This window comes from Cupressus sempervirens, chromosome 3 (genome assembly GCF_028749045.1).
Source record: "Cupressus sempervirens isolate cs-2001-9-10 chromosome 3, ASM2874904v1, whole genome shotgun sequence".
NCBI classification, from domain to species: Eukaryota; Viridiplantae; Streptophyta; class Pinopsida; order Cupressales; family Cupressaceae; genus Cupressus; species Cupressus sempervirens.
In genome coordinates, this window is record NC_143120.1 from 630625425 (window position 1) to 630697513 (window position 72089).

The following is a 72089-nucleotide window of genomic DNA, read 5'->3' on the forward strand; positions in this document are numbered from 1 at the left end:
ACAAAATATAACAATCTAACTTATATTAATCTATCTTTGCAATTAAAAACTAAGACTAAGGTTAATTCAAATTCTACAAGCCAACTAAATGTCATTTAAACTACTAACTCTAATTTAAACAAGACTAATACTAATTTAAAAAAAATGTAACTATCATTCTAACATTTAGAACATTGACATATATTCAACATCTAATTACTTTAAGACTTAAACAATATAGGAAAACTAAACTCAATTTAACCCATTAAAAATTTCTATTCATTAAATTTTAACTAACTAATTTACCATCTAATGCTAAGCTTACTTAAAAACTATTCATAAAATTATTTATTAAAACAACCAATTCTATACTATCCTAATCTACCCTAACTACTAACCTAATTCCCTCTAACTAACAACTAATACCATAAGTCATAACAAAATTAAAAATAAATAAAAAACAAAAAAGCTATATTAACTACCCCACCCCGCTAGACTATGACCTACCCCAGACCCCCATCCTATAGGGCCTGCCCACGCGCTGCCCAAGGCCTGCGTGTGGCAGGTCCATCCCCTGTCCTTGCATGGGGGACACATCACACAGGACCTACGTGGTATGGTGGCAGGGGGGAGTCAATCATGTCCTCCCCTATGTAATATTTTAAACCAAACTTAATTGCCTCCCAAGAAGGTCAGCGCATGAAGTGGGGGGGAAAGAATGTTGGGGCATTGGGTAGTTAGGTTTTAGGATTATAATATCTTTCTTACCCTCCTACTTGCGATTTGACACTTGTACCAGGGGGGGAAATTTAATTTAGATGTTGAGTTTGTCTTTTTTTTTCTTTTAAAAAAAAGATTGGACATGATCGCCCAAGCCCCCTGAGCCCTTAGGAGTAAATGCAAAAGTTTTGTAGTTGAGTTAAGTCAACAAGATTTCCATCAAAATGTTTTAAATTTCAAATGCATTAAATTTATAATCTTTAAAAAAAAAAAGATTTAATATTGATTTTTTTGTTGCAACCCAAAGGAATAATACAGAGAATATTCTGTGTGACTTGGGGAAAATTAAAATCTCTCCCATACATTTTCTAGAGGGCCTTTTTGACCTGAATGTGCACATTTTTTTTTAAGAAGCCAATTTTGGCTAAGTGTTGACATGTTTCCTTGCAAAAATTCTTTGATAAACAAGATGAGTTAAACATTTCTAGAGGCAATATGGAGTTATAATCTTCTAAATCAAATTGACACACAAGCATGCAAAGGAATATAATCCTCTTAATCAAATTGATTTTATTCTTTATGAAGCTTAGCAAGGAATTATTATCTCATATTCAGAATTCAAAAAAAAGGTGATGAATTAATCCTTATCAAATTTAATTGTATCACTATTGTAACTTAACAATGAAAGTGCTAGCTTGGTGATCACAATATAGGATTGATATTATAACATGTTAATGTTCAAAACATTGAATTGAAACTTCAATACATCCATTTGCCTTTCATTATCATAATTGAAACTCAGAATTTCCCAATTCAAGACACTTACTATCATTCTAATTTCTCACATACGTATGCCAAAGTTTGGAAACACATGAGAGCATTGCAAGAAGAATTACATAATCTTTTTCTTTCCTCTATTATTCATCTTGGTTCAAGGCTCCATCGGAAAAGAATCAGTAAGAAAACTCGATGTCTTTGCCACTACATCAAAATCGATTACGACTTACAAAATATTACAATTCAATGAGTTTTCTTCAAGGCTTTCACAAGAGAACTTTTATCAAGTGTCTTCGTGGCATCAAGAGAAAAAATGGAAGGGTCAAGAACCAACATGGAGATAAACAACACAAGGAGATAAACAAATTAAACATGCATTCCGACCCGGTTGCACAATAGGTCCAACAATGAACCAATATAGGGGAAAGGTAGATTTTCTCAATAGGAGAAGTCAATCACCATACCTTTACCTAGCCTTTTTGGGGCTAAAACTTCAAGAACTTCCATTCTTTCACAAGGCCCTTTCAAGGCTATATCCACAAGGATTTTCATTCTTTTCCACATTCCAGAATTCTCAATAACAACAAGGTATGGGATGACAAGTAGGGGCCCATACACCCTACCCTTTCTCCCTCCTCTCTGCATGAGAGGATACTCTACACTGTTGAGGTCCAACTAATGCCCTTTCCCTAAGCATGGTCACTTCTTCCGTCTCCAAGGGTGAGTGTTGCCAAAAAAATCCCCATGAAAACCTCTCAAAAACAATCAACACACCAAGAAGGCATATGAATAACATCAAAAGAAAACAAGATAAAATCCCTCCCAAATCCACCCCCAACACACAACAAGAAATGCAAAACTACATAATGTCTCCAACATGATTCAAGCAAGATTCAAAATATGAACACACATGAAGAACCATTCAAGGAGTGAAGAACTCCTACCTTCTTAAAAGAGTTATGGCAATGGTGGTTTGAGAAGAGCTTCCCTTTCTCCCTTCAATCTTCAAGACTTCCTCTAAAACTAGAGGATTGGGTGACAAAAACTAAACTCCCCCAAAAATGCCTCTAAGTATGGTCCTTGACTCCACTAAGCTTCAAGTAACTCAAGATGGAGGTTTGGTTTCACTAACCCAAGTAAAGAGCAACCCATTTTCGAAATCAGCCTATAATAGGGTTTTTAAGAGACCCTAAGAGTCAACCTAGGAGGCTAGAGGGTTGGAAAGTACCCCCACCCATATCCTTACCCATAGGGGTACTTAAATTTAATGTTTCTAAGCCTTTAAAGACTTATTAGGAACAATTAAAAGTTAGGAGAATAGTAAGATCAAATTAAAACCTTTAAAGAATTACAATATAAGGCTAGCACAAAATTAACAAGTAGTTTAGCTCCGCTTTTCCGTTGAGTTGTCTCAGCTAATTTTCTTGCACACTCATTGCACACATTAGTAGGTCCAAAACCACATGCATAATGTGAATTAAATATTAGAGGAATTATAAATTAAAGCATCCATTTCTCAATAAATAGTTGTTTATCTAATTCTACTCATATTTCTAACCTTTTGACTTGCATAACCAAATGTATTAGTGTTGCATACATTTTCTTTATTGTTATACATATTTATACGCATTAAATGAAAAAATCAAATAACTGAAGTAAGCATCACACATCGTAAAAATAGCTTAACAATGTTCAATGTATCCAATAATGTTCTGACATAACAGCATGAGTATTAAAATAACAATGTATCATCAGTGCTAGGATGGGTCGGGGTGAGGCCTCACATCCTCCCCCACTAGGCATGAACTTCCTCCTGGGGTTCATCAAAAAGATAAGTGTACTGTGCTCACATCTATGCTGCATCCTCCCAAGAAGTTGTAACCTCATCGTACTAATCCCACTGGACTCTAACCTGGTCCAAATCTCTACCTCGAAGTGCTAGGGTCTGTCGAGCAATAATATGGATGGGCTGTAGTGCTAACTGGCCATCCGACTCCACCTACAAGGCATCCCAATCTATAATATGAGACTCATCATAAATATATCCTCTAAGTATAGAAATGTGAAACACATTGTGGATGCGTGATAGGCTAGGTGGTAGGGCTAAAATGGTAGGCAACTGGTCCTATCCTCTCTAGGATCTCGAACGGTCCAACAAATCGGGGTGCCAAATTAGAGCCCTTTCTGAATCGAATCAAACTATTATATGGCCACACCCTCAAGAAAACTCTATCACCAACCTGATATTCCTGATCTATCCTCTTCGCATCTGCATACTTCTTCTGTCGATCATGTGCCTCTCTCAGGCGCTGTCTAATCAGAGTCACCTGTTGCTCCATCTCCTTAACAAACTAAGGGCCAATAGATACTCGGTCCTCGATCCTATCCCAACTTAATGGTGTCTTGCAAGGTCTTTCATACAAGGCCTCATAAGGTGGCATACCTATAGAAGAATGGTGCCCATTTTTATAGGTAAACTCGACAAGATGTAGGTATTCCTCCCACTTGACTTGATGGTCCATCACGTACATACACAACATGTCCTCCAAAACTTGATTCACTCGCTTGGTCTACCCATCAGTCTAAGGATGGTACATTGTACTAAAATTGAGCCTAGTGCCCAATACCAACTGTAACTCTCTCCAAAAAGATGAGGTGAATAAAGAGTCCCTATCGAAGATGATCTTACAGGGAACACCATGAAGTCTAACGATATCTCATAGAAATACCTGTGCTATGTTCTGTGCTGTATATGTAGTACGCATGAGAGAGAAGTGGGCAACCTTGGTCAATGTGTCAATTGCCACCAAAATAACATCATGGCGATGAGACGACAAGGGGAGACCAACAATAAAGTCCATAGATATGACATCCCACTTCCACTCTGCAATCTTGTGAGGCTGAAGGAGCCCACCGAGATGTCGATGCTCTGCCTTCATCCTCTGACACTCAAGGCATCTTGCAACTATGTTAGCAATCTACACTCTCATGCCTAGCCAATGATATAACTGTCTCAAATCTGCATGTAACTTCTTGACACTGGGGTGCACTGCATAAGGTGCTTTGTGAGCCTCAAGTATAATGAATTCATGCAATCCCCTAGTGAGGGGTACATAAATACGTCCTCTATGGCACAAGAGTCTGTCGGACTCCAAGGAATACTCTGAATACTTCCCTTCTGAGGGTCTCTGAGAATGCACCACCTGACTAACCTCTGAATAAAGCTCATCCACTGGCAAGTGCTGAAGAATCCTTTCCCTCAAATCAGTACAGATAGTCATAGATGATAACTCATGGCACCTTCTACTTAAGGCATCCGCAACTACATTCTCCTTCCCCTTGATGTAATGAACATCAAAATTATACTCACAAAGGAACTCCATCCACCTTCTCTGCCTAGCATTAAGGTTCAGCTGTGTGAATATGTACTGTAAGCTCTGGTGGTCAGAATGAAGCTCAAATCTATGACCCAGTAGAAAGTGTCACCACCTCACTAAGGCATGAACTACTGCCGCAAGCTCTAGGTCATGGGTAGGGTAGTTTAATTCATGAGTCTTCAACTTCCTAGACTCAAAGGAAATGGATTGGCCATCCTACATAAGGACTTCCCCTATACCATCCAAAGATGCATTAATGCACACCACAAAGTTTGCAGATGGGTTTGGTACTGCAAGAATTGGTGCACTCGTGAGGGCTCTCTTGAGCTCTTGAAAAGCTCTATCACACTTCTCTGTCCACTCATACTTCTTTCCCTTCCTTTGAAGAGATATGATGGGATGTGCCAATCTAGAGAATTCTACAATGAAGTGTCGATAATACCCTGCTAGTCCCATAAAGCTCCTCACCTCAATGACACTGGTGGGTGCCAGCCAATCCATGATGGCCCTAATCTTTGATGGGTTGACTGAGACACCATCACCTGATATGACATGACCCAAATAATGTATCTCAAGTCTAAAGAATGCACACTTCGACAAGCTACCAAACAATTGGTTCTCCCTCAATTTTTGCAATACCTATCTCAAGTGCTCTTCGTTCTCCTTCTCATCATGTGAATAAATCAAGATGTCATCCAGGAAAACAACCATGAACTTATCCAAAAAGGTATGAAATACTCCATTCATGAGGCTCATGAATACAGTTGGAGCATTTGTGAGGCCAAACAGTACCATGGTGAACTCGTAGTGACCATACCTAGTACGGAATGCAGTCTTAGGAATATCACTATCCACAATCCTCAACTAATGATAACCTGACTTGAGATCAATCTTCAAAAATACTCAAGCACCTTGCAACTGATCAAAGAGGTCATCAATCCTAGGAAGAGGGTATCAATTCTTGATCGTTACTTTATTCAATTGCTGATAATCAATACACAACCTAAGTGATCCGTCCTTCTTCTTAATGAAGAAACACACTAGGTCAAATATGCCCCTTCTTTAAGAGTTCCTCCAACTAAATATTAAGTTCACTAAGCTCATGGGTAGTCATCCTATACGATGCTCTCGACACTGGCTCTGCTCCTAGCACAAGATCAATATGAAAATCCACTACTTTAGGTGGAGGCCTACCAGGAAGCTCTGAAGGAAAAACATCTGCAAACTCTTGCAATATGGAAAAATAATCAAGGGATGGGTCCCCCTCTGGATCTTCCTCCCTATCGCTGATGGTGATAGCAAGCAACTGACATCCCTTTCGCATGCACCATCTAAGCTGCATAGAAAAAATCATATGAAGGGATATGAGTCTCTTAACCCCAAGGATCACTCTAGAGATACCATACTCATCCACACATTCCACTCTCTTTTGTCAACAATCCATCTTAGCGTTGTGGGCATACAGCCAATCCATGCCAAGAACAACATCATAAGAACCTAGAGGGGTAATATGTAGATCCGACATCGTGGAAATGTCTCTAATCTGAATTGGGCAACTATGCACCATGGAACTAACTGACACTCTAGATCCTAAGGCTAATTCTACCTCCCAACTGACATCCTGACTAACTGCCACTAGCCCACAACGCTCCACGACAAAAGAAGATATAAGATCTGGAATCAAATAAAATAGTAACCATTCTACCTCGTATACTACTTGTAGCCTCAATAACCGTGGCCTGATGCTCAGCCTGGCGGTTGTCAACCACTGTAAAAACTCTGTGAGATCTACCTATGTCGCCAACTGTCAGCTCTAAAAATGCCCCTCTCTGACCACTAGAGGACTATCCCTAAGAACACTCTCTAGCAATATGCCCCATGTCACCATAAGTGTAACATGGTCCTCGTGTATAGGATCGGGCACCCTGTGATCCAGATTGTTGTGGGCCTCTTGACCTACTAGATCCACTGAATCCACCCCTAGGAGACTACTGAGTCTTCACTGGCTATGACTATGGGGCCTGTACTTTTTGATCCTACCTCAGACCTTGTGAATGCCACTACTTGGGCTTGGAGCCTTGATAACCCTATGAGGCTTTTTGCTATTGCTACTAGGGTTTCTACTACTGAGACTGTTGGCCCTTAGGGGACCCTGCTGTGTAGTTCTGATTCCCTTTCCAAGGGGGTTTCTACTGGGTAGAGTTTCAATTTTGAGACTGATCCCATGACTCCTGTCTACCTTGAGTGTCCTTTGCCACTAGTGCCATCTCAACAACCTGTTTGAAGGTGATAGGAAAGGCCATGCGAACTAGACCTTGAAGTGAGAAATTCAAGCCCATGATAAATCGATGCACTCATAGTTTCTCATCCTTCATGTACTCGACATAAGGAAGGAGCTCAAGAAACCTTCTCTCATACTGAGCCACGGTGAGACCCCTCTAATGTAGTGAATGAAATTCCTCTATCTGCTTCTGCCTGAAGTTCTCAGATACGTACCTCTCCTTGAACCTCTCTAAGAATGAATCCCAAGTGAGGGTATCCATGCTCACTCCTCCAATGGTCTCCTCCCGATGCCACCAATTGGAGGCATCTCCTCTCAACTAATGAACTACTAGTTGTGCCTTTAGATTACTCCCATATGGATGTAATCCAAAGCACCGCTGTAGGCTTTGCAACCATGCCTCTGCTACTGTCCCCTTAGTGGAATTGGTAAATAATGGTGGCCTGAGTCAAATCAATTCCCTGATATCATCTCCTATATGTCGAGGAGGTTTGTCAAGTGGGGGTACTCTCTAGTGTATTGACTCTTCCTTGTGCTCACCCTGTCCCTCCAACTGTCTTGACAGGGGACTCCTAGTTTGCTATCGGACTCTAGGTCCACCTCCTCTGGGTCCCTTTGTTTTGACAACTGGAATTTGCTGACTTGGTTGAACTACAGGTACTACTCTCTGTTTAACTACACCAATCAAGGTCTGAAGTGCATCTATAATGTCCTGGTTCAGGTTTGGTGGTGGTGGAGGTGGAGGTCCATCCTCTTGTCCTGCTCTGCCACCTCTCACCCTATGACCTCTACCTCGTCGATTTCTCCATGTAACAGGAGGCATCCTACATAATTAAAGTTTTTAGTTAAGTTTAGAAGCATAATGGTTTGAGGCTCCTAGTGTTGAAACATGGGCTCTGATACCAAAATGTAATGCCCAAAAAGTAAGGCCAAAAACACACACAATTTTTTTTTTTTGAACTAATTAAGATAATGGGGTCGACAAATGTTCTTATGATTAACTAATATTTAGCAAGACAACATGGTCGAAAAAGTTTTAGGGTTTAACTATAATGGAACTAATCGTGATCAATTGTTACAACCTTAAGGATGGTCTAATTAACTAGGCCCTTACTACTAAATGAATAACTTGATCATTGTTACATCTTTAATCCATTGCCCTAGGCTTAATGTCATGAATTAACTTCTTTCAACTTCATTCAGATTACCTTTTTAAAATTTTAAACCAAAATCCAACTAACCTTTACTGTACATACCAAAGAGATAACAACATTAACGATTTTACTTTCTATGTTCTAAATTTTCAAATTTATTTCCTTCGTTCTCATATCGATCTAATTAATTAATTTAATGTTCACTATTAAGGTTGGTGACTATGTTAAATTAATCCATATTTTAATCTAAGCTTTATTCAAATTATGGCAATTTAAGTCATATTAAAATTAATCTATGAAGCTCGTAATAGAATAAAACTAATTGATGAGACATCAAATTTGTTTAAAATACTATATTCAATTTCACGTAGAAACTTTCTAACACTAACAACTAAAATCTAAATATAGGCTTTAAAGTAATCCTCAATACAAAATATAACAATCTAACTTATATTAATCTATCTTTGCAATTAAAACCTAAGACTAAGGTTAATTCAAATAAATCTACAAGTCAACTAAATGTCATTTAAACTACTAACTCTAATTTAAACAAGACTAATACTAATTTAAAAAAAATTAACTATCATTCTAACATTTAGAACATTGACATATATTCAACATCTAATTACTTTAAGACTTAAACAATATAGGAAAACTAAACTCAATTTAACCCATTAAAAATTTCTATTCATTAAATATTAACTAACTAATTTACCATCTAATGCTAAGCTTACTTAAAAACTATTTATAAAATTATTTATTAAAACAACCAATTCTATACTATCCTAATCTACCCTAACTACTAACCGAATTCCCTCTAACTAACAACTAATACCATAAATCATAACAAAATAAAAAATACAAAAAAAACACAAAAGCAATATTAACTACCCCAACCCCATAGACTATGACCTACCCCAGACCCCCATCCTATAGGGCCTACCCATGCGCTACCCAAGGCCTGCGCATGGCAGGCTCGTCCCCAATCCTTGTGTGGGGGACATATCATGCAGGACCTATGTAGTATGGTGGCAGGGGGGAGTAAATCATGCGCTCCCCTATGTAATATTTTAAACCAAACTTAATTGCCTCCCAAGAAGGTCAGCGCATGAAGTGGGGGGGAAAGAATGTTGGGGCATTGGGTAGTTAGGTTTTAGGATTATAATATCTTTCTTACCCTCCTACCTGTGATTTGACACTTGTACCAGGGGGGGAAATTTAATTTAGATGTTGAGTTTGTCTTTTTTTTTTCTTTTAAAAAAAAGATTGGACATGATGGCCCAAGCCCCCTTAGCCCTTAGGAGTAAATGCAAAAGTTTTGTAGTTGAGTTAAGTCAACAAGATTTCCATTAAAATGTTTTAAATTTAAAATGCATTAAATTTATAATCTTTTTTTCAAAAAGATTTAATATTGATTTTTTTGTTGCAACCCAAAGGAATAATACAGAGAATATTCTGTGTGACTTGGGGAAAATTAAAATCTCTCCCATACATTTTCCAAAGGGCCTTTTTGACCTGAAGGTGCACATTTTTTTTTAAGAAGCCAATTTTGGCTAAGTGTTCACATATTTCCTTGCTAAAATTCTTTGATAAACAAGATGAGTTAAACATTTCTAGAGGCAATATGGAGTTATAATCTTCTAAATCAAATTGACACACAAGCATGCAAAGGAATATAATCCTCTTCATCAAATTGATTTTATTCTTTATGAAGCTTAGCAAGGAATTATGATCTCATATTCATAATTCAAAAAAAAGGTGATGAATTAATCCTTATCAAATTTAATTGTATCACTATTGTAACTTAACAATGAAAGTGCTAGCTTGGTGATCACAATATAGGATTGATATTATAACATGTTAATGTTCAAAACATTGAATTGAAAATTCAATACATCCATTTGCCTTTCATTATCATAATTGAAACTCAGAATTTCCCAATTCAAGACATTTACTATCATTCTAATTTCTCACATACGTATGCCAAAGTTTGGAAACACATGAGAGCATTGCAAGAAGAATTTCATAATCTTTTTCTTTCCTCTATTATTCATCCTGGTTCAAGGCTCCATCAGGAAAGAACAGTAAGAAAACCCGATGTCTTTGCCACTACATCAAAATCCATTACAACTTACAAAATATTACAATTCAATGAGTTTTCTTCAAGGCTTTCACAAGAGAACTTTTATCAATTGTCTTTGTGGCATCAAGAGAAAACATGGAAGAGTCAAGAACCAACATGGAGATAAACAACACAAGGAGATAAGCAAATTAAACATGCATTCCCACCCTGTTGCACAATACGTCCAACAATGAAGCAATATAGGAGAAAGGTGAATTTTCTCAATAGGAGAAGTCAATCACCATACCTTCACTTAGCCCTTTTGGGGCTAAAACTTCAAGAACTTCCATTCTTTCACAAGGCCCTTTCAAGGCTATATCCACAAGGATTTTCATTCTTTTCCACATTTAAGAATTCTCAATAACAACAAGGTATGGGATGACAAGTAGGGGCCTATACACCCTACCCTTTCTCCCTCCTCTCTCCATGAGAGGAGACTCTACACTATTGAGGTCCAACTAATGCCCTTTCCCCAAGCATGGCCACTTCTTCCCTATCCAAGGGTGAGTGTTACCAAAAAAATCCTCATGAAAACCTCTCAAAAACAATCAACACACCAAGAAGGCATATGAATAACATCAAAAGAAAACAAGATAAAATCCCTCCCAAATCCACCCCCAACACACAACAAGAAATGCAAAACTACATAATGTCTCCAACATGATTCAAGCAAGATTCAAAATATGAACACACATGAAGAACCATTCATGGAGTGAAGAACTCCTACCTTCTTAAAAGAGTTATGGTAATGGTGGTTTGAGAAGAGCTTCCCTTTCTCCCTTCAATCTTCAAGACTTCCTCTAAAACTAGAGGATTGGGTGACAAAAACTAAACTCCACCAAAAATGCCTCTAAGTATGGTCCTTGACTCCACTAAGCTTCAAGTAACTCAAGATGGAGGTTTGGTTTCACTAACCCAAGTAAAGAGCAACCCATTTTCGAAATCAGCCTATAATAGGGTTTTTAAGAGACCCTAAGAGTCAACCTAGGAGGCTAGAGGGTTGGAAAGTACCCCCACCTATACCCTTACCCATAGGGGTACTTAAATTTAATGTTTCCAAGCCTTTAAAGGCTTATTAGGAATAATTAAAAGTTAGGAGAATAGTAAGATCAAATTACAACCTTTAAAGAATTACAATATAAGGTTAGCACAAAATTAACAAGTAGTTTAGCTCCACTTTTCTGTTGAGTTGTCTCGGCTAATTTTTCTGCACACTCATTGCACACATCAGTAGGTCCAAAACCACATGCATAATGTGAATTACATATTAGAGGAATTATATAAATTAAAGTAGCCATTTTTCAACAAATAGTTGTTTATCTAATTCTACTCATATTTCTAACCTTTTGACTTGCATAACCAAATGTATTAGTGTTGCATACATTTTCTTCATCATTATACATATTTATAAGGATTAAATGACAAAATCAAATAACTGAAGTAAACATCACACATTGTAAAAATAGCTTAACAATGTTCAATGTATCCAATAATGTTCTGACATAATAGCATGAGTATCAAAATAAAAATGTATCATCAGTGCTAGGATGGGTCGAGGCGAGGCCTCACAGATTTGGACATGTGGCATTTGGTAGCAATGAAGTGTTGCAATCATTTTGTGATTGTCATTAATAGTTTTAATAGTGCTACACTCAATCACTCATAATTTTTTATTCATAAAGTAGTTTGCAAGATGTTTTGGAGAGAATATAGAGAATTAGGGTTAGTATAAATTATACAAAATTAAGCTTGATCCAATAATGAGATTAGGAGTTATGACCCACACATTGTGACCTGGCATTCTTTAATTTTTAGAAAATTAGTTGCTACTATTAAAACCAAAAAATTTAAAATTATGAACTTGAACCTACACATTTTGAACCTTCAAACTTTAACTGTACTTTTAGATTATTGAATCTTTGAAACTGTTGGGTTTGTAAACCTCTTTGAATCATTTTGAACTCAAGTGCACTTGTATGAACTTGTTTGAACTAGACTTGTATGCACCAATTGTACTAGAGTGGGCTACTGAAATTGGCCTTCAAAATTGAATTCTGAACCTCAACCTTTTGAACCTATTTGTACCAACTAAACTAGTTTGAACAAGTTCAAGATGGTTTAGGGTCTATTATTGAACTTGCCAATACTCAACATGAAAACTAGAGTTAGAATGATTGATCTTCATATATACATACATATGTATGTATGTATGTATGTATGTACACACATACATACATACATACATACATGTGTGTGTGTGTGTGTGTGTGTAGCCTTTGTCTCCTGTATTCCTCCTTTCGTCTTCCTTTATGTTGTTTTCCTTGTTTTGATAGACCTATTGTTAGAGTTGCTACAATATCTTCTGGTATGGTGCCTTGTTATCTTGTTCTTATAATTTGTGCTATATTTATTTCAATTGATGATCATGTCAAGTGCTTTCACTGAGACTATGTACAGATACTTTGAATTTAGATGCGTTATGAATTTCCTAACATTTATGTCTAAATATCAAGTTTAGTGTAGACTTGAGTGCTATATTAATATCATCCACCTAGATTTTGGATGGATAGTCACAATATTGTTGCATTTAGGATTTATTGTTAGAAGTTAAAAATAAAGACAGATCTTCAATTTTAATACTAACAATATTTTTTGAATAAATATGAATCTTGGTTAGCTTTTTTTCTTTTGTGAAGTTTTAAATTTGTTTGCAAGGGGCAAAAATATTTTAATAAGATCAATAATTTTAGTTTTATTTACTATATTAAAGGTGTTGGTCTCAGATTGGTTTTGACAATTGAGTGTCAATACAATTAACAAATTTTCTTAGATAATGCCAACTATAATATAGATGTTGAGTTATAGTATGTGTTGAGCAAGAAATTCAACAAGTGCCAAGTCATTCAGATACCGAGCAAGTTTCAACTGCCGAGTGACTAATAGATGCTGAGCTAGTATATGTGCCAAGTAAACTATAGGTGCTGAGCAAGACAAAATTTCTATAGGTGCTGAGCAAGACATAATTTTTATATGTGTTGAGAATCAGTAATTAGTAAGTGCCAAGTAACATAGAATAAGCATAAGAGTTTGTGCCCTCACAAACTAAGATGTAAACCATTTGAAAGCTGACATATGATGAATCTCAAAGGATTAAAAGATAAGATCGAATTTTTTTAATTTCCTATGAAATCAACATGAAACCAATAAGAAAAATGGAAAGATTTGAGTAGGAAAAATGGATTAATCTCAATCATAGATTCATACCTAACCCTAAGTCATGAAACCTTTTTAAGGAGGTTGAAACTCCATAATTCAAAAAAGGTATGGGAATACAGAAGAGAGTATGCAAAAAGAGAATGCATGCAAGAATAGAATACTAATGAAGTTTGAAGGAAGTGAAAGGGGTTAAAGGACTTAGAAGGACAACATTGTAGTATCAGTTAATAGAATAGAGTATCAACACTTTGAACAGAATCATATTAGATCAATGAGGATTAGATCAAAATGGACTAAACATAAATTTGAAATCAGCAATTGAGGATTCTAAGTTATTAGGTCAACACATTCTACTATACTTTCTAGCCATTGTATTAGGAGAATGAAAATCCTATGAAGAGAGGTTGGTTTGACAACCATTTTGTAAATCCTTTAACAGGGTGACATTCCAAGGGAGTGTTTGTAAATCCTTTAGATAGGTACACCATTAATAGGGTGTTGGAGCATTTAATAGGGTAGGCTTCTCATAGGGCAGACCATTGATGATGGTTAAACTTTGTAACCTTGACAAGTTACATATTACTGTAGTGATAAGTTGTGGGTGTTATCCCCACCCTAGTTTTACCTTCTCATTTTGGAGGGTTTTTTGGGTGATCAAATATTATGTTGTCTATTTTGATTCATAACTTTACTTTCATGTCAATTAGAAATGTTTCATGCATGTATTGATTTTAGTTAAAAGTTTTATAGCATAAAGTTTGGTACTTTGGATTCACCCCCCTCTTAGAAGTATTCTTTCCACTTGTAAATTGCAACAATTGGTATCAGAGCCAAGTTCTTACAAGGAAAAGCCTTATAGCTTGAAGAAAATATCTAGACATGGAGGTCCACAAGCTTGGGAAGATTATAGAGAACCAAGAGATTGAGATACATCTCATTCTACATTCTCTGGAAGAAGCTAGGGAAGAATTGAGGAAAACCCTAAAAAGAAGAAAAGAAATCGTCATAGCTGAAAATGATACATAGTACAAGAAGATTGACACCTAAAAAGTTTTTACCAATGGAGATTATAAGGATTTTGATGTAGAAATTTCAAACCTAATGGAGAAGAATAGAGCTCAAGTAGAAGAGATCAGAACTCTCAAGATTGAAAAAGAATCATAAGCCATGATACTTTGTGAAGTGACTGAATAAAAGAAGAGAGCTATTGAAGATAAAGCTATGATAGAAGATGAAAAGAGAAACCTTGTCAACTAACTAGAGGAAAAATAAATTGAGCTTGCAAGAATTTCCAACATGCAGCTAGACACCCTAAGCCAATTGATGAATGCCCATCATGAGTTGAATGTCAAGGACATTGAGATCTCCACACTGAAGATGCAAAATGAACAACTGCAAAATGACTTGAGAAGAGAGAAGGAAATTGTAGAGAGCTTCAAAAAACCTAATGAAGCTATCAAGTACTTTAAATAGCTACTGCAATCACCAAGATCCAACAATGACACTTTAGGACTAGTATACACTAGCACTGAAAAAGGAGAATCATCAAAAACTATAGAAGAAAGAAGTGACAAAGGTAAGAACAAAAAACCCACTTGTCATTTTTGTGGTAAAAAGGGACATACCTCTAATGTGTGTAGGAGCAAGAATGCCAACCAACATGACAAACCTAAAAACATGGGTCACTATCACAAGCGCAACAAGTAAGGACATCAGGCACATGACTGCAGGACTAGAATCATCAGAACACCAAGATTTGAAAGTCATTACTACAATTGCAAGAAGTATGGACATAGAGCCTTTGAATGTAGATCAAAGCCTATGTGGACACCAAACCAACCTGAAAATTCAAATAGTGATGGACATCACTACAATTGAGACTACAATACTAGGTAGAGCTATCACTACTATCAAGAATATGGACACATTCCAAAGAACTACATAAAAAAACACTTTAGTGGCAACTACAATAGGTGGTTGAGTCAAACCACTTGTTTTATCTACCTAAAGATTGGATACATTAGTAAGTATTGCCCAACTAGGTCAAAGGCACCCAACTATGAGTTCAATAAAGGAAAAGGAAAAGTTGATGTTAAATACATCAGAGGAGAAATGAATAGAACATTGAAAAGAAAAGATGGATGCAACACATCTAATGGAGGGATCACCTCACCTAAAAGGTCAAGTGGTCACACTTCATCCAACTAAGAAAAAGAATACATGTGGGATTGATATTTAAATGTTTTATCATACATCAGTTCCAAGACTAAACTAGTACTAAAAAGGATAGATCAACATGAATAACTATGCAAAGTTAAAACTTCAAAATTTTCACATTGTTTTCGAATAAGGAAAGTTGCCTTCAGATACTGAGTAGAATCCTAGTATATGCCAAGTTGTCTACCAAAGTTAGTAGAAGCCGAGTCAGTAGTGAATGTCGAGTGAAGGGAAATTCTTATTGAATGTGAGTAAGGGAAACTCTAGTGTATGTTGAGTGTTGAAAAATCAATGGAAGCCGAGTGAAATAGAATTGCATAAGGAGCCAAGTGGACAACTATATATGCACTAAGAATTAAATGCTATGAAATGAAGCATATAAGGTCAAGTTTTCAATCATTTTTTATCATTGCAAACACAGAGCAAGAGCAAGATGTAGTGCCTACCCCTAAGTTAAATTTTTTCTATCATTGCCAAACTCTTTTAGGCTAGTTTTATGTTTGATGATTAGTACTATTATTTTGGAGATTATTAGATATTGTTTTACACTTAGTTTATTATATGATGAGATTACTTGGTACTATATATTTCATGTATGTATGATGATTATTTAGTGTTTTTAGTTATCGATGATCATTAATTAGATGGTTTATTATCACATGTGTTTTCTTATGAATACTTACCCCATATTGCATGTGTATGGTGCATGTTTTTGTTTTCTTTATGTATGGCATTTTTGATGTGGTTAAGGAAGGGAGTCGTAGTCACCGACTAGTCAGGATCTACATGATGCACCACCTCCTGCCATTACTTGTTTAACTTAGAATATTGTGTCTGTACATGCGTGGATTTTATGTAGGTTGTAGGTACCAGGTATCAACTTCCCTGAATTGCCAGGATGAGCATACCCTATTGCATTATCTCAATGGTAAGAGAGGGGAGATAAATCTTAAGTCCAAATCCTAAACCCTTAAGCCATTTGACCTAATTAACAATTAGGAAAAGTATCTGAGTTGAGTACCCTCTGAATGCGTCGGATGAGGTTAATTCATGATTGTAACTCTTTAGTTTGATTTTGTATGTGTTTTGTTATGTTGGGTTTTTGTATGTTGTTTTTTGAGTATTTGGTAATTTTCTATTAATTAAGTTTAATTAAAAAGATTAAATTAATGATTTAATTTAATGAAAAATTAATATGATATCTTTAATATTTAATTAATTGAGAAATTAATTAAATACAAAGAATTAAATTTGGAGATAAAAGTTTAAGGATAAATTGAGAACATGATAATATTTATCTAATTTAATAATAATATATTTAGAGTTCATTTTTAAATAAATGTTAAAAATATTATTATTTAAGTTAATAAATATTTTATCAATTAAGTTTCTAAAATAAATTAAAAGTGAAAAAATATATTTAAATTATTAAAAGATTCTAGATCGCATGATGCATGCATGAGTTGAAAATAAAAGAAATTAATGAAAAAGATAAAATAAGTGAAAATAATAATGTTATTTTAATTTCATAAAGTGCACATGGGATTAAAAGTAATAAATTAATTAAAAATAGAAGTCAACTGAAAAATTAAATTAAGTAATTTAATAATTTATTTTAACATGAAAAGATAAAGCAAAGATTAATAAAATTTAATTTAGAGTTTGAGTCTTGTGAGCAAGGAGTCCTCTCAAGTGAACACACAATTAGTGCCTTGATTTGAGGAGAAAACTCCTTATCACAACTTTGGGGTTCATTTTTGAGGGACCACAAATTTTGGGAGATAGATTTTGGGATGCAAATTTTTGGAACGAATTTAGAAGTGAATTTTGGAAGGGGAATTTTAGGAAATTTGTAGAGAGAAGTTTTTGGAAAGAAGTGAATCTTCTCACAATCTTCGGGTTGTTGCATGTTAGCATCAAGTTTAGGTTAGGGTCTTGTGTTTTGATCACTAGTTGAATCATGCAATTTGATATTCCTGTCTACTTCGTGATTGTAAGAACTTGTCTTCTCAAATTTCTTGTACGAATTTATCAATTCTTCATTCTGAATCTTTTGCTATTCAAATCCATCTATAAATCTGGATGGAAAGTCTATTTAGAAAACCTTGTTCGATGATTGAAAGAAATTATTTTTAAATCATGAGGGTTAGAACGAAATAGAAACTTATATTGTAAATTGTTGGCTTTCCAAAAATTGATTAGAAAAGGCTTTTGGGTTAAATTCAAAGATTTTAATTGGAAAATTTGACTGATTGGTCACAGTTCGTTTATCAAAATTGGGTTGGAACTTTTTATTAAAATATATATATATATATAGGGGTGGGCGGGGCCACCAACCCACCCCCCCTACTTACCTCCTTGGGTGCTTTTGACTGTGCTACATGATAGCCATGTCTGCTGCTGTAGCAGTAGGTACTGCCTTTATGACAGTATGGTGCTGCTACTACAGTAGTTGCACTATCATGGCAACAACCATTGGGGCTGGCCGTGCGGGCCCTAAACACCTTTAACATAATGCATTTCTTTTTTTATTAAAAAAATTGTTTATAATTTTTATAAAATTTAATTAATACTTAATTATGGTTTTTAATTAATAATTTATTAAAAGTAGATTATAACTAATATAATTTGTTAAATGTTATATTAATTAAATTACAATTAATTATTAATGTTATTAAATTTAATTTATAATGAATTTAAATTATTAATTATTAATATTGTTAATAAATTCTATTAATATATATTAATAATTAATTAAATATTATTGATATAGTTTAATATTTAATAATTAACTTAATTAAAGTTAGTTTAATTAAGACTACTTAATACAGGATGTTGTAAATCAAAGTTTTAATTTATTTAATTATTCTTTAATAATTTAAATAAATTATTACCTTTGTCTATTTTGGAAAATTTACTATAATCAATTAGGGGTAATTGTGTGTATCATTTGGATATAGGGATGAAATAATTTGTAAGGGTAACCTATGGGTTCTATCTATTTAAAACATACATTCAATGGAGAATGGAAACCTTACATTAACTCAACAATATATTATCAATCAAAATGAACTGTGAGACTATTTACTTGAGCACAAACACTGAAAACTGAAACCTTATTGTTTAACTCAAAACTATGTGCATTCAGATCTAACCAAACTATGAGACCATTATGTTTTCTTTGTAGTGTCTATGTTTGGGGTTTTGGGTTGTCCTAGTGTTGACTAGTTTAGGACATTTACCAAAGGCTTGGGAGACTATGAGAATGTGATGATTATGATGTTTTGGTCTTAATCTTTTTAAAACCCAACCATGGTAATGCAATGACATGCTCTATGTTGTGTGTGGATTATTGATTGTTATTGCATTCTAGTTTCCTTGAGAGGATTGAGGCATTTTAAGTGATTTGTTCATGATGATGTCATGTTGTGACATGTTTTGAACTTGACCTTTTTGGATTCTTCGATCATTATTGTGATTTATTTTGGGATATTTTTCCAGTTGCTTGTTAAGAATGGATAGATATTGTAATTTATCATTGATGCCTTCAGTTGCTGATAGAGAACTATTGTGATCATTATGATTATCATTTGATGCTTTCCAGTTTCTCGTGGGGAACTAATTTCATTATTGTGGCTTATCTTTTAATGCTTTCTAGTTGCTTGTATAGGATTGAGGTGATTTTGTGATTTCATAAGCCTAGGGTAGGTTATCTATGTGTAGTGTTGGGAAGTGGCTTGCAATGGGGGATGGGAGACCTGAAGTGGCTTTGGGGATGACTCATTGTAAGTTTTTTTTTCTAATAAGTGATGAAATTACACTAAATAATGAATTAAATGAACCTATTAAGATTAATTGTGTGTTCTCACCCATGCCTTGAGTGCTAGTACAAACTAGGATGGGAGTTGAGAGAATGCTTGGTTATGACCTTGCATTCCATGGTATGCCTTGTTAGTATGAGAGGATACTAGTGGCCATAGGATCATTGGGGACCCGAGATTCCTAAGGGATTGCTCAAGTAACTTCCAATGTGATTTGTGCAATGACACTTTCCCACTTACATAGTAAGTTTCCTATGTGTCTTGTGTGCCTCTAGGTCAAGATGTCTATCTATGTTGGACCCTTTGAGTTAGTGCACTTTTAGGATTTCCTAGACTTAGAGAGTACTTGTGTTTTGTGTTTTGATATCCTATTTGGGACTTGAGATTATCTCCTCAACGTGGTGGGAGTGGGCCATTTAGGTTCCATGCGGTCGGGTGGTAGTGGTTTTTCACTCTTACCATTGAGATCTGTTTGTAGTCACCATGGCTGGAGCATTCTTTGTTGGCATTTACCTTCATTCTATTCATGGATCATTATGATGGATGGTTATATTTTATGATGGATGTTATATCTTTTTGTTGTATGGATGTACCTTGTATGGTGGATGATTTCATTTATTTTATTGTATGTATCATGGATTTGAAGAGGATGATGTATTTCTATTTTTACATATGTATATTCTTTTAAGCCTTTCATACCCTGTGACATGTACAGTGGATGATTGAGCATTCCAAATTAATTTGCCAAGAGGCATTCAGAATAAATGTATATTATAGACATTGGAATTTTTAATTATTCTTTCATGTGGATATGGTAGTTGATAGACTTAGAATTAATTAAATTTAAATGTGACTCAACATCTTGGGATCCTTAAGAATGTAACCCATTATGTATGTTTGTTGATGATTACATGTTATTGCTTCCGCTACTATGTGTTTGATATGTATGTTATAATTTCTTACTCCCAAAAAAAAAAAGTTTAGCAAACTTAGTAGAACTTTAGGTTTATTCTTTTGGATCCTTTGGCAGGGCGTTACACAAGAAGAGCACACAAATGAATTCCAAGTAAAGATTGAAGCTTTTGCAAAGATTCTAGCCAAGACTCAACACTGTTTCATCGATGTAAGGTATTTACACTAGTGTTGAGCTATGCAGTTAAGCAATTTTTATGTCTTGAAACCCTAGTTTGAGGAAATGGCATCTAGCTCTAGGAAACCCAAGACAAGCAGTCGTTTGAGGTTCAGTTGGTCAGTAATGAAGTTAAACAACCAGATTTTAGACCAATTCCCAAAGTTGCATACAAAAATGACTCTGCCAGAGCTTTATCCATTATTCCACCTAAAGTTATGATGGTGTAAGATGTTAGGTGGTGTTATAACTGTAAAATAGGTGCAATTGGTGACATGTAGATTTGATAAGCATATGAAAAACTTTGTGAGAATGGGGTAATAAAGGAAGAGTTTCAGATTATTGAAAGGAATGGCTTAATCCACGCCCTAGATTTGCCCACTATATTCAAAATTGAATGGATAAGAATTGTGCTAAGTAGACCATGATGGATGCCTATGCTTGGAAGATGGACCCATTAGACTTTCTAAAAGAATTATACATAGAGTAACTAGGTATCCAACCCTTGAATGACCAAAGACCCTAAGGAATGATTCTAAAGAAGCCATATAGAAGAACACTGGGGAAAAGTGGAACAAGAGAGGGATGACAATTGACACCATCAAAGATCCTCTTGTAGAATTTGCTATTAGGGTTATATCCCATAAATTCTACTAGTCAAGATAACTCAAAAATGTACCTTGTATTGCAATAGACACGGGATAAAAAATTTTCATGAAGGATCATACATATGATCTAGTTGAACTACAATTACAATAGATTATGGAGAACTTGGGAGCCATAAGAAGGTCCACGGGAGCCCAATGCAAATTTGGAGAAATTTTGATATGTTTTTTTTTTTCTATGTTCAGAATGAATTCCCTTCTTTTGAAAAGGTAAGCTAGAAAACAAATAGGTCAATAGTAGTACAAGTGAATGAGTGCATAGAAAAGATGGGGGAAAATTTTGAAACTATAATGACCAACTACTTTGAAGACTTTAAGTAGTCAATGAAATAGAGACTAAGGATATCTGTCTCTCTTATTGAGCAGCACATCAATGACATATGTTTCTTAGCAGACAGTAGCAATACCAAGGATGATATGGCTAGGCCACTTGGATATGAAATCAATATTGATGAGGCATCATAAGCAATCACATCATTGCTAGTAGAAGAAATTGACAAAAGTGAAAAACCTTTTGGCACTTTTGATGTTGTGAAGTCCAAAGTTGAAATGGAGTTGAAAAATACTTCAACCCTAAAGAAAAAGGATAGACTAGTCAAGAAGCTTAAGGCTAGACTTGGTGAAGAAACAACAGAAGGTGAGGAGGATAATGAAGAGGAAGATGAGGATGAAGAAGAGTAGGATCAAGGGCCACTTGCATTGACCCAAGACATGGGAGAAGATGCAAAAGAGGTAGAAGGTGCCAAGAAGCAGGAGGAAACCAAGGAAGCACATACCAAGCCAGAGGCAAAGAAAATAAAAGCCACCACCAAACTAGCTACCAAGACCAAGAAAGTTGCTAAGCCCAACCTAGCAAAGCCTACCACAAGGGCCAGTATAAGAGCCATATCAAAGAAGGATAAGGAGCAAGAAAATAAAGAGACCATTGAATAGGAAGGTCTAGCCAAGAAGAAGATGAGAAGAACCTATGTTGCACCTCATGAATTAGATGAAGAAAGAACAAAATCTGATGACAACATCCAATTTAGAGTGGTAAGTCACACCACTGAGTCTAATTTGGAAAATATATGTGATAACATTAGGGATAATGTAGACTTTTTAGGTTTAAAAATTATTGATTTTAATAAGTTGAATAGAGAAGAATAGAACATAGTTGAAGAGTTAGTCTACACTATGATGGCCAAGTTCAAGAACACTCCACTTGAACTTGACAATTCAATGCCTAAGTAGTTATATTCAATTGTAGAAAATAAATGGCATTATTTGTTCAATATGGAAAAAGAAATGAAAGAGTCAACATTGGATCGAGTAATGCTTGAACTCACTAAAGGGAAAGTTAGAAAAGAAAATAAGAAGCATGGGAGCAAATTTGCACACAAGTATAGAGCCTTTAGTATTCTTCATAATAAAATTGAAAATGTTGTCAGAAAGTCCACTCAAATGTGGAAATTAATTTATGGCCTGACAACTATCAAATAAGGAGAAGCAGATCCCTTTGAGGGAAGAACCAATGAAGAGGAAGAGGACAATGATGAGGAGGAAGAAGGTGAAAAAGATAAGCCAGATGTTACAATGGAGAAGGAGACACAAAAACATGATATGGCAACTAATGAGGAGCAACAACAAGAATAGAGTGTGCAAGACACACAATGGCCACACCAAGTCCTCCACACATTACTTCCACACCAACATATATAGTAACTATACAAGATGTTCCTGATAATTCTGGTCAGAATATAAATCCATTGAATGTAGAGGATCTCAAAAAGATTCTTCACTGGACTACACTAAAAGCTTAATTGTGTACAAATCCAATCTTGGTGAGTGTGGAAGAACTAAAAAAAGTTGTAGTTGACTTCACAAGGGATAAGGTTAATCTACAAGAACAACCTTCTCATATCCCAATAGCTACTATTGGATAACTAGTCACTACAACTGTCGAGGAGCCAATAAATGATCAAACAAGACAAATGGATACCTCTGTCTCTATAGAACAAGAACAAGGTGCATCCCCACAAATCACAATAATTGATAAGGAAATATTTGAAGAGGATAAGGAAATTCCTAAGGACAACAAACAAGAGGCAATACAAACATTGATAAATTTTCCTACAATAGGGACTCCAACTTGAACATCACAAAATTCGAACATTGAAGCAAAACCACTTACAATTTTAGCACTAGGCTCGAGCTCTACAAAGGTTTCAAGGGTACTTCACTATGGAGACCGTACACTAGATGAGGACGTAGTCATTTCCAAATATGACTATGAAACTATGAACATAGATTAGATAAATGAAGTGCAAGAGCCACTAGAAAAGAAAAAAAAAAAGGAGATACATAGAAATGAGTGTAAACAAAGGCAAGTTCTAATTGAGATCAAAGACATCTTTCTAGATGCATTTAGCTTGTAGGTACCTGATGAAACCAAGCCCATTATGGAGAAATTATTTAGTATAGTGGACCAGGTACAGAATGAAAACCTTGATACAAATGCAAAACTATCAGAATGGTTTGAAAAGAAGTTTCAAACAAAGGTAAATGAAAGAATATCAAGTGAAATAGAACTTTCACAATTTGAGTTGGCCAAGAAAATTGAAAATGTAAAAGTAGTACTTGAGAACATATTCTCATTGTACTCAAAATTGTGTGACCCATCAATTTTCACATAAGAAACCAGCCAGTGGATAATGAGCTTGGAGAGGAACCTTAAAATATCAAGCATGCAACTACCTAAGGATCTAGCTCAGAGTGAGAAGCATTTTAATACTATGCTTCACACTCAGAAGGAACTAGCTGTGCTCACAGTACAAGAGGCAAATATAAAGGCCAAGTTAATATAATTCAATCTACCATCACCCCACATATGGAAATTTTGCAGAAAGAACTGGCCTATGCTGAAAATGTTTTAAAGAAAGACCCCAATCTTTCTACATTGAAAGGCTTAGTTCACCTTGCAACAGAGTCAGCCCTGCAACTTAAATCACTAAAAATTACACTAGATGACTAAGATGCTACTTTGAGGATAGTAATGGAGGTAAATAAATCCTTTTTGGCTAAGTATTTAGTTAATGTATAGAACCCTTTGACAGAAGTATCAAAAAAGGGGAAGATAATTATAATAAAAAGGGGGAGATAAAACTAAGGGGGAGATAAGGAGATAAATTTTTAAGAAGAGAAATAGATAAGCCAAAAGGAAATTATAACTACAAGGGAAGATGAGTGAAAGGGGGAGTAAAACTAAAACATGACATATAGAATAGAGTAGATAGAGAAAGAATGGAAAGGTAGAGATAGAGAGTATAAAAATTAACATGAGACAAATCCAATATGAGAAGTTGTGGATACAACAATGGCACATCAACTCAGGGGGAGTTACAAATTTTGAGGTATCTTGACAAAATTTTGAACAATTTTTGAAATTTTGTATACATGCCAAAAAAAAAAGTATATTATGCTAAAAAAGATTAGATTCATCATGTATAGTTAAGTTTTTTTACACTCATGTCAAAGGGGGAGATTGTTGGTCTAAGATTAGTTTTGACAATTGAGTGTTAACACACTTAACAAATTTTCTTAGATAATGCCAAGTACAATATAGATGCGGAGTTACAGTCTTTGTTGAACCATAAATTCAACAAGTGCTAAGTCATTCAGATGCCAAGCAAGTTTCAACTACCAAGTGACTAATAGATGCTGAGCTAATATATGTGCTGAGTAAACTAAATGTGCTGAGGAAGACAGAATTTCTATAGATTCTGAGCAAGACAAAATTTCTATATGTGCTGAGCATTAGTAATTAGTAAGTTCTGAGTAACATAGAATAAGCAAAAGAGTTTGTGCCCTCATTTTTGAGCCAACATATGATGAATCTTGAAGGATTAAAAGATAAGATAATTTTTTTTAATTCCCTATGAAATCAACATGTAACCAATCAGAAAAATAGAAATATTTGAGTGGGAAAAATGGATGAATCTCAATTGTAGATTCATACCTAACCCTAAGTCACAAAACCTTTTTAAGGAGGTTAAAACCCCATAATTCAAAAAAGGTATGAGAATATATAAGAGAGTATACAAAAAGAGAATGCATGCAAGGATAGAATACTAGTGAAGTTTGAAGGAAGTGAAAGGGGTGAAGAGACTTAAAAGAAGGATAGCATTGTAGTATTAGTTAACAGAATAGAGTATCAACACTTTAAATAGAATCATATCAGATCAATGAGGATTAGATCAGAATGGATTGAACATCAATCTAAAATCAACAATTAATGATTGCAAGTTATCAGGTCAATACATTCCACTATACTTTCTAGCCATTATATTAGGAGAATGAAAATCCTATGAACATAGGTTGATTTAATAGCCATTTTGTAAATCCTTTAATAGGGTGACATTCCAAGTGAGTGTTTGTAAATCCTTTAGATAGGTACACCATTAATAGGGTGTTGGAGCCTTTAATAGGGAAGACCATTGATGATGGTCAAACTTTGTGACCTTGACAAGTTACATATTTCTACAGTGATAAGTTGTGAGTGTCATCCCCACCCTAGTTTTACCTTCTCATTTTGGAGGGTTTCAGGGTGATCAAATATTGTGTTTTCTATATTCATGCATGCCTTTTCTTTCATGTTAATTAGAAATGTTTCATTCATGTATTGATTCCAGTTAAAAGTTTTATAGCTTAAATATTGGTATTTCTGATTCACCCCCACCCCCATCTCAGAAGTATTCATCCCACTTGTAAATTCCAACAAAAGGAAATGGTATTATCCTTAGATTAAGGTTTTAATGTATCATATTTAAAAATGTTACTCATGATTAAGCTAACAATAAAACAAGGTGAAAAAATAAATTGTAGTAGAAGTTTGTTTGTTTGATATGACTATATAGACTAAGACATAGGGGATAGATAATGGTCTAGCCAAGGAAACACATAGCAAGTGCTTTGAGAGGATTCTAATTTTTTAGTGAGCACAACAATATTATTATTATATCTATTATTCTTAATGTTTGTTATAATTAGCATTGGTCCAAAGTTTTAATTATCTATAATAAGGATTCAATAATGTAATATATGTTTTCACCCCATATAATAGGGGTATGGACTTGTAAAATATGTATAAAAATTTAGATATGTAAATTAATGACTAGTCAAGGGTCGATTAAATCATGTAACTAATATTTCAGATTGTAGGGCTAGACCTAAAGTTTTCTTTAATCCATTTTTTCTTCTATAAATTCTTATTAATAATCAATGAATAATGTCATTAATTAATTATAATGGCTCTACATCCAAACTTACCAAAAATGGCGAACAAGGCAGAGTGAAACCCTAAATCTACGTACCTTGAAATTTTTTCTCAAACTGGATCAGACCAAAATATTAAAATGAAGGCCTCCACATTCACTGCAAAAATAGCTTTGCTATATTGGTTGCCCTCCATGACAATAAAACTAATAAAATTAAGGAAGAATGAAAATCCATAGGAAAGCAAGGTGGTAGTAATTCAAAGGAGAAATATATAAGTAAAAAGACATGACACTAATCAACAAAAGAGGAGGGATGGAAAATAATTCTAAGGAAAAATAAATTAGAAAAAAACAATCAAAACCATGAAAAATGGGAAATCAAAGAGAGAAGTAAACAAGATTTCAATAGGGCACACTTCTTCAAAACTAAGTATGCATTATAAGCTGCAAATGTGCCTAGCTTGAATGGAGGGCAAGGTAACCTTTCCAAAAATGATGCCCTGGCTAATAAGGATTCCTCTAGGGCTCTCAATATTAACCTTTGTAAGAATATTATAGTAAAATTATTATTATCTGTAATAAAATCAGCAAGGATGATGGAAATATTGTCAAACCCATGAAGCCATAATCTAGGACATTGACTCAAATCTTTCAATTAGGATATGGTAACTTTTCTTTCTTTATCTTCTTTTTAGTCTAGATTCATTGTCATATGGAATTATCTAGAAAGGAAATTATCTCTTCATCTTTATGTTTTTACAAAGGTTACTTTATTAATTTCTTTCCCTAGAGGCCAAACATTAATGAACAATCAACTAGTCTTTTGAATTTCCCAACTTGGATAGTTTTTAAGGATCTTCCTATAGAAATTCTACACAATCAAATTTTGGAAAGGATAGGCCTTTCTCTAGGGGCATTATTAGGAGTAGATATAAACATTAATGACAAGAAATAAATTAAACTATTAATCAAAATGAACCTGACGAATAAAATTGAAAATTAAATTAGAATCATTACAAATAGGTCTTATTATGACTTATGATATTCAAAATTTAAAGGATACATTTAAATAAGATATCAATTCTAACTAAAAACCAAATAAAGGAGATAGAGTATTTGTCAACACATAGGTATTCCAAGATGAATAAGATATTCTCCAACCTGATCAACAAAGGAAAATATTTAAATCGATTCAAGGGAAACATAGATGCCTCAGAAACTTGTAAGAATTTACTGTTTAAAAGTCTCATAAGAAGAGAGACAGAGAACAAATAGGAAGGAGGGATAGTTGAAGAGGAAGATAATTTGTAGGGAAGGGTATACAACCAGTTTGAACATGTAGAGAATAGCCAAGTGAAAAAGAAATAGTGGAAACAAAACAAGATGAAAAATTAATAAAAAAAATGTAAGATAGGATTAGATTAATGAATAGTAAACATGAGGAGGAAATAAAAGAATGTAGCAATGCATAAAAAAAAATCTCTTCATTGAAGATATAAGTGAGAATCTTAGAAAATACAAGTAGCTCACTAATGATTTTTTATTAATTCATAATTTTATAGGAGACCAAATCATCCTTTGGGAGGAAGCGCACAAAGAAACATCTAGAAATCGTTCAAAATAATCAAAATATACAAATAAAATCTATAAAGATGAAAAACATGGAGAAAGAGGCATTAAAAGAATCTAGGAAAATCATAATCATTCAAGAAAATAATGTGCTTGGAAAAATAGAGGCGTAGGAAGAAAGGCCAACAATAAAGAACAATGCAAAGGAGGGAAACTTTAATAAGGAAAAAGAGATCGAGTGTGATTACAATGCACAAAAAATAAGGTTGTCATCCTAGACGTGAACAAGACATGTGATGTAAATTGGATTGTTTCTAGCACTTTCATCACTAAGGACCCACCTAGGCTTCTCTTCAAGACTACTAGGGTTTACCTTTGATCACCCTAACCTCAAGTGGGTTTCTATCTTATCCTCCAATCTTCCCTATCTAGTTACACCAATGTTTTGCAACTTGCTTCATCTTAGAGACATTCCCACTTGCTCTTCAAACACATAATTCTATCAAGAATGGTCATTTTTCCTTCACCTTGGAGTGAGGTATGTAAATTTAGGGGTTTTAGACATCCTCTATCCTTTTGGACTCAAAATCCATAGGTCTCCTTATTGATTCCTTCAAACTTGACCAAACTATCCTAATTATACCTAGTAGAATTAGGTCTCCAAACTTGGTTTTTGGGCTTTAACTCCAAATTTCCCTTAAAAAGGTGGAAAAGTAACTTCAAATATGAAACCCTTTTGGGAATACTTCAATATTTTGTGGGTCTTAGGTCGCCAACCTATCTATACACTCCTTTTCTATTTTTATGCCTAAAAATAAGGGTTTCAAGCAATTTTCATTAGCACTTACTAGGGTCTAATGAAATACATAACAAAACTTGTCTTGGAAACTTATCCTTTCACATGTAATTCCATAATACATCCCTCCTCCTTATAAAATTCTTAGATTGAACTATCTAACATGTTCAATCCATTTAAATCATCTTGTAAGCACTAAGATCACCTAGCCATGCATTGAAAGCTTGCCTAGGGCATCACTTGAAAAATGGAAAACTAGTTTGTACAAGCCTCTCCTTTTCTAGGTATAATATAAAAGCATGCCACTTACATCAACCTCAAGGCCATGATGATTCCATGGCTAGGGTTCGTGGGGGAGCCATTCTCACAAGAATTGCCAAAACAAAATAACATACTACCCAAAAATAAAATATTTTCAAACTACAACCAAATGAACTTCTATCAACTTTAAAAATGAAACAAAAAGTACTATAAGAACATGAACTTTAAAGATCCAATACAAACAAGAGCCCTTCAATCCATTAAGGTAAAACTTGTTAATTCTAAACGAACAAAACCATCATTTTCCACATTCAAGTCCACTTATTACAACTTCCAACCCTTCAAATGGGTCTCCTTAGTGGTCTTATAGGTTCTTCTAGAGGTTCTAGATATTTATCCTAACCATCAACCTCATTCTCCTAAAAATTCTTGTCAAATATTGTCAAGCAACAATTTCAAAGTTATTGACAAGTTTTTGCATCTCGTAGAAACTTTGACATATAACCCTTGGAAACTTCCAAATAGGCCTACTATGGTCTCTTTAGGATGTCTCAGCATGATTTATCCTTCATAGCATCAAATCACATGTTTTTGACCAATTTCACCTAATTAACAACTTTTTGACATCTTTCCCAACTTTGCATCAAATGAACATATATGACCTCCAACCTATGGAAAAAGACATAAAAACACCATAAAGGATGAATCAAAATTAAAATCAACCTTTTCTTAGAATTCTAAGGTATAAAACCCATAACCCTAATATTACTTCCTAACAACCTAAACATAAGAAACAAAAAAAAACTAAAAAATAACTAGAATGGATTGAGCCTTGTCAAATCCATCTAGGAGAAAATACACATGATCTTCTAAGGTCCAAACACAAAAAAATAACTTGGTTAAAGTCATTACCAGCCAAAAATCAAAATATAGAACTAGGACTAGGAGTTAGCATAGGTGCTCTTCCACCAATGTACATGACACAATATGGAAAATAACAACTACTATAATTCAGAATCAAGAAAAGCTCATCTTCCTATAAGCTATGAAAGAAACCATTACGAGGTTATAACTAAGATCCTAGATAAAAACCAAGTCAATAGAGTCAGAAGTGAATAATTAAACTCACCCACTTTGGAAAATTATCCTAAGGTAGAAGGAGGAAAAATAGATAAGAAAAAAAAAATCCTTACCAATCAAAGACATTGAAAAAGGAAAGGAAAGGGTAGAAAGTATAGAAAAGAAGATAGATTTAATCTCTCTAGAAAATAACCCAACCTTTAATGATAAATCAATATAAAATACATAAGAGATCAGAAGTGCCAAAAGAAATAGAACTAAGGAAATTAAGAAGAAGCACTATAAATTATGGCAAACACCAAACAACAAAAAAATTGTTTTCAAAGATATGGAATTAGAATCACTCATCTTGACAAAATAGATGTCTTTGAAGTCTACCATGAATTGATTTTCTGATTGTAGACTTCAAAGAATGGTTTTCTAGGATTATATTTCTAGATCTACCTACATACAAATGAGTCTATACTTGGAATAATAGAAGGAAAAGATTTTGCAATATTGTTGAAATACTTGATAGATTTATTTTCAAAGGTCATCTCAACTCCTTTAATCATATTATGTATACATTGATTTTACCATATGCAGGATCAAACCACTATCCTATTCAACTAGAAATCATAGAGTAACAAAAGCCCACGAGAAACCCCTTTAAATGTAAAAAATGTAGTTTCTAGACAATAAGTTTTTAGGAAGTGTTAAGAAATGATGGACATAAGAGGAATTTGAAGGCTCCAAAATATTCTTCTTTATGAAAAAATTAAAAGCACTTAAAGAGAAAATAATAAAATGGAATAATGAACACTTCAATAATATATTTATAAAAAATTTAGTTAATGAAGAAGAAATAGAAAAACTAAATAAAGAAATTATATAGAATGGAATGGATAATGAAAAATTTATGAAAGAGAAAGAATTATTACATAAAAAAGAAATAATCTTAACTAAGGAAGAAATTTAGTGGAAATAGATTTTGAGAGAAACATGGTTAGATGAAGGAGACAAAAATACATTTTATTTTCATGCAAGCACTTTGAATAGACATAATGTTAGAATTCTTTAGAATAACTGAGAGGGGGGTGAATCAGTTATTCAAGGTCCAATAATGTCCAATAAAAATTTCTAATAATACATAGGTGAATCGAAAGTACTATCCTTTTTTCTTTCTTATCATGCATTCAATTAAACATTAAACAATCATGAAAAGTAATCATGCATCACCACATAACACAAAGGATTTTGATGAACTAGAAACCCTCCAAAAATAAGAAGGTATAACTGGAGTGGGAATGACACCCAAAAAATAACTGTGCAATTGATTTCAACCACTTTTGATGGTTTTTCCTATTAAAAGCCTGCTCTGTTAAAGGCTTTACACATTGTTAGATGTGACCTTGTTAAAGGATTTCTACACCTTGTTAGGAGTGTGCCCTATTAAAGGACTTAAGAACATTCAACATAGAATGTCACCCTATTAAAGGATTTACATAGAGCTGTTAGGCTCACCCAAGTCCATGGGATTTATAGTCACTTTCTCAAAAGAATCTTTTATCCCTCTCTAAGGATCTCCTATCCTTCTCCTAAGGATCTCTTATCCTTCTCTTGGGGATCTTCTATCCTTTTCATGAGGCTTATCCACCTAGCTATTAAGCTAACCTAGAGATGTAGGATTTCAATATCTAATACAATGGTAAGAGAGTATTAGAAGGGCTTTGACCTGATAAAGATTGCAACCCTAACCTTGCAGATTTTAGATCATTCTTCAGTTCCTTTCTTTGCTTGGCTTTTCTCCCTTGCAGTGTTGACAGCTTATTCACCCTTCAAGATCTATCTCCTTTAGTTCTTCTACTCATTATGCCAATGCAATCTTATGGTCACTTGATCAACTTAGAGTCCTAATGTTCTATTCTTACTCCTCACTGTGTCCTCTTCTTGACACTTCACTCTAGCCTTCTCTTGGCTTCTTTGCATGATCACACTTATGACCAACTCCCTCTCACTCTTCTTTGATCTCTGACCTGTAGCTCTTTATAAATAATTTTTTTCCTTCATTTCTCGCTCAAATATTAATTTGATCTTGAGAAAATGATATTGTTTTCCCTTTAAATTGCTTCTTCTAAAAACTTCATGATAAGTCCACCAGCATTCACCTTGAATTGGTTTGCATGGTTTACATAAAATTCTATGACATCGACTCATCATCCTTATCATCTAACTAATTTCAAAAAATTCAATCTAACAAACTTATCATTACTGATCTAGCTAATCTTTGACTTAACAAATAATGTAGCAACTCGACATCATTGGTTTACTATGCTTGACTCCTTTTGTGTTACTCGGCTTCTATTGCATTTATTGATGCTCGACACCCATTACCTTTTTTTTTGATGCTTGTCACTTGAAGTCTTTTCTTGAGTTACTTGGCACCTAAAAATTCCTCTGTTACTTAGCACCTGAAGGTTTTCTCAGCACACACTGAAGTTGAACTTGCTTGGCTTCAACTATGAATCTGCTCAGCTCTAACTAGCTTGCTCAGCTCTCTCTAATAACTTAGTTAAAACTTACATCTTTGATGTGTCTTAGTGTGTCCATTCTCTATGTCTTAGAGTATTTCATCAATACACTATTTCATCAATGGCTTAGCTGATCCTTATACTTCTTTGGAACATCATAAATTCAACCTTTCTCTAGGTGCTCTAGTTACATCTTATTGATTGTCTCCTGTCAATCAGCCAATTGATAGTACTTGGATCACTTAAGCAATTGTCATTCCTACAGGTAGCAAGTTTGACGTCAGTGACAAAATAATGATTGAAAACATTCTTTACTAGTTCCATTATTCTTCATTCATGATCCTTGCAATCATTTCCAACACATAACATAAAAAAAATCACCAAAATAAAGGACAATGATGGACTAGTAATTGACAACACTAACCAAATAGCTGAAATCTTTGTTAAGCATTACTCAGATACCTTATGGAACCATGAATATTCAAATCTTGAAGCACACAAAAAAATGCTAAGATCAATTCCTAGGATATTAACTAATGAAGATAACAAATATCTCAATTAAAAATTTTCTATCGAAGATATTAAAGAAGATCTCTTCTCCCTCAGCCCTGACAAGTCACCGAGACTTGATGGATTTTAGAGATTCTTTTTTCAAAAATGATGGATATTTTAGGAAACAATTTATGGGAGGCCATAGAAGCAAAAATAAACTTAGGATCATTACTAATAGAGATTAATAACACCTTCTTATCTCTGAAACCCTAAAAAATAGACTTGTACTCTCTAGGAGATTATAGACCAATAACATTATGTAACACTATCTATAAAATCCTATCAAATGCTATGGTAATATGACTCAAAAAGATTATTCATAAATTAATCTTAGAAGAAAAAATAGTCTTTCCCCCAACATATCTATCTATGATGGAATAACTATTATCCAAGGGATGATTCACTCAACTCAGACCAACAAGAAACCAAGCATGCTGATGAAGTTAGATATTTGCAAAGCACATGACAAGGTGGATTGGAGATTTCTATGTAAAATCTTGAGAGCCTTTGGTTTTTCAAATCAATGGGTTAATTTAGTTTTTAATTATATCACAACCCCAAAGATATCCTTACTCATCAATGGTACACCGAAAGGGTACTTTAACATTTCATGGGGCATAAGAAAAGGAAATCCTATATCCCCATTTCTTTCCATAATCATGGTTGAAGCCTTTGGTAGGGCTATAAAAAAACACAAGAGTAAGGAAGAATTAAAGGTGTTAAGGTAACTAATGATGTGGCAAACATCACTCATCAATAATTTGAAAATGACATGATCTTACTAGGAGAAAGCTCTATAGAAGAAGCACATTAGTTTAAATTTTTTATTTACATCTATATGAAGGCCTCAGTTCAAGAAGTCAATTCAAAAATATCTAAGATCTTTTTCCTTTATACATATTTGCTTTTGGAAAGAAACATCTACAATATTATGGGTTATAAAAAAGGGGGAGTTCCAATGTAAATATCTAGGTCTACATATTGAAAAAGGGGTAAAAGAAAGAAAAACTTGGAGCCTTATGGGTGGTAAAATTAACATTAAAATATAAAACTAGAAAGGTAACTACTTAAACATGGTAGGTAGATTCACAATGATCAAAGTTGTACTATGAGCTATTCCTACATACCAAATGTCTTGCCTACCTCTACCCAAAGGGGTTAAAAAACATGTATACCAAAAGTTAAGGAATCTTTTTTTTTTGGCAAGGAACAAAAGAAAAAAATAAATTGGCCTTGATCAAGTGGGAACAAATATGTAAACCTAGAGAGTTTGGTGGATTAGGTATTAAAAATTTAAGTTGGCAAAATAGGGCTTTAGGAGCCAAGCTATTTTAGAGGATGCTCCATGAATTTGATAGAAAATGGGATAAAATATTATATCATAAATACCTTAAAAATTTGGATCCTCTAACTCTTTTTTGTACTAAAAACCCACCTAATGAAATAAGTTTGGGAATTTATGATGCAAAAAATTTAGATTTCATTCTAAATAGTACAATCTAGGATTTAGGAAATGGCCAAGACATCCTGTTTTGGGAGGACTAATGGGATGGGCTCCCCTCTCTAGAAAAACCAAACTTACCCATTAATATCAAACATACTCTCACCCAAGCATGGGGCTCTAATGTAAAAGATTATAAAGAGGAACAATAAGAAGGATGTCAATGGAAGAAAGTAACTAACACATGCTTAACTCATTAAGAGCAATCAATTTTTGATTTTTTTTTTCTTTTGCAAAACAAAAATGAAAATCACAAAGAAAGGAAAGATATATTGAATTAGGGGTGGGGGGCATCATGGGGTGGGGGGGTGCCGTGGGTGTGAAAAATGGAAAATATAGTGTAAAGAAAGATTATGAGTTCATCATAAATTCTTAAAGAAGGGAAAAGACAAAGATCCCCCCTAGATTTGTGTTGGAATCCTTATGTCTTCCCAAGGTAGGTATTTTCCTTTGGGCAACAATGTAAGATACAATTTTAAAAATAGTTATACTCACATAATTAAGCTTTGAAAATCCATTCAGATGTACATTATGCAAAAAGGAATCTAAAATAGTTGGACATTTGCTATATGAATGTCTCTATGCTACTCATGGTTGGAAATGGATTTGTAACAAATTAAATTGGCAATAGAATCTTCTTGATAACCTTTGGAACCTACTTAAGAGTTTCCCTAGCAATGGATCCAAAGTATATAGAAAAATTTGGAGAATAGCCCCATCGATCATCCTTTGGGAAATTTGGAAAGAAAGGAATAGGAGAATATTCACTAATTCAAGTATGGATATATACTCTTTATTAAATAAAGTTGAAACACCCATTATAAAAACTATAAATATTAATTTAAGAAATTATTACATGGAAGAAGGTTGCTTCACCAATTGGGATGTTGAGATGAGGAGTAATTGGCAAAATTTAATCATACCTACTATATGTATTGTTCTAAAGCTTACAAGATTGCTAGAGCCTCATGTAAATGGGTACCACCTCCTAGGGGATGGTTCAAATTAAATTTTGATGGTGCTTCATTGGGTAACCCTGGGGAAGCTAACATAGGATGTATTATCATGAATGATGAAGGAAATTATCTTACTAAAAGAGCCAAATCCATAGGCAAAACCTGTAACAAGTTAACTGACTTAGAAGCTCTGAAGGAAGGTCCAAAACTAAGTGTGGATGTGGGTATTAATAAGCTATGTATAGAAGGAGACTCCCAATTTGTACTCAATGTTTTAAGAAAAAGAAACACACCTAATTGGACTGTAAATTTCAAAGTGGAAGATGCCATCAAAATTCTTGACAAATTTCAAGAAACTAAAACGGACCACATCTATAGAGAAGGAAATAGAGAGGCTCATACTTTAGCGAACAAAGGTGTAGAAGGATAATATATCACTATAAGTAATTTAGAACTAGTAACTTTATAGTATAATATTAATATTATTGACACTCTGACTTTCCCTTAGTAATCTCCTCTTCATTACATATTCAACTTGCTTTTTAGTAGACTCCACTCCCCTTCATATAATTTTTACTCTAATATAAAACTAATTAACTTAGCTCCTTTTCACCGCTACATATTCATGTATCCTAGAAAAGTTTCATAGTATCCACATATTTTTTGATTTATATAATGACCTTTTAGCCATACTCAAAGATATTCCCAACCTTAATTCTTACACTGGTAATTATAATGTTTTGTTTAGGCTCTACATTTGAGTAAGATTTATCCCGCATTAATAGATTCTAAAGGGTCCTTAGGAAATTGTGTTGAGTGTATCTAATATTATTTTAAATTAAAATTCACAATCCAATAGTATTTTAAATTAACTCTCCTTGTAAAACCTCTACTTATTAGATGACTTGAATTAATTATAGGCATGTATATCTATTGAATCCATTTTTTCTTAGGATACATCTTTGAGAAAAACCAAATAAGTACAAGTGCAAATATACCCACCAAGAACCACCAATTTTGATTTTTGTACAAACCAAGATTGCCAAAAATCTTTTGTGGGCCAATTAGTCCCCATATAACTAATGCATTATAGAAAACTGTATCACTTGAACATGTCCATGGACTCCCTGTGGGCAATAACTTTGGATGAAAAATGTCCTTTATTGAGTATAGTAACCACCAATTTGTTCCAATGTAAACACAAGTTGCAACTAAAGTACCTGTCACCTATAAAACCAATTAAATATATTATATTTTCAATGCAAAAATCGTTATAGCATCCTCATTTTTTTAAAACATAACTCCATGGATATGAACCTCGTACAAAATTATGCATTATATAGGATAGACATTTGAATGCTTATTTTACTTTAAGTAAGTATTGAAGAGAATTATATTGGATGAAGGGTGAAAATTTGTGAAAAAAAGGATCCAATTAAAAAATATATATTTATACTATAATGAAAAATACTTGTAATCTAGAATAAATTTTTATTTTATTTTATACCAGTGTTGAAATAAAAAGGAAACCCTACACACTTAATAAAAATATGGATTCTTTCTTAAAGTTTCTTTTAGAAGTTGTATTATTTTTTTAACACATATTTATGATTTTGAAAAGGTTATATAAGAGGAGTGGGGTACCAAATTGAACAATAAACATAGAGTGTGGTGGTATTTTCATGTAATGTCCCACCTTAAAGTCTTGAAGAAATGAACGAGCTTGAGCCATGATGATGTACCCATATGTTTTGAATGCCACATTGGCCACTGGTCTTCCTAGATATAGATATCCAATGATGTATTCCATTATCCAATTCAATCTAGGTTGTTGTGAGCATAAATTAAATAAGAAAAATAATTGTTAAACTAAAATTCATTAGAAATTAAAATATAAAATTTAAGATTCAAATTTCATTTGAAAATAAGAATAAGTAGAAAGGAGATAAAAATTTAAATTTCAAATATTGGAAAGAAAAATTCTACAAATGAAATAAATTTTATATTTATTTTAATTGAACAATTTGATACTAAAATACAAATTTTAGTAAGATGCTAATTAAATTAAGCATTTTATTATGCATCAAAACAAAATGAATTATATAGACAAGAGCCTACAATACAATGATACATTGTGAGCCTGTCATTTGAGAGGTTTTGAATTTAAGTCTATTTGATCTTAACACGTAATATTAGTTAATCTCAGAAAATAATAATAAAAAATAATAAAATAAAAAAACCTCTACCTTATAAAAAAAACCGAAGGAATTGCATTGCTACACTTAAATAACTATTTATCATTATTTTTTCCCAATGTCCAAACTACCCCAATAAGTTACACTAATATTAACTACTATAAGTTTTATTTGTTTAATTATAATTAATTTGTATAGGTAAATTCAGCTGAAATAAATATACTTCAAGCTTCACCTATTAGAAAAGCTAATATACTTTAAGATGAGCTATCTAAAGTACGAAGATAAAATCTCTCTTGTATAATATCATATTAATAATTGTATTCTACTAGAAAAGATAAAAGGCTTTAAGATAAAATATCTAAACAAGTGAAAACTTAAAATAAGCATATTGTACAAAATCAAAATAGAATTTCATATTAATACCTAATTTGTAACTACTTAAATGATACCAATAGGTAGAGTGAATACACAAGCTATCCCCAAGGCAAGAAGAAATCCCCAATATTTTAGCTGTAGATCATCATTGTAACTCTCACAAGCTACCAATGCTAATGCCATAGCCACTGATAACAAGATGAGAAACCAGTACTGTGGAACAGACTTGTAGTTGGCCTTCATTAATCTGGTGTACACATCAACTCGTTGATCTATCATTGCTGATTTAGCCTGCTGCCAAATGTCTCTAAACATAAAAATTACAATATAACTATGTCAAAAAAGGTTCCTAAAGAATAAACAAGATCTTCTAAGTCCTAATTTGTTTAGGTTTAAATTTACAATCTCATTTTCTGATAGAATATGAATTACTATGGAATCAAATTAGTCATCTAAGAAACTCTATGTATTTTGCTCAAACCAAAATTTTATAGAAACAAAAGTAAAAGCTATTAAATTCCTATGCTAAATAAGTTTTGTGCCCATATTATTTGTGAGTTCAACTGTATAATATTTTTTTTGTTTCAATGTTTGTGATCATAGGTGATTTATGAGGAACTCCTTTATTAGCTTAATAAAAGATCATAGAATGTAATTCAAAAGATTGATGTAAAATAAATCTTTTACATGAAGTTAGAGTGATGAAGCAGAATGTGGTTTCAAAACATTGATGCAAAAAAAATCTTTTTATCATTGAAGTCCCAAATGATAGATAATGAAAAATGATTTAGCCTACTACGAAATGTCCTTGGACATAGGATTATAATGATTACAATATAACTATATAGGAAAAGGCTTCTAAAGAATAAATAAGATCTTCTAAGTCCTATTTTGTTTAGCTTTAAATTTACAATATCATTTTCTAATAGAATATGGATTAATATAGAATCAAATTAATCATCTAAGAAACTCTATGTATTTTTCTCAAATCAAAATTTTATAAACAAGAGTTAAAGTCCTATGCAAAATAACTTTTGTGCTCATATTATTTGTGATTTCAACCATATAATATTTGTTTTGCATCAATGTTTGTGATCATAAATCGGTGATTTACGAGGAAATCCTTCATTAGCCTAATAAAAAATCATAGAATGTGATTCAAGAGATTAAAAATATTTTACATGTAGTGGGAAGTGATGAAACAGAGCATGATCTTAGAACACTGTTGCATAAAATTGATGAAGTAGAGTGTGATCTCAGAACATTGATGCAATTTTTTTTAAATTAAAATCATTGAAGTTCGAAATGATAGACAATGAACAATGATCCAAAATATATCTTTTACATTTGAAATAAGAAATGATAAATTAAAAAGTGTAATAAGATACATTGATATAGACCATCATGAAATGCAATCCCAAATATTAATACAAAGAAAATCTCTTACATTAATATAAAACAAATGGTATGAACTTACCTAGAAGAAAAAATAAAGAAAGATAGTAAATAGATGTGCTTACTTTCCGTGAAAGAGGAAGACATGGGAGACAGTAGCAACAAGAGTGGCAAAGCTCATTCCATAAGTGAGAGAAAAGAATCTGCTCAAGTTGAGATTGTAGGCATCCTTATCGAATGTGAAATCTCTAGCCTTTGTCTAAGAAAACATGAGAAGGAGTAGTTGGGAATTTTTGGGCATCATAAACATTAGTTCAGTATGTGATTGGGAGGATGATGTAGACAACGTGGACAAAACCAATTGAAAATTTGGCTATGGAAAACCATGGAGTAGTCAATGGACTACCTAAAAAGCCTATAATAGTTTCCCAATCAAGGGCAAAGGTTCCAATCCCAAGCCCATAATTTCCTAACCCAATTTGTTGTGCTATCATAGAGTTTTTCCATATCTAGCAAGTTATCGACATGAAATATATGGTGGGGAAAAGGAAAGCAGGTATAAAGTAATATGCAAAACTACATGTTAACACTATGATGAAGAATTGCAACCTTGTCAGTCATCCTTTTGGCCTCTTCTTTTCTTCATGAAGTGCCCTACACCACCATTGCTAATAAATGCATTAGTATTCTATCATTCACACAATCCAAAGGAAAAATAAATTGATGATTTTTTTTTGTACTGCTTAAAGATCATATATGAAAGTTTGGTTTTTAGGCTAAAAGGGTTAAATAATAAAAAATTGAGTTATTTTTTTCAAACTTATTTTTTTTCTAGTTTGTGGTATTCAAGAATGGACAAAGGGAAAATTGAACAAGAACAAAGTAACTACTATGTCAAAGAATGCTAAGAAGGATCTGGAGGTAATAGAGATCCACTAGGGGGCCAAACTTCCAAAGAAGTTGGCTTAGTTCTGGTTTTCTGTTAGTGTCTATGTTTCTAATTTTTTTTGGTCTTTTTCTACTAGTTTTTAAGTTTCTGCTGGTTTGTGGTCTTTAGGATGCCGGAGTTTATAAAGTTTTATCTATTTCTAGCATAGTTTTAATTTTGGACTTAGTTTATATTGTGTAATATGATAGATATGTTCCGAGACCCTTATGAATGTCCTCAATCTCAAGGAAGAAAAAATAGAAGAATTTAAGGTCACACATTAGATGAAGATGTCAAATCATCACATTATGAATATTCTAAAAAGGAAAAAGTCCTAGTTAATAGAAGAGATATGTTGATCAGTGAGAATGAACTTGGGCAAAGGAGGAACTTGGAACTTGTTTCATACTAGATGCAAGTGTAAGGATAAATGTTGGTTTCAAAAGAAATGGTATCACTGTAAAAAATAATTTTACCTTGATCCAAAAAAAATGGATGACTTTTTGAACCTACCTAAATAATGAGACTTGAATAAGAGTTGATGGTCACCACATGTAAGCATATTCAACCAATAACTTTCTCAATAGCCTGGTCCATCCAAAGCCCAACATTTGGCCACATATGATCAAATAATAAAAATTATCTATACAATTGAATCTTGATAATAATATAAATAAATTAACAAATATAACACTTATATATAGACCTTATACCTATGTAGTTAAGGCCAATAGCCATACCACTATAGAATTGATGTCCTTATTAAAGAAGGCCTTAACAATGGTGAATATATTCGTTGCATAAAATCCACTAGTTCCCATGCTTGCAAATGTGGTGATAAGTATATGTTCTTTAGTATTAAAGGGCCTTGAATTGAGAGAAAATTGCAATTTTGTTCCAGGAAGAAGTATTTTTGTGGGCAATGTGGCTGCCATGAGACAACTAGCTAGTAGAAGAACAATCTAAGTGGACACAGATGTGAGGATGATGGGATGTGCTCTATAACCAACAAATTGATTCAAGAATGAAAATATGGCATAAGATAAAATCCCTAGTGCCCACACTCAAAAAGTTAAACACAGGCATTGATGGATCATTAGTGGTGGGTACTATTAATGCCACTTATTCAATTGGAGACTGGTCATCCACTTCCTTCATCATTTCTTGAGAATTTTCCATTTCCTACAAAATAACAACACATATTTCAATATTTATACAAACTAAGATTTCAATAATCATATTTTATTCCCTTTATATATACAATCTAGATTCATAATCATGATTTATTCTCTTTATATATACAATCTAGATTCATATAGTAGCTATCACAACTTGCTCTTCCCACACCCAAATAAAGGGTTGTTTGTGCTGCCACCTAGCTCTTTTACTAGATACTAAATTACTTTGTTCAATAGAGATTAAAACAATTAAATGAATAATTCAATAATCTTAGGGTTGTGATGGTTACAAATCAAAATGATGGATGATGCTTATGGAGCTACTATCCTCATCTTGTATAAGTACCTCCTAATATCATGATAGTGGACAAATTGTCTAAGGTAGCACATTTTTCACCCATGAGAGCATCCTACATAGCTTCTTTCATAGCACATGTTTTCTTGGAGGATATTGTACATTCACATGGGATCCCTCATTGGATCATTTTAGATAGAGATCTAGTGTTTACTTTTACATTGTGCATGTCTCTCTAGGATGCTTTGGGCACTTGAATCAATTTTAGTTTGGCTTATTACTTAGAGACTAATTGTTAGACTGAGAGAGTAAATCATGTTTTCTAGGATATGCTTCACAAGTATGTTATGGATAGGCACATGAAGTGGGAGGACTTTTTATACCTTGTTGAGTTTGCATACAACAACATGTATCATAATTCTCTTGGCATGCCACCTTTTCAAGCCTTGTACGGTAGACCATATCATACCCCTTTGAGTTGGGATTGATTAGAGGACCAAGTTCTTTTGGGTGCAAAAATGCTTCAAGATATGGAGCAATAGGTTGTTCACATTAGGGAGCATTTGGCTACTGCTCAAGATAGGCAGAAGAAGTATGTAGATGCCCATAGGTCGAATCATCACTTTTTTGTTGGTGACAAGGTGTTTTTGTGAGTGCATCTAAGGAAGAGCCCCATCCATTATGGGAAATGCTCTAAGTTGGTGTGACATTTTTTTGTACCTTTTGAGATCCTTGAGAGGATTGGTTCTATTGCTTATCAACTAGCATTGCCACCTAGCCTATCGTGCATCCATGATGCTTTTCATGTTTTTGTTTTGAGGCTTTCTCTTCATCAAAAAATGCAGATTTATCATTTAGGTATTGTTCACAAAATTTATCAATGTTGTTTTCAATATTTGAGTCATATGAATTCTCATTAGTATCTTTCTATGACTCATCCCCTTTAAGCATAAACATAGGACTGGAAGGACTTTTAGGATGCATAGGAATATAATAGTCATCATCATCATAATCATTGTCACTATAGGCATTATAGACAGGCATATCACAAGACTTTTCATGTTGTTCATTATGGTCTATCTCAATAAGAGGAATAAGACTCTTGGTAGAAGTAGAAGAAGAATGATATCATGAAGAAGAGGTAGGTGAAGACCTACATGACTGATATTTAGAAGAATCATCATAAGACTTGGAATATGAAGAATGAGAATAATATTTAGAAGAATCATGATAAGACTTAGAAGATGAAGAATGTGAATGATATTTAGAAGAATCATGATAAGACTTAAAAGATGAAGAATCTGAAGGATATTTAAAAGAATCATGATAAGACTTAGAAGATGAAGAATCTGAACAATATTTAGAAGAATCATGATAAGACTTAGAAGATGAAGAATGTGAAGGATATTTAGAAGAATCATGATAAGACTTAGAAGATGAAGAATTTGAATGATATTTAGAAGAATCATAGTGAGACTTGGAAGATAAGGAATATTTGGAAGAAGGATATTGTGATTTGATCTTGCACATGATCCTAGCAAAGGTGTCTGATTTATCCATTTTTTAAATCATTTTTGTCACAATGTTAGCATCCATGTATCTATTGGAGTGACAACACTTTTCAAATTCAAGAAGGAGGTGGATTTCATCTGAGCTCAAATGAGGATCCCTACTCGAATGGTGACTCATAGTTCTCTTTTCATGGAGTGCAAGGGTTTGCAATGGAGACCCTTAGTTTGAGAAATCTTGGATATAATGACTCATAGAAGTGCATAAAAAATGTATGCCTAAAATGTGGGCACACTACTATGGGTCATTATATCCAATATTTCTCAAAAGTGAGGTCTCGAATGGTGACTCATAGCTCTCTATTCATGGAGTGCAAGGGTTTGCAATGGAGGCCTTCAGTTTGACCTAGTTCATTCCCATGCAAGTACACCATGAAATGAGAGATTCAAAGAGGAAAAGAAAGAGTGCTAGTCTCCATGATCATCAAATATTTATGAAAATGAAGATGCAAGCTAATCTAAATGATAACAATGCAAAACAAAGCAAGATCTAATCTATGAAAGCAAGATCTAATCTATGAAAGAAAATATGACTCTAAACTAATATGCAAATGCAATGATAAAAGCCCATGATGAAAGCCATGGGTGCAAGAGAGAATGAGACAAGAAGATAGAAGTTCTCCACAAAAGCTTTAGCACTCAAAACTCCTTCAAAATTTTCTCTCCAATCCTGCAGCATAACAATAGCATAATCATGGGTCTCCAAAATGAGGAGAGGGCTCTCCCTTATAAAGAAGATTGGATGATCTAGATTGAGAGGAAAAAGATTTAATCAAGGGTGGAGAAATAATAATCCATGTGAAATAAGGATCCACCAATGAGAAACGAGGAGTGGTTGAGAAGAAAGTGGAAAGATAAGTTCCACTTAGAAATATGTGCATTTAAGTGTAGAGAAATTAAATAAAAGAATTTATTTTATTTCCTTTTTCATTAAAAAGAGATATTTAAGTGGGATTTTCATTTCATTAAAAGGGAGCAAGTTCTTTTAATTAAATAGGAGATATTTAATTAAATTAAAAGAGGGGTTTTTCTCTTAATTAATTAAATGTGGATGAATTATTTAATTAAAAGAGATGTTTTCTTTTAATTAAATGGGGACTTATTTTATTTAATTAAAAGAGGAGAGTTTCTTTTAATTAAATAAAAATTAGGATAAAATGATCAACTTAAAAAAAATAGAATAATTGAATTTTTTCAAGGAAATTGATTTAAATTGATTTAATAAAATAATACACACCATTGATTCAGGAAATTTGATAAATTGATAAATTGAATAATGGGGGCCCATAGTCTAAGCGACCATTTTAGGGTGCATACACCTAGAAGAAAGGTTTCTTTAGGCAACAAAAGTTTCTTAAAAGATGTCAACAATTTTTAAAAGTTGCTAAGCAAAATTTTCATTTGCTAAGAAATTTTTTCATTAATAGAAGCTAACCATACCAAGAGACCAAGAATCCCTAACCAAGAACTTGCCCCATGGAGAATACTATAAAATTCATGAGAAACCCTAAACCAAGAGTTAGTGAATATTATTGTATGACCAAAGTACAGAACAACAGATTGTGCATTAAAAAATAGTGATATTTGCTAGTTTTTGTGGATTTTTGAAGGCAATAGAGAAGTGTTTGTAATATTTGTGCACTGGAACATTTTCTGTAGTATTTTTTCTTTCATTTTCATACATTAGATTAGGTTTATTCAAGTTCTTCAATTGTTTTATTTAATTCTTTCTATATAGGCTAAATTCTGCTAGTTTTGGCATAATATGTAAATAAAGGGGCTATATCTTTGGTTTCCACCACGAGAAAGCCACAAAACCTTGGAATATTGAAATTTAGACCCCATTTTGTTTGTTAAAAAGTGTAGGGCCCTTGGATGCATGTGCAACATTTATTTTGAGCTTGCCCTAGGTGAATACAACAGTATTTAGCTAGGAGAGGACAACAATAAAATAGTTGTAGAATGCAGAGGAATGGGTTTTAACCTAAGCCATTTAGAGGGATCCAAGAGGAGTTTTAGAAGTGATATGTGGTGAAGGAGAAGTTTTCATAAGCTCTTAAAGGTGGAAAAAAAGTGAGTATAGTAGGTAACCCTATAAAACCCTCAAAAACCCTTGTTTTTGGCATAATCGTTGTATGGTTTTTTGGTGGCTCAAGAACCCAAAAATCCTTTAGGGTTGGTCCTTGTGAGAAATTTTTATTAATAATATATTTGATGAAACCTTAAGGGAAAGTGATAAAAGTCTTAGAAATCCACATGGAGGCCTGATTGGGGCTCTTCTAGTAGCCTATTTGTGAAGAAACTCCTCAATCAAGAAACAACCCAACTTGGCTATCACTTTGATCATCTTTAATAGGTTATAAAACACATGTAAAACTCCTCACAATCTATATTAGAACTTTCAAAGGTGTGAAACCCTAAATGACCCTTATTAATCCTTTAGGGAGTTGATTGCTTGGGAATAACCTTGGAATGCTGAGAAGTAGGAATTCTTGACTTGGTGGGTAGGTTTGGGTAGGTTAGGGGATCCTTGAGTGAATAAGGAATCCTAGAGACCATCAAAGGTGTCTAAAAAACTCTTAGATCCTAACTATGGGGCAAGAGCATGGACTAGTTAGTCTATCCTAAGCCTCCCCATTAGATTGGTATTAGAGCCTGCAAAGACATGGGACAAAGCAAGTGCAAAGCAAGGTGAATGTAGTCACCTAGGGACTCTAGTGATTCCAAAAAAATGGTAACCAATGCTGAATTGGACAATAAGGTTGAAGAACAAGAAAGAAAGGTAGAAGTTCAAGAAGAAGACAACAAGTCTTTAAGAGAAAGATTGGCACAACTTGAACAGTTGTTGAGTGAGGTCCAAGAAACCATAGATAAAGCTAAGGAAAAGATAAAGTAGAAAGAAGAGAAGGAAGCTAGAGAAAAAGACATTAATTTGGAGGAAGAAACTCCAACACCAGACCCTATTTTACCAGAGAGCCTTTCTTGAAGGCAATCAAGGCAATAAACAACAAAGCCTTGGAAGGAATTCCTCTATTTAGTGTCAAAATGGATCTTGATCTTATCATGGAATATATTAAAGGAATGGAGAACCATTGTGAATTTGATGGTGTCTCTAATGATCAGAAGGTCAAGGTGGCAAGGTCAAGGTTGAGAGGTACTAGTGTAACCTGGTGGAAATTTGTTCAAATAGAGAGGGAAAAAGAAGGAAAAGGTCCTATTGTTACCTAGAAAAGAATGGTAGCTAAAATCAAACAAGCCTACATTCTTGAAAATTATGAAATATAGTTGCATAGGAGGATACAAAATCTGAGGCAAAAAGATATGGATGTGCACTCTTATACTACAGAATTCCAAAAACTATGCTTAGGGTCTAAAGTGGTAGAAGATGAAAGTATCAGGTTGGCAAGATATTTGAATGGGCTTGAATGGTCTATTCAAGAAGAAACAAGACCAATCAATCCTAAAATAGTTCATCAATGTTATCAAATGGCCTTAAAGGTGGAGGAGAAAGGAAAAAGAAAACATGACCATACTTCTAAGAACATAGGAAGAGGTAGAGACTCTAGAGGAGGTCAAAGAGGTGGTTCTAGTAGAGATGGTGAATCAAGAAACCAAAGGGACAATAGACTCTTGAAATAAAGTTTTGAAATTAGCACAAGGGGATCTTTTGGTAGAGGAAGAGGTTCTCAAGGTAATAAAGGAAGAGGAGCAAGAAGAAGCAACTCCTACTTTGCCACCATGAAATCTTATCAATGTAGGTAGCTTGGACACCTTGCGTAGGTGTCCTAACAATCCATCAGCCTCAAATAGTGAGAAGAGGGTAGCTTATGCCCACCAAGATAGAAACAACTCATGCACTAATTTTTGATAATTGTGTTTCAACCTTTCAAGCTCTTTTTCAATAAAACTCTAGAAAATTGTAGCTAGAAAACTCTAGATAAGTTTTAGAAAATTCTAGAATTTGTTTATGGTAGTTTTCCACATGTTTATGAGTTGGAAAAAGGTATATGAGTTGTTAAAAATGTGTCTAGTCTCTAGAAAAATGTAGAAGGGCTATTTTTAGATTGTAAACAACTCATTATATGACTTTTATGGGGGTCTAAACTAGAGGACAAAATTATGGATGATAATGGTATTCTTGGAGTTACAAATTACAAAGGGGTAACATGTGGCATGGTTGTTTTGCCCATGGTTTTGGCCCATGGTTTTGTAAGACCAAAAATGGTTTCCAAGTGGAAAATAACTATAAAATGAGGGCTTGGGGAGGTGTTCGTATCATCAATTTTAGTTTGCAAGACTAGTGCTAGAAGGAGCATCTCTCTAAGTCTGAGTCAAAGTTTGAGTTGTGGTGATGCAATCATGTAAGAACTTGCATTGCAAGTGTGTTGTGATCATCTAGATTTGAGAATACATTGTGTGAGTTTTGGAGGGTGCGATTTTTCTCCTAGAAGGGTTTCCCCATGATAATCATTGTGTTATGAGTTTATTGTTATCTTGATTATGTTATTATGAATTTTTTGAGATCTGTGCAATAGCTAGTTGAATTTTCATAATCGTCCTCTCAAAGATTAGTGTAGGAAGTGATTTCATGCACCTTTGGTATAACAGCATGGCTAGTTTTGGTTCTATTTGTTGGGTACAGAGTTTTTTGAGCTAATCAAGGTTTGAGTGGGAGCTTGTGCAAAGGTTTTTATTTTTGTGTTGCAGGATTGCAAAGATGGCAAGCACATTGGGGAGGATTGATGTAGAGAAGTTTTCTGGCACAATCTTTGAAATGTGGAAGCTAAGGATGGAAGATCTATTGATTGATCAGGATCCATGGGATACATTCGATGAAAAGAAGCTAAGGCCCATATATCTAACTTTAGTTGTAGAGTATGATGTGAGAGACAAAAAAGCTAAAAGTCTCATTAGATTGTGTCTTGCAGAAGGTTTGAGTGGCAACTTGTGCAAAGGTTTTTTTTTTTTTTGTGTTGCAGGATTGCAAAGATGGCAAGCACATTGGGGAGGATTGATGTAGAGAAGTTTTCTGGCACAATCTTTGAAATGTGGAAGCTAAGGATGGAAGATCTATTGATTGATTAGGATCCATGGGATACAGTCGATGAAAAGAAGCTAAGGCCCATAGATCTAACTTTAGTTGTAGAGTATGATGTGAGAGACAAAAAAGCTAAAAGTCTCATCAGATTGTGTCTTCTAGACTCTATACTGATTAATGTCCATGAAGAACCTATTGTGAAGAAGCTTTAGAAGAAGCTAAGTGAGATCTATCAAGCAAAATCACTTGTGAACAAGATTTTCTTGAGGAAGAAGTTGTACTCCTTGAGAATGGAAGAAGGTGGACAGATTCATGAGCATCTTGAAAGTTTTAATATGTTGGTGACTCAATTGACCTCAATTAGAGCATGGATGGATGAAGATGAAAGCTACCAAATATTTCTATGTTCATTGCCAAACTCATGGGACAACCTTGTCATGGCTATAGGGAGCACTTTTTCCATCTTGAAGATGGAGGATGTTGTTGGTTCTCTACTTACTAAAGAGATGAGAAGGAAGGTATCTTTGAATGCCAAAGAGGCTTTGAGTGTTCAAGGAACACCAAAGGAAAGAGGAAATAATGAAAAACAACATGGCCATTCTAAGTCTAAGAATAAGGGGAGATCAAAATCTCGTGATGAGTCCAAGGCAATCTACTAGAATTGTGGCAAACCTAGACACTTTTGAAAAGATTGCAAAGAGGAGAAAAATAAAAAGGAGAAGAAGGAAGATTCTAATTTTGAGTTCAAAAAGGAAGATTTAGATGCTTTCATTATAGCCTTGGACACTCATGCAGGTGACAATGCATGGTTGATAGACTCAAGTGCATCTTTTCACATAACTCCTAATAGAAATTGGTTTAGTAAATATGAAAAGTTTGATGGTGGTAAGGTGTATTTGAGTGATAACCTAGTTCTTGATATTGATGGTAATGGAATTATTTGTGTGAAATTTTCTAATGGTAGAATTAGAAGATTTGATAATGTCTTCTGTATCTCAGGACTAGCAAGGAATTTGTTATTTGTTAGTGAACTAATAGATGCAGGTGTACATGTAGAGTTTTCTAAAGTAGGTGTAAAAGTGGTGAGATGTGCTATGGTAATAGCAAGAGGAAGTAGATTGAGTACATTGTATTAGCTTGATGCATGAATAGTTGAGTGCAATAGTACTTCTGATAAGATTGTGAAGGGGACTAATTTGTTGGAGAAGGAGAGGGTTTCTCTTTTACTAGATGGTCATGGTTTTTGGGTACCCAAGGGTGCTCTATCTACTAAACCAAAGTTACCTATACAGAAGACTATGTTATGGCATCGAAGACTCGGCCACATAGGTGAGAAAGGTCTACAAACCTTAAAGAACAAAAACCTTGTTGATGGGTTGAATGACTGCAATCTTGATTTTTATTTTTATGAGCATTTTATCTATGGTAAACAAAACTATGTTTAGTTTTACTCAAGTTCTCATAAGTCCTCATGTATTTTGGATCTAATCCATTCGGATGTATTTGGTCCAACTGATGTTCCTTCTATTGGTAGATCAATTTATTATGTTTCTTTCATTAATGATTTTAGTAGAAGAACATGGGTTTATTTTCTTAGAAGTAAAGATGAAGTTTTTATTCATTTCAAAAAATTTAAAGAAATGGTTGAGTTGTAGATTGGAAAGAAGATAAAGTTCCTGAGAATTGATAATGGTAGTGAATATTGCTCTAATTATTTTGACACATTTTTTAAAGATTGTGGTATTAAAAGAGAGAAGACAACTCTGTATTCTCCATGATAGAATGGATTTGCAGAAAGAATGAATAGGACCTTGATGGAGAAGGATAGGAGTATGCTGAGTGGAGCTAGACTAGAAAAATTTTTTTTGGCCAAAGTTGTAGCCACTTCCTACTATCTGATAAATAGGTCTTCTATATCAACTCTTGTTGATAAGATGCCAATGGAAGCATGGTCAAGCCACAAGCCTTCACTTAGACATCTAAGAGTTGTTGGTTGTGAGGCATATGCTCATGTGCAAAAGGAGAGGCCGAAAAAATGGGACAAAAAAACTATCAAATGTATCTTCATCAGATATAGCTATGGTGTGAAAGGATACAAGCTTTGGGATCCTAATGCACAAAAGGTATTTTACTCCAGAAGTGTTATTTTTAGAGAAATTGAGCCTTCTTCTATTACAGTACAACTAGAATGGATAAAAGAAAAGAAAATTGTGATTTAACTTCTTATTGCACTTGAGAAAGTACTAGAAAGGTATGGATATTCTCCTAATGATTAGAGGTATATATTTTCTTTGAATGCTAATATTGATGAACCAAAATCTATAGAAGAGGCTCTTGGTATGAATGAATCAAAGTCCTAGAAGATAGCCATGGAAGAAGAGATGATAGCTCTTAAGAGGAATAACACATGGGACCTTGTACCATTTCCTAAAGGACCAAAGCCTATTGATTGTAAATGGGTGTTCAAAAGGAAGATGGGTTCAGATGAAAGCATTGAGAAGTATAAAGCACGTTTGGTTGCAAAAGGTTACTCCCAGGTTGTAGGAAGAACTTTTCTTCATGGAGATTTGGAGGAAGGAATTTATATGACATAACTAGAGCACTTTGTGGTGAAAGGTACAAGTCATTTGGTTTGTAAATTAAAGAAATCCTTGTATGGTCCAAAACAAAATCCTAGGATGTGGTACTAGAAGTTTGATACATATGCATTGAGTTTGGGATTTTTGCTATCCAAATATAATCACTATATATACTACAAGTTTGATGGTGATTATTTATTGGTTATTGCCTTATATGTTGATGAAATGTTGTTTATTGGCAAAGGAAAAGGTTTGATTATAGAATTAAAATCTTGGCTCTTAGAAAAGTTTGAAATGAAAAGAGAATGGAGATTATAAGAGATAGGAAAAACAAAAAGATTTGGCTAAGACAGAGTAAGTATGTTGGTACTTTTATGAGAAGATTCAATATTTAGGATTCCAAGCCATTGAGTGTTCCTATTACTATGGGAACAAAGCTTTCAAGCTCATAGTTTCCTTCATCCCCATTGGATATGGAAGAGATGAGTTGAGTACCATATTAGAGTGTTGTTCAAAGTTTGATGTATGCTATTGTGTGTACAAGACTAGACATTGTGCAAGCAATGGGCGTATTTTCTAATTACATGTCTAATTTAGGAAGAGCACATTGGGATGTAGTAAAAAGAGTTTTTAGATACTTGCAACGTACCTCAGAGTACTCTATATGTTTTCATGGAACAAGATATGATAATTCCTTGAATATTCAAGGCTATGTGGATTCACACTGGGCTGGCGATGTTGATAGAAGAAGATCCACTAGTGCATATATATTCACATTATTTTGTGGTGCAATTAGTTGGATGAGCAAGCGACAAGTTGTGGTTAGTTTGTCCACTATAGAGGTAGAGTATATGGAAGCTACTCATAGCTACACGGAAGGAATCTCAATTAAGATACTGTGTTCAAATATAGAATTCAAACAGGGTATAGTGACAATTTATAGAGATAGTCAGAGTGCAATCTTCCTACCAAGGAAGCCAAAATTTCATGCCAAGACCAAGAATATTGATGTAGAATATCATTTTGTGAGAGATATGGTAGAGGATGGCAACGCGAAGACGGAGAAAATAGAGACATTGGTGAATGTTGCTAATGCATTAAGTAAACTTGTGAGCATAGAGAAGTTTAGCTGGTGTTTGGAGTCTCTAAGTCTCTCGACTGTTAGCACTTAAGTCCATGAAACTGTGGATCCCCTAACTCTTGCAAGGTGTTTGACAAGTAGGAGAATGTTGAGAATTGTGTCTCAACCTTGCAAGCTCTTTTTCTAGAAAACTATAAAAAATTGTAGCTAGAAAACTCTAGAATTTTTTTAAAAAATTCTAAAATTTGTTTATGATAGTTTTCCACATGTTTATGAGTTGGAAAAAGGTGTATGAGTTGTTAAAAATGTTTCTATGTCATGTCCCCTAATTAGGGTAATATAAGTAAATTATTATGAATAAATAAATATATTATTTCTTAATGTTATAATATATTAAAAGAAATATTGATATATTATTAATGGTATAATATATTATTAAAGAATAAAGAATAATATATTATTGATATAATAATAATACGTTACTAGGGTAATAAGGTAATATTAAAGGTCAAATCATTATTAATAAAAATAAAAATAAAAATAAAAATAATAATGTTATTATCATACAGTATGGGGTATGTGCAGGATCATGGTGTGCCAAAAAGTGGTGATGTGAAAAAAAGAGAGTTTGAAGACACCTAAAAGCACTTCAAAATCCGCTCTGACTTTTTTTCACCTATCCAAGAACCAAACCTGGAAGGTAAGGCTGAGCCTTATCGGATATCCGACATGTGACCAGATATTTGATAACTAGAGTAATAATATTTACTATTATTATTATTATAATATAATAGTATGATATATTATTTAATAATAATATTATTTAATATGATATATTATTTAATATTAATATTTACTACATGATATTATTATTATTTAATATAATATTATTATTATTATTTAATATTATAATAATAATAATTATTATACTATAATATAATAATAATAATTATTATACTATAATATAATAATAATAATATTATTTTATTATAATCGTATAATATTATACTATAATAATAATATCATAATGTATTATATTATAATAATATAATATAATATTTAATATATTAAAATATATAGTAATGTAATATTTTATATATATATAAAAGATATAATATAATAATAAAAAGTAATATCTTATAATATAATCTATAATAAAATAGTATAATATATTATAAATTATAATAATATAATATAATATAATATTTTATATTATAATATATAGTAAATTAATATAATATATATAAAATATAATATAAAAATATATAAAATGTAATATAATGTAATATATATTATATGTTATGTGTTATATTATATATATTATATTCATTATATGTTATTCCGGCCATATGAGATATCCAATGTTATATCGGATATCCGATATAATATCAGATATCCGATACTTGCGCATTGGATAAAATAAAATCACAGACCCGTGGGCCCTCATTTTATGCAAATTTGGGGCCAGTATTACCATTAGCAATCAGATATTAGATACAAGATCAGATATTAGATATTTAGGTATGTTTTTTTTTTCCCCAACTCATTTTTAACCTAAATTTAATAGATTTTAGGATGATTTTGTTTGTTTTAGTTGAATCTAGGGGTTTTTTGACAAAAATGGTTAAAACTTAGACTTTTTTTTAATATATATTACGTTTTGCAATTCAATAGGAATGGCTGATCAAAATGATGACACTGAGGTAGGGAATAATATTCTTCATAACCCACCACCAAACGATCTAGTATCTCCACAAAATCGTCCACCAAATGATCCTCTACCTCCTCAAAACGCTCCTCAAATTGAGGATTTGATAAATGAAAATCTCACCGAGTTGAGAGGTTTGCATAGAACATATAATAATGTACTTGCACTGGCTCCTATGTTATCCATGTTAAACACCATAGTGGATAACATTGAAACCCTTACAAACCAACAAAATGCCGCTCTTCATTGGTGTGATGAAATGCACTAGATGTTTGATGATGGTTTGGATTATGATGAGGTCGCGGCCCTCAACATAATCAAAGATGATTTGGCTAGTCTTTTTTTTAACCCGAAAATGGGTATACCAGTTGACCAAAAAAAACCAAACTATCGATTAAATGGTGCACAAATGACGCCATACATGCAAATTTTTTGGATCATTGGTGGATGGTCTTTGATATCCCTCCACATGGCAATTTAGACATACCATTTTATTTCCTTTGAAAATTATATGTAGAATTTGTGTTGAAACTTAAAGTGAACTATTGGAGCATGAAGCCCAACATGGGCTTAGGACTAGGAGCTCCTCAGGATAGACCCTCTTCCCAGCAGAAGAAACTTGGCACTTTTGTCCCCCCCACTGATATCTCCCCCCCTCCTCGAGTGTAGCATCCAGATATTATGGCAGAGGCTAGCTCTCAGACCATTAGAGCCATTCATAGGCTGAGTAGCCTAATGATATCTCAGGCTAGGTCAGTTCTGCCTCCTTGTGTTGATGATGTTGGTGCCAGTTCATCATCGTCTAGCTCATCACGATGATACACCAGATGCACGTGTAGAGGCTATAGACCCTGATGTGAGAGCGGAGGGGAATGCAGAGGCATGGACTCCTTCAGTTTTGATATGTGTATACATTTTTTTGTTATGACATATGCGGTTTAAAGTTAATTTTTATAATAGAGTAATTTTAATTTTTAAGCCATACTGACTTTTACATGTATGTGATCTTCATTCATGTTTAGTTGATGACCGAGGAGGAGCTCAGACAGATAGATGATGCTACACTCTCGGCCATTTCATTTGGCCTTGAGACATCTACGGTACATTATGTTGTGTTCACATTTTTTCTTTTCTATTTGATATTGTAGCATATATGGTTTCTAATCTTTCTTTTATCTTGCAGATACCACCTGCCTCGGGGGGACAAAGTGTGGGGGGTGAGCCAGCATGCACTGACAAAGGAAAGGTAATTAGATGTTTTCTATTTGATTAAATATCGATGCATTCTTGTAAAATGTTTGTGGTAATCTAATTTAATTACATTCTTTATTGTATATAGGGTATGGCTACTGGTGATGAGCCTATATAGATTTGGTGTCCTAGATCATCAGGGATTTCCATTCACACAGAGAGCCCCATTGTATGTATAAGTATCATTTATTTTTTATTTTTCTTATTGATGCAGAGGAAAGTATGATTGTTTTTCGTACAATTTCTGTGATTTTTTCCATACCAATAATGATTCATGTCTTGCATATGTTCATTACAACTTAAATAGGCTTATATGCACCTGTCCAACCGACCAAGTTGGTTACAAAGGTTTACTTAATCAAACAAATACCAAATTACTACTTTCCCTCCAAAACTAATATGACTGTTTGAATTTGAAATTCAAATTTCAAACTATAGTTTTTATGCATTCCCTAACTTTCTAAACTATTCCATTGACTCAAAATTGGTCATATGGATTTATTAAATGCAACTAAGTATGAAACTATCCTAAGACTACCCCATATGGCTCTTTTGGCCATTTTACATCATGTTGCCCTTAGGTCCTTACTAGGACTTTTATGACTGTTGTCTTTCAAAGTACATTGTTTATTACATAATTCTATTATTGGTTTTAATATATCCCAATTAACAATCAATGATGTATTTGATCCTCTATCTTCATCTGGTACCAAGGCTCTCTTAAATGATTTAATAGGTGCCCCTGCACCAAACACCCCACCTTCAAACCAACTCTTGTCCCAAGAGTTAAGGGGTACTATCTTCTTTCCTCCCATCCTTCTAGAGGGATGTTTGCAACTTTTAAATTCCAATGTATTACCCTACAAACCTACATACAAATCATTAGAAACAAAAAGCATTGGATCCTTGTTACCAGTCATGGTAACCTTACTGCCTGCTGATTGTGAACACTCATGTTTTATCCTTGACAAAGGCTGAATAACTTGTTGTTTGAGGTCATGCTGACCCTGTCTCTTATCCTCCATGGATATGTTCACTTCTTTGTTCACTCTCATCACCAAAGGACACCATACTATTCCTATCATCACTCCTTTTGTTGTCACTGTCCGCTTGTAAGCAAAATTCTGAGTTTTGTCTTGAACAATCTCATCCTTCATAACCAAAAGAGATGGCTTTAGTGGCAGATCTTTCATATCATGTTTACTCTCCCTCTACTCCTATAAGTCCACAAACTCTTTCTTGCCAAAAAAAAAAACTCTTTCCTCATCATGACCACTCAAAGGATTTAGCTTAAACTTCACACCATCTTTGTGTACTATATAAACATTTGATGAGCCAAAATGAATAGTGTTCGTTGAGGCTTGCCAAGGCCTTCCAAGGATTACATGGCAGCATGTCATTAGAATGACATCACATATAACTTGATCTTTATATTCTCCTATAGAGAAATCCACTATTGCTTGCTCCCTTACAACAATATTTTGTGCATCACTGACCCAAGATGCCCTATATGGTCTATCAATAGGATAGTTCTTCAATCCTAGTTTATTTACCATTTCATAAGACACTAAATTATCAAAGGAACCAAAGTCTATTATCATCTTACAAATATTACCATGGCTCATGCAATTCATCCTAAAAATGGATGGTATGGTCTCCTTTTGCTGCTGCATTTGTGGTCCTCTTCTCACCATCAAAGATTATCCTTCAAGTTTAGGGTCTGCATTATCATACTTTTTTTCTTCCTCTTCTCCTTGGGTCAAGGTGACTCTCCTCTCCTCCTTCTTGAAATCCACACCTTTCTTAGGGCACTTATAGGATTGATTGCCTACTCCTCAACATGTGAAGCATTTACCTATGAAAACACTATTACCTCTTCCACTTCCAAATCTTATTCCCCTAAAACTTTGTCTTGTCTCAGATGTAATCTCTTTTCCTTTATCTTTGTCCTGATTGTTTGAAGTGTCAAACTGACTTCTTAAACCTCTTCCTCTCATTGTTCCACCTCCTCTCTAATTTTCTTGCCTCTCATTCTTTCTTTTCAACTTCTCCTCTGCTGAGATTGCCAACTGAAAACATTCTCCAAGTGTCCTTGGTACATTGAATCCTATTTCATCTTGAATATTATACTTGAGGCCATTAATGTATCTAGCCACCTTCTCATCTTCATCTTCCAGTCCTCCCCTAATACTTAGGGTATGGAATTTATTAGTATAGGACATGACATCCATATCCCTCTGTTTCAAATTGTTCCTTCTTATATTTATTTGGATTGCTAAATCAGATGTCAAGAATTGATTTCTCACCATGGTCTTCATTCTCTCCCAATCTAAAATCTTATTCAATCCCCTTTTGATGTAGAGTCTACAACAACTACCTTCCACAAGACAATAAATGGCTATCACAATCCAACTTAGGATTCTAGGACTTCTCACAAGTCCTCTTACCCACTCTGGGTATACTCAACCTCCAAGCCAAACAAGAAAATCCCACTTCAAAAGCCTCACCAACTATCACCATAAATGGAGACAATCATGGACATACTGTTCCAACCCAAAATCATCAATTTTTTTGGTTCCACCAAACTCTCAACACACCTTTGCACTTCTAGGCCTATAAACCTTGTAGCCTTCCAATTAGCTTCTTTGCAGTTTTCTCCCAGTATCCCTTAACAGCATAGGGACTTCTCCATAGGTACAAACACCCTTCTTGGCACCTACTAAGAATCCAAAATCTTTTGGGCTGATCTTGCTCTAGCACCCTCCAAACTGCTTCTTGGTACCTAGGCCTAGTTGATCAAGTTAGGCTAGGGCTTCAAGGAAGAATGGGCAAGGTGGGTTCTCAAGACCCAAAACACTTAAGGCAATCTCCAACACACTCAATGCATCCAACTCTAGCACTCAAACTGATCAGAAGTGCCTGCAACCATGACTGTCACCAATTACCTTGCAAAAACCAGTCAAGCACATGGGCTTTCTTGACCTAGGGCCGACTTGGAAAAATAGTTGCCCTTCTCTCCAAGCCTCCAACCTCTAGAATTATGTTGCCTGGTCTCCTAACTTGCATATCCCTTAGTTTTAGAGGGTGCCACTGGTGGGAATGCAAGTTAGGGATGCATTTGTGGAGGGGTCTAGGAAACAAGGTTTTTCAAACCACCTTCTACTAAAATGTAGATAACTTTTAAACCCCAACTCCTTTTTGAGTCAAACTAAAACAAAAAGTTTCCTAACTCACCCTTGCAACTATTTCATACACTTAGCAATCATAAAACTTCCATATGGATCTGTACCAGTGTAAGAGAAGAGTGATTAGCAGTAAATTTTTAGAAAATTCAAGTTTTCATTAATTTTTCTCCAAACCACCATACACTCTGATCTCCCCCTTTCAACTGAGATCACATATGACATATATAAAGGTCTACATGACCGTTGGAAAAACCATATAGGTGTTCCCAACCATAAAATGAACAAACAACCACTTTTTGCTAATAATGTTTAGACTCTAAATACCCTATTCTAAGGCCTTTTGGTCCCATGGAGTCACTTGGTTTATAACCACACCAAAATGCTCGTGGGCCTTACATGTGCCTTTATTAAAAAACATAGACCAACTTGTAAAATATGGACCAAACCTTTATTCCAACTTCCTAATCTACTTGAATCCTCACTTTCATGGAGTGGCAAGGTGTCTGGCAACATAGATACTTGTTCCCCCCTGCCACATAGGTTAGGTGCCCTACACCACCTTTCCTCTCTCTCATTCTGAACACTAGTCCACCAAGTGAGTGTTGTTCCTCTCAATCTTGTTTTTTCTACTTTTACCTTCTTATCTACCTCTATGTCTTCAAGATCAAAGTAGTTCTCAAGGGCCTCTATCCACCCTAGCACTTCTTCACTATCCATTTCACCCTGGTATATTGGAAAATAAATATGGTTCTTCCCACCATTACCTTGTACTGCCTTAATGATTCTCATAAATATCCTTTCTTCAGGATCATCTGTTGTCTCATGCTCTTGCCTTGCATTACCAACCTCTTCTTCTTCATGGTTCTCTCCATGATTTCTTCCTCTGACCTCTTCTCCTCTAGGTTCTTGCCTTTCCTTTTCTAAGGATTCTATCCTTGCAATAAGTTGTAGCCTCTCTCTTCTCATCTATCTTTCTTCCCTCACTCTAGATGCTTCAAGTTCTCTCCTCTCTCTTTTCTCTCTTGCCAACTCTTCTCTCAATTCTTCAAGTTCTCTAGCCATTTGATTTTTAAGAGGCATTTTCACAAGAAGTTTTCTTCCTTCCCAAGGGCCAACTCACTGATTCTCTATCTTTCCTCACCAAGAAATATTTGGACACCACTTATGTACCTTTCAACTCTGGGACACACAAGGAGGAATTATACACTCCAAGGCTTCAACAAAGGGACCAACACACTAAGGATGACAAAGACTTCTATGATGACGAAACCTACAACTTATCTACTCCCAAAAGACCTTGTTCATGCTCTGATACCATTTGATGCAGAGGATGGAGGATCTAACCAAAAACTTGCAAATTCAAGCACAATATGGACCCAACCCCTATGTTTCAATGCTATTCCCAAATGCACACAATGCCACCAAAGACTCCAAACTTGGATTTACATTCACCAAGTGTTCCCTCCACCTCTACACACCTTAAAAAACTTCAACCAACATGTTTCTAAGGTTTTTAAACTCACAAATCTTCAGTAGATACAAAAGAGACCAGTTTTGCTATTCTCTTCTTTGGATCAGTACACCCTGTTTTCTTGATTTTTCTCCTAAACTTTTCAAAACACCAAGAAAATAAACTAGCTTTTTAGATACCCTTTTTTGAGTTTTATAACATATCCAAATATTAGATATCACTCCTTTGAAAAGATTGTACGGAATAGGGAAGTTTGTCTCAAAATTAGGCCTAATTAGACCACTTTTACAAAGAAAGTACCCTTCAAACTTGTAATCTGACTTAATCCTTTTTCATAGTCTGTATTAATGATCTAAATCAAAGGATATAAAAATAGCAATCTGAACAAAAATAGCAATTTGAATGGAGTTGTAATACTGAGATTGTGTCTCATTTTGAGGTTGCAATGTGTAGTTCTCAGAAAAATCAACAACTGATACAATAGTTCCAATGGGAAAAGTATCCTTACACATTCTAAATTGTTAATCCAACCACTGAGACCTGTGACTATGTCTTGCATAATTGTAGAAAAGATTTTCTTTGAAATCTGAAATAAAACTAGCCACACTGATATCTTTTCCAACCAATTCACATCTAGAGCTCTCACCCCCACTCTTCAATGTGTATTTCACTATTTCATGTACCATTTTTTTCACTATTTTCTTTCCAAAATCTTGTTCGTACCCCTCATGGAAACATGTGTCAAACTTGGATAAACCACCACATTCTGAACACTTCTCATTTAAGCAAGTATTTCTATAAAAGAAACAACCATCAACTCTATGACATAAAATTTGATCTAGCAAGTTTCTTGATGATTTTGGAAGCCCACTAGCCCCACAATCCTCCAACATTTCTTTAGTATGCAAAGTAGAACGGATGGAGCATAATAGTTCATGGTGCATAGAAAACTCAATATGATATTTGCAAAAACATGTATTTCGAATTTTGAGTGGCACACAATAAAATGGCTTCAAAGATTCAAAAGCCCCTTGTGATATATGAAGACTTTGATGACTCTCTCTAAATTGTTTGAACAACATAGTTTGACTTACCTCCAAATACTATTTAGGATGTGGTATGCAATCTCTGATGCCAATTCTCAACTTTAACACGTCTTTAGCATTGGGTGATACCCGTGAGTTAGAGTGCCAAAACTATGTAATTTCTTCCTTCACATCATCGGATAGCTTCTTATCAATACATGGAAGTCTCCCACCAAATGCCCATGTTTCATTTTGAATAGGATCATCAATTTTCTCTCGTCGATTAAGTGTTCTTCTATAAGTAGTATGATTTAGATTCAAATCAATACAAGTTTGTCTCATATATCTACCCTTTCTCAAATGATGACTTACCAAAGAGGTTGTAATAACCTTCAAGCAACTCTGTTATCCTTCTTCTTGCTATTTTTTCCAATGCTATTGAGAGCAATGAAAAGATTCTTCACAATAATGGCATTTATTTCCAAATTTTTATTGACACAAATTTTCAATTTGGAAAGCATAGGTCTCATCTTTTACATCTTTAATAAGTGCATGAAAAGATGACATTGCTCCACCACTGTCTTGTTGCCGAAGAACATGATATATAGTCTTGTAGCCCATAATCAAATGGTTCTTTCTAATTTTTTCCCTTCCAAATTGGTAAAATCGTTTCATCAATTTCAATTATCCATTTTGGTGTTCTAGAACCTTCATTTCGATTATAATTAGGAGATATGTAAGGTTCTTATTCATTAGATTCTTGTGCATTGTCATGTTCAACATGGTCAATTATGCAATTTGGATTATGACTTGGTAGCATTTCATCCTCGAAATTTTTATTCTCTAAATTCTCAATTTTGGCCTTATTGTTTTCAATAGGTACATTTTCATTCTCCAACTGTACATATTCATTATCTGACTCTATGATTTCACCTTCGATTAATTCATCGTCAACTTAACTAATATTTATCATACCTTGTCTTTTTCTTCGGTGTACCATTTTGTCCCTTTCCCTATATGTCGCAATGTCTTCATTGGATAACTTCCTTTTGCGTTTAGCCTTTCGACGACTGTTGCTCCTCATTCAGATGACAATATTGGACACCTAAGGTTGTATTTTAATTTTTTTTTGATTGGTTGGGCCCCAAAACGCAACTTTTTATAAAATTTATGAAAAAAAAGTCAAAAAGTGATGTTGTCGGGTCTGTAGGGACATCAAATATGTTGGAGTTTGATGCCAGTAAAATCGAATATCCGATCCAAAATTAGATATCCGATTTGAAATCAGATATGTTCCCCACAAAATTTTGGTGGGAAAAACAGTTTTTGATAGTAATTAAATATTTGTATATATGTATTTATTAATATAAATACATATGTTTATGTATTTATATTTTCTTTATATAAATACATATATGTATTTATTTTTAAATTTATATTTATATTAAGAAATATATCAATATATATTTATATTAAAAAATATATGAATATATATTTATATAATTATTTTTTATATTTATATATTTCTGGGTATATATATATATATATATATATATATATATATACATATATGCACACTTTTGATATTGTTTATAATTTTTATATGCTCTTTTTCCTTTAGTATATAGTAGTATATTATAGGATGTTTTTGTGCATCATATATATATATATATATATACATAATATATTATATATATACTATGACCCCCTTTGACCCATATTACCCATTCAAAAATGTCCCTAAGCATCCTAACACCCCAAGGGACATATGTCATCGTTTAATGGGTCAAAGAGGGTCATAGGTCACCTTGTGACCCCATTTGACCCATATTACCAATTCGAATATGTCTCTAGGGGTCCTAGGACCCCTAGAGACATATGTCATAGTTTAATGGGTCAAAGGGTGTCATAGGTCACCCTATTACCCCCTTTGACCCATATCACTCATTTGAATATGTCCTTAGGGGTCCGAGGACCCTTAGAGACATATGCAATCGTTTAATGGGTCAAAGAGGGTCATAGGTCACCCTATGACCCTATTTGACCCAAATGAACGATTTGAATATGTCCCTAGGGGTCCTAAGACCTCTAGAGACATATGTCATCGTTAAATAGGTCAAAGGGGGTCATAGGTCACCCTATGACCCCCTTTGACCCATATGACCCATTCGAATATGTCTCTAGGGGTCTAAGGACCCATAGGGACATATGTCCTCATTTAATGGGTCAAAGGGGGTCATATGTTACCCTATTACCCCCTTTGACCCATATGACCGATTCGAATATGTTCCTAAGGGTCCTAAGACCCCTAGGGACATATGTCATTGTTTAATGGGTCAAAGGGGGCCATAGGGTGACCTATGACCCCCTTTGACCCATATTACCCATTCAAATATGTCCCTAGGGGTCTTAGGACTCCTAGAGACATATGTCATCATTTAATGGGTCAAAAGGTGTCATAGGTCACCCTATGACCCCCTTTGAGCCATATGAACGATTCGAATATGTCCCTAGGGCTTTTAGGACCCCTAGGGACATATGTCATCGTTTAATGGGTCAAAGGGGGTTATAGGGTGACCTATGACCACCTTTGACCCATATTATCCATTAAAATATGTCCCTAGGGGTCCTAGGACCACTAGAAACATATGTTATCATTTAATGGGTCAAAGGGACCTATGACCCACTTTGACCATATGAACGATTCGAACATGTCCCTAAGAGTCCTAGGACACCAAGGGATATATGTCATCATTTAATGAGTCAAAGGGGGTCATAAGTCACCCTATGACCCCCTTTGACACATATGGATGATTCAAATATGTTCCTAAGAGTCCTAGGACCCCAAGGAACATATGTCGTTGATTAATGAATTAAAGGGGGTGATAGGGTGACCTATGACCCCCTTTGACCGATATGAATGATTTGAATATGTCCCTAGGGGTACTAGGACCCCTAGGGACATATGTCATTGTTTAATGGATCAAAGGGGGTCATATGTCACTCTGTGACCCCCTTTGACCCATATTACCTATTTGGATATGTCCCTAGGGGTCCTACGACCCCTAGGGACATATATCATTGTTTAATGGGTCAAAGAGGATCATAGGTCATCCTATGACCCCCTTTGACCCATATTAGCCATTCAAATTTGTCCTTAGGGGTCCCAGGACCCCTAGTGACATATGTCATCATTTAATGGGTCAAAGAGGGTCATAAGTCACCCTATGACACCCTTTGACCCATATGAATGATTTGAATATGTCGCTAGGGATTCTAGGACCCCTAGAGACATATGTCATCGTTTAAGGGGTCAAAGGGAGTCAAAGGTCACCCTATGACCCCCTTTCACCGATATGAATGATTTTAATATGTCCCTAGGGGTCTTAGGAGTCCTAGGGACATATGTCATCGTTTAATGGGTCAAAGGGGTTCATAGGTCACCTTATGACCCCCTTCGACCAATATTACCCATTTGAATATGTCCTTAGGGGTCCTAAGACCCCAAGGGACATATGTCATCATTTAATGGGTCAAAATGAGTCATAGGTCACCATGTGACCCCCTTTGACCCATATTACCTATTCGAATATGTCCCTAGGGGTACTAGGACCCCTAAGGACATATGTCATCGTTTAATGGGTCAAAGGGGGTCATAGGTCACCTTATGACCCCCTTTGACCCATATTACCTATTCGAATGTCCCTAGGGGTTCGAGGACCCCTAGAGACATATGTCATTGTTTAATGAGTCAAAGTGGGTCATAAGTCACCCTATGACTACGTTTGACCCATATGAATGATTTGAATATGTCCCTAAGGGTCCAAGGACCCGTAGAGACATATGTCTTCGTTAAATGGGTCAAAGGGGGTCATAGGTCACTTTTGACCCATATTACCCATTCAAATATGTCCCTAGGGGTCCTAGGACCTCTAAAGACATATGTCATCATTTAATGGGTCAAAGGGGGCCATAGGGTGACCTATGACTGCTTTTGACCCATGTTACCCATTCAAATATGTCCCTAGGGGTCCTATGACTCTTAGAGACATATGTCATCATTTAATTGGTCAAATAGGGTCATAGGTGACCCTATGACCCCCTTTGACCCATATTACCCATTCGAATATGTCCCTAGGGGTTCGAGGACCCCTAGCAACATATGTCATCGTTTAATGGGTTAAAGAGTGTCATAGGTCAACCTATGACCCCCTTTGACCCACATGAACGATTTGAATATGTCCCTAGGGGTCTTAGGACCCCTAGAGACATATGTCGTCATTTAATTGGTCAAAGGGGTCCATCGGTCACCCTATGACCCCCTTTCACCCATATAAATGATTCGAATATGTCCCTAGGGGTTCTAGGACCCCTAACGACATATGTCATTGTTTAATGGGTGAAAAGGGGTCATAGGTCACCTATGACCCCCTTTGACCCTTATGAACAATTTGAATATGTCCCTAGGGGTTCTAGGACCCCTAGAGACATATGTTGTCGTTTAATGGGTCAAAGGGGGTCATAGGTGTAGACACCTAAAAACCTTTAAAAAATAAAGTATTTTTATTTTCTGAAAAATTCTTGATGACATCATCATTTATTAATTAATTATTTATTTAATTAATTAATTTATTTTTATGCCATTAAATCCCTTTATCTTAATTAAAAATATTTAATTAAGGAATCCCTCCCAAAAATGTTTAAATCTTATTTAAACATTATTTCCTTATTTATTAATTATTTAATTAAGAAATTGACCAAAAAATCCAAAATAAATAAAAAAATTATTTTTTGCCCAAAAACTTGGCCAATTTCCTTAATACCACTAACCTCTTCCAAAATATTCTAATCCTTCTTTAATTTTAATTAAAGGCTAATCCCATCATTTCCTACCCCTAACCCCAACTCAAAATATTTAATTAAGATCAAATATTAATCCTCATGCTTATTAAAATAGTTTTAATAAATATCTCCTCAACCCAAACCTTTGAAATAAATAAAACTTTATTTATTTCCTAAAAATCTAATTTCTCCTCATCCTAAGAAGTTCTAGACTCTTCTAGAAAGTCTTCATCCTCATCCTAGGAAATTCTAAACTATTCTAAAAAGTCTTTATCCTCATCCAAAGTCTAGACTCTTCTAGAAGATGCCTTTAAACCTAATCTTAATCCCCTCCTAACCTTGTCACATTCCTTAAACATGGGTTAAAACTTACTAACCCAAGCCAAAGTTAACAAATGTCTCCTCCTTCACCCACCCTCATTAAATGCCATCCACTTGCCTATCCCTAAGCTAATCCTAAACCATCTTAATCCATCCTCTAATCATTTGCACAAGCCTAAGAAAGCTTAAAACCCTCCTAATCAATCCCAAGTCAAAATTGCTCTCATCTCCCTCAAAATATCTCAACCATAAAACTTTATGAAGCCCACTAGGCCATACATGACTCTTCCAAGCTCTTTTATTGCTCTTACAAGCCATTATGAGGGTCTTTATGAAGATTTTATCCCATTGAGCCTCCTTTGTTGACTCATCCTTTCCCTTTTCTCCATCCTCTCACTCTGTGACATGTGTCACTCCCTGATTGGCTGTAAAGAAGCACAATCCATGTGCTCTCTTCTCATGCAATCTAAGCCCTCCATGAGCTTTTTCCCATCCTTGCATCTTAGCCCTCAATCCCTCAAGCCTCTTGCCTATAAATTGGATCCTTCCCCTTTGCAAAATAACACAATCCATGAAGTAAAGTCATAATGCCATTTTAAGAAGCCATTTTACATCAAAACCATACACTCACACCCAAATTCCAAATCCATTTGAAGCCCTTTTTGAAGCATAAGCTTGAGCATACATCCTATCTATTTAGACAAAGCCACTCAACAAGAGAGCTTCTTATTTAGAGAGCCCATTAATGGCTCATATTCTTAATTGAGAACTCATCTTAGTCTATCTTGAAGTTTATGAATTTTGTTTAGTTTTTAGAAGCTTTATTTAAATTTGGTTTCTATTAGCATACTAACATTGCTCATATACATTTTGGCATGCCCAGTGGGACCTCGCATGGGTCATCTTCATTAGCTTTTTTTGTCAAGTTTTGTATGTCATTTGCTAATTTTGGCTAATTTTGTTTGTTTTTGTGATTTCTAGGATTGTATAAATTGGTTTTGTAGGTTCACATGAGCATGAAGAAGACAAAGGAACTCATAGTCTATCTCATAGTGTTTGCAGACTTTTCAAGCTTATAGGTGGACAAAGCACTTGGATTTCTTCTTCCCCTTCTTGTCTATATTCTTCTTATTCCATCTACTTCTTCTTCTTTTTCTTGTGGGAGATCTTGGCCATTTTTTTTAAGCAAAATCATACACACTTCTTTTTAGTGCTTAAAATGAACCCCCAAATCATACTTAAATCTATTAAAAATTAAAAATTTGCAAAAAAGAAAAAATCTTTAAACAAGTGAAATTAAACCAATCCAATCATTTGCATCCTTGCAACATCAAGGTTTTAGATGCATTCATGCAAAGTTAGGAACACTTCATTTTTGGGAATTTAAAAAGAACTTCAAGTTTCCATTTCAAAAGGTTCAAAATCAACACTAAGTGCACACTAAATTTTTTATCAAACTCAAAGCATCAATCAAGGATAAAATGAACCTCATTTGCAAATATTTTAAAGTTCTTTTAAAAATCTCATGAAAACTAAGAGTCCTAAATGGTTGCCAAAAATTGTCCTAAAAGCTTTGTTATTTGTTCCAAACAAATGTCTTGTTGCAAAATCTTGAATATTTCTTAGGTTTTTCATGCATCAAAACAATCTAGGAATATCATTTTTCGGCTTAAAATATGCAAATTAGAACACAAAATCTTGAATGAAAACCAAAGTCCAAAGAGTCATTTTCACTTTTGAGTCCAAAACAATCTTGAATGATCTAAGGTTAAAACAAAGCACTTCAAAGTTCTTAAAACAACACAAAATCTCAATCTTGAATGCTCAAAGGAAAAAACTTGAATGTTTAATCACTTGTCTTTGAATGCATGTTGCTAAAATCACTCTTGAGTGCCATGGATTGAAATCAAGTTTTTTTTTTTATGAATGCATGATTAAAACAACAAATCCAATCTTGAATGCCATAGATCAAATAATCATCTTTTGGGGCATAAAAAGGATCCACATTTTTGAAATCTTCTAAGTTATAAAAACTAATAAAGACGCTTTGAGTAAGTTATAAAAACTAATAAAGATGCTTTGAGTAAGTTTGTAGTTGGACTCACCCTCTTTAATCACCCATCTATTTAACCATTGGTTGCAATCTTAGTGCCATCTATGGGGATGGGTCTACCTAAGAGGGTGTTAAGTGCTCCACAAAGATCAAACTCCACTCACTTGGGTCTTTAGTGATTTTTCTAAGTTAGAAAATTTCTTGAATGCACATTAATCTCACTCACACTTCATTTGGGCATAAAAATTAGATAAATCTTGACGTGGAGGGCCTCCGAGTGCACGCTTGGCAATCGAGTTTCACACATCTTTGTTTTGATCTTAAAAAAAACTCACACTCAATCTTGAATGCCTAACAATCAATGAACATTGCATGGTTTGGACGCATTTTCAATGACGCTCACATTTCTTATGTTGATGATCTCTCGACTTTCATTATGCTGACAATGCTGTCAAATTGGAATGAACATTGTATGCCATAATCACAAGTGTCTTCAATCATAGCTTAAAAAATCTAAATCATCAATTGGATTAAACACGTGTATTTTAAAGCCCAAGATCATGTATGTGGTCTTGTTTCACACTTTTTAGGAGGCCTGCTTGGGGATTTCATCACCCCTTGGGACGACCTCAACTCCAGCGTTTCGGTGGAGTATAAAAATTGGGAGGTGAATCCAAAGACACCTCTCTTGGAATCAAGATTTTGTCACTAAGGCTAAGCCTCAAGGAACTTTATACCCTTGAGAAGTGAAAGAGGAGAAGTGGGTTACCGCTCCTCTCGGCTGTGTGACATCTTTTTGGTTTCATCTACAGATTTGGGCCTCACGTACCTTGTGTATATCGAGGACTCCCTAGCTATAACAAATTTCATCCTTGTATAAAGCTTCCTAGGATGTTGGTGTGTTTGAGGTGCTTTCTCCAAAAAAATTTCTACTTGTTTGTTCATAGCTTTTGAGTGAATGTTTTCCAACTTTGGTCAAAATCCCAAAAAAAGTAGAAATCTCCAAGCTTAAGGCATACTTAGCTTAGTCACTGCCTCATCAGAAAATCATCCAAGCTCCCCCGCTGCAACTAAATCTATCTAGTTCTTTTCTTTAGAACAATCCTAAATCCAAAGTCTCTCCAAATCATCCCCCCCAGCCAGCTAGCAACCCAATCCAAAATCACACCCAAGCCTTTAGAGAGTTGTTGTCATTCGGCTAGAATTTTCTATCCAATCAATCCGACCAATCCACCAGCCTCACCAAGGTTATCCCTTTGACAGAGCTTTGTCTAGGGTAATCTAGCTTTTTCATTTGTTATCCCTCATCACCTTGGGCTAAAGGTTGGGATCCACAAGTGGTCAATCTTGTGTTCTTCCTAAAGGATCATCAGTCTATCCTTAAGTTGACACAATCTCCACCAATCCAGTGCATAGGAAAGAAAAACTCTCACTTTTTGACAGCATGCCCTTAAAGTCTTCCATCCACAGGAAAGCCAAAAATCTCTAGCCAATCCTCCTTAGGTCTGTCATACAGCTTTGACTCTCCCTAGGAAATCCTTCATCAGCCAATCCAAAATTTGCGCTTAATCCAAATCCAACCATGAGCTTTTGTGTTCAAACATATGCAAGACCCCATCCCCATCCGACTCATCATCAAAACATGAAATCCCAAACCTATCATGATGTGTTTGGTCATATTGTCCTTGCTCCTACCACTTCCTATTCCAATGATGATGAAAATCTTGTTGACTATGATGGGTATATTGGAAGCCTTAGAAACATTCCCCCAAGCATCCCCCAAAATCCAAGAGTTATTCCAAACTATCTAGTCATGCCATCTGATATCCCAGCTTCTCCTCCATCACCCAATCAACCAATCTTCCAATCTTCCACCCTCATCACACCAACTATTCCTATCAATCCACCACCTCCACTTCCGACACATGAGTCTACAAGGAATCTCCTAGAGGAAATATAAGAAAAGCCACCTCCAATAGTTCATAAGCCATGTCATCTAATCCAACCATGTGAAGTAGTCAGTGATGAAGCTTCCCCATCTAGAATATCATCCCCATCTCCCATAGCTATCATCCCCATACCACCCATCAAATTGCTTAAAATCCTTCCATTTCCCACAAGCGTCAAAATCCCACCACCTATCGAATCGCTCCAAATCCCATCCACATCTCCTCCTCCAAGCATTATCCAAATCCCATATAATGAACCTCATGCATCCACTCCCATCCATTCCTGTCAAGATCTTGTCCAAAAGCATGTTGAAATATCCTTTGATAGAACAATAGATCCTGCCATCCCACTTATTCCCCTACATGATCCACTTTTACCATCCCCTCCATATCTAAATCCTACCATCTTACTTACTCCATCTCAAGATCCCTTTCCCTCAGCCCACCCAACTCAAGATCCTATCCTCCCATCTCCTCTACTCCATGATCATACATCTCCCATAATCCATGATGATAGATCCATCGAAAAAGAACTAATTATCATATCCGAAGCTCCAACTCCTTCAGTTAGTAATGGACTCACATCTTATGTTCCAAATAATGAACATCATATTGAAAAAAGAAATAAAAATGTATTTCTAGATGTTGGTATCCCCGCTATTCCTGCATGGTCCCAAGTCCTTCCATCTCCACCCCAAAGTTCCCATCCATCTTATTCCACATCTATTTTGGGCCCTCATCCTACTCCTTATCTCCGACCCTCCATTTTGGGTCCATATATCCCTTATCTAAATCCCACACCCTTTCCATCCATTTTGGGTCCTTACATACCTAATATGAATGCTTTATCCCCTCCATATATTTTGGGACCTACACCTTCCCCGTTTCCATCTATTTTGGGCTCATATCCTTCATTTCCTCCATCCATTTTGGGAAATTATATCCATCCATATCCTATGTTCCAATCTATCCTTCCATCTCCTCAAATCCACCAGCTAGATCATCAAAGGCACTCACCCTTGAATCCCTTCCAACCTTTAAACCCTATCACTACATCAATTATCCCTCCATCTCCTCCATGCTATTGTTCCCATCCCATGGCTAATAGAAGCATATTAGATGCCAAAATACAAAAGCATAAATCCAAACATCCACAAAAATCCAAGTCTCAACATGTCCCTTCTAAAATACATGTTCAAAACAAGAAACATTTAATCCCAATCAAAGAAAAAGTCAAGAGGCCACAAAATCCCAAGCTAAAAAAGTCAAAAATCATGTGGATACCCAAGATGCTCATAAAAAAAATGCATCTCAAAGAAAAATCTCAATTGGAATCCATTCATGCTACTCAAAAAGCCTCATCCATCCATCCTTCATCCAAATCCCCATATAAGCATCCTTCATCCCCCCAATCCACTTTTAGTCCATATGCTTCTTATCCTAAATTTCCCATCCTCCATCTTCCAACTCTACTTTTAGTCCTTATATTTCTCTTCCTCCATTTTCTCCTCAACCTCGCTCAAAACCATCTTTCCCACTACTTTATCACCTCTCAAGGTGTGTGCCAATGATGATCTTTCCATTTTCCTCATCCATTTACCCACAAGCCTTATGTCTTCGCATCCATTATCTGTCAAACTCCCACCCACCATTCCACTTGTTCAATCCAATCCTTTTTCATCCATCCTACCAACATCTATGAGCCAAAAATAGC

At 34.5% G+C, this 72089-nt stretch overlaps 1 pseudogene; it reads right to left on the reverse strand.

The window, feature by feature from the left end:
* Window positions 1-3367: 3367 nt before the first annotated feature.
* Window positions 3368-42010, reverse strand: LOC149568262 (oligopeptide transporter 1-like; annotated as a pseudogene).
* Between the last annotated feature and the right edge of the window lie 30079 nt (window positions 42011-72089).